Raw genomic sequence first — 72,089 nt, forward strand, 5'->3', positions numbered from 1 at the left:
TGATAGGAATATCATTCTGTAGGCCCTTATGGGTCACAGTAAACAATCTGGCTTTTGATCTGAATGACAGGGCAGGCTATGGGAATATGGGAGGGGTTGGAGCTGAAGATGGACTTCTACTTCCCCATCACTCCTGCTCCTTCCAACAACCCCACTCAAAGGTTCAGGATAAGGGGGTCAAGTCAGTATGTCCTAGTGAAAAGCTCAGGAACCCCTTCTCCTTTCACTTTCACTCCTATTCACAGCCTTTTATATCTGACTTTCTTGGTGGGGGTTGGGGGGAAGTATTGGAGAATGTTTGAGAATCTGGAGGCAGTGTTTTCCAGGACCTCTGTGCGTTGCCTCAAATCTTTTTGCAGAACAGGAAGTAGAGAAAAGTAGGAAAAAGGAGGTTATGGGAGAGAGCTGACCCAGGGGGCTTTGAGGAAGTTACAGGTCAAAGAAGAAGGAGGTCTAGAACACAACTAGAGGCTCCTTACCCAGTGCTCCCACTGCCACTGTTCACTGTTCATATAGTAGTATGCAAAATATTTAGAAAATCCAAAATAGATAAGTGGGGCTACATCAAACTAAAGCTTCTATGCCACCAGGGAAACCATGAACAAAATGAAAAGCAACCTACTGAATGGGAAAAATTTATTTGCAAGTCATATTTCTGATAGAGGGTTAATATCCAAAATATACAAAGAACTCTCACAGCTCAATAGCCAAAAAGAAAAAAATAAATAAATACATAAAAATAAATAAAAACAAAATACCCCAAACAATCCAACTGAAAAATGGGCAGAGGAACTGAACAGACATTTTTCCGAAGAAGACCAACAGGTGCATGAAAAGGTGCTCAACATGGTTAGTCACCAAGGAGATGCAAATCAAAACCACAATGAGATACACCTGTCAGAATGGCTGCCATCGGAAAGATAAGAAATAACTAGTGTTGGCAAGGATGTGAAGAAAAAGGAACCCTCGTGCACTGTGGGTGGGAAAGTAAATTAGTGCAGCCACCGTGGCAAACAGTATGGAGGTTCCTCCAAAAATTAAAGGTAGAGCTATTATATGATCCAGCAATTCTGCTTCTGGGCATCTATCTGCAGGAAACAAAATTGAAGAGAAATCCACACTCCCATGTTCATTGCAGCATTATTTACAATAACCAAGACCTAGAGACAACCTAAGTGTCTAGGGATGGACAAATGGATAAAGACAATGTGGTATATATAGGTACAACAGAGTAGCATTCAGCCATCAAGAAATAAGGAAGTCCTTTCATTTGTAATAACATGGATGAAACTTGAGGGCATTTTGCTAAGTGCAATAAGTCAGACAGAGAAAGGCAGATACTGTGCAATCTCACCAATACATGAAATCTAAAACAAACAAACAAACTCACAGATGCAGAAAACAGATTGATGATTGCCAGAGGCATGGGAGTCAGGGGTGGGGGAAATGGGTGAAAGTAGTCAAAAGGTACAAACTTTCAACTATAAGGGGAGGTAATGTACAGCATGGTGACTGTAGTTAACAATATTGTACATCTGAGAGTTACTAAGAGAGTAAATATTCAAAGTTCTCATCATCACAAAACAATTATAACTATGGAAGGTGATGGATGCTAACTGAAATTATTGTGATGATCATTTCACAAGATATACAAACATCAAATCATTATATGGCACATCTGAAATTGACACATATTATATGTCAATTATATCTCAAACTGTGGAAAAAGTTAAAATTTTCAGTTTATGGGAAGGAAGAAAAGGAAGGAAGGAAGGAAGGAAGGAAGGGGAGAAGGAAACAAGAAAGAGAGGGGAAGCCCATACCCTTGTGGAGTTTACATTCTCATAGGGAAAATATATGCCAAACAAATACGTAAACTATTTAGCAAGCTTACAAGACAAAGATTCTGAAAGGGGAAATAAAGGCAGCCCTCCTCAAGAGGAAAGGTGTAGCTCTGAGGAGGCAGCTGTTTATGTTGTCACACACAAATTTTTTTGAATAGGAATTAACAAAAACAGAGATGAATCTGGAGAGGTTTTGAATCTGGAGAGGTGTTGAGTGGTGACCCAGAGAGCAGGTCCCTTGCCCTTCTCAGCACTGCTTGATTCTCCATGTGCTCACAGGAAACTCCTTGGGTTCTGGATATTATATCTGTTCCATAATCTTCTGTGGACTGGGGGTGGGACTTATTCAATGAGATGCACTCTGAGCACCTCTCCTGATGGAAGCTGAGGGGATTTCTGTCCGGGGGAGGACCACGCTGGCTGGTTCAGGATAGCCTCCATCCAGACACAGTTGATACTGGAGCCTGGGACTCTGGCGCATCCTTTCCTGTGTATCCTTCCTAACACACTGAACTTCTAGAAATCCTTCTTGCACTGAGGCTCCTGTTGCCTGGGGCCTGAGGAGTTGCGTTTCTTTCTCTTCTTCTTCTTCTTTTTTTTTTTTTAAGATTTTATGTGTTTATTTGAGAGTGTGTGTGTGTGTGTGTGTGTGCACAAGTGCAGGACCAGAAGGAGAAGTAGAGGAAGAGGTAGAAGCAGACTCCCCGCTGATCAGGGATCCCGATGCAGGGCTTGATCTCAGGACCCTGGGATCATGACCTGAGCCGAAGGCAGACACTTAACTGACTGAGCCACCCAGGCGCCCCAACAAAGGACATGTTATTATCAAAACAGTAGCAATAGCCAGAGTATCATCATTCATCCCTGTTTCCTGAGCTCCAATTCCCAAAAGGTGATACAATGAAGATCATGTGAAGCCTGGCACACACAGTGGCTGTATTCCAGGAGAGGAACTCCAGTCTTAAGGAACCCAAATCTCTTCTAACGGGCAGTAAGCCTGCCTGAACTTTGCTCCAGAGAGAGACATTATCTTTACAATACAGGACAGCAAACAAATCGGCCCTCCACTTTGGTGGGAGATACTATATCTTCTGAAGAAGTTTGCTGTACAAACAGCCTTGAACACACACTCTGGAACAAAAGCTCTCTGTGTTTGTGAGCAATATCTCTGCTCCTACGACCTGCAGATATACAAGAGACCCGTGGAGAATTGTCTCCCGACAGTGGTAGCTTGTTTAAGCTGAAACAGGCATTGTTGCCCCCATTCTTAAGATGAGGAAACATGAGGCCCTGAAGCTAATTTATCTAGGAGGTGAGGAGGCAAGGTCTGTGTGTGCACAAAGCCTGGGCCACATCCCTAAGTACCCAGGGCAGATAATAGTCAGGCACTCACTGTGTTACACACAGAAGGTACAAACACTGGAAAGGCACAACCTTGCCTCCAAAGGACTTACAACCGGGGAAAGAGTACATGCCCTCTGCATGCCTGCGAATTACAGGGGGACCTGGGCAGGGGACCCGGGGTCCCAGCCAACTCCAGTAGGGATGGTCTTTCCTCACTTCTCTATCTCTGTCTCTGTCTGTCTGTCTCTCTCTCCTGGGCAAGCACACACACACAAGAATAAGTTAACAGATACATTGCTTAGAAGTTGTTTTCTCTTTGGTGCTTGCTGCTGCCTATCTGGTAGAAGTCAATAAAATAAATGAAATAGTGAGGGTAAACACTGTCTTTTTTCAGGGACATGTTTGCTCCTGGCTGTGTGGTTTTTTATATTATTAATATTATATACTTATAACATAGTCTTATTTCTGGTAAATGTAATCATTCTGGGTTGCTCTGAGGTACAAAGCTCCATATTTTATATCTTCCCATAAAAAGTGCCCTAATCCTAGGGACTCCCCCACCTCAGACAGCCATGGAATTTCTGGTAGGAGCTTAGGCTGAAATGTGGCTCATCACACATTTGGGGTTTTAAAAACACAAAAACTGGACACCTGGGTGGCTCAGTGGGTTAAATCCTCTGCCTTCAGCTCAGGTCATGGTCCCAGGGTCCTGGAATCGAGCCCTACAGGGAGCCTGCTTCCTCCTTTCTCTCTCTCTCTCTGCCTGCGTCTCTGCCTGCTTGTGATTTCTGTCTGTCAAATAAACAAACAAATAAATAAATAAAATATTTAAAACACAAAAACTAAACCAGTTTGGCTGAGGCAGGGCGGCCATGGAAGAGGAAAGATGGTGACTCGGCAGACAGCTCTGAAATGGGGAGCCAGTCCCAGGAAGCCTTAAATGTGAGAACAGATTTTGCTCTGAATGAACAGACAACTAGTGACCATTTCGGAGCTGGGGATGATGACTTGATACGAGTAATGTGTTAGGAAGCTGTGCCTGCAAACGTACAGGGGACAGACTACAGAGGATGTGACCAGGCACAGTGCTTTTCCGCCCTAACTGCATGTGAGAATCGCTGAGGGAGCTTTTTAAAAATACCAATTCCCCAGCCTCACCATAGATTGTTTGAATCTAATCTCTGGGAGTGTAGCCCAGGCACTAATACTTTTTCAGAGCTCCCCAGAATGGGAGTTCTTTGGGGGGTGATAGAAATATTCTGGAATTAGATAATGATGATGGTTGTGCAATTTTGTGAATATACTAAAAAGCACCATGTTGTACCTCTTGAGGGGTGGATTTTATTGTATCTCAGAAGAAAGCAAGCAAGAAAGCAAGAAAGGAGGAAGGAAGGAAAGAATGAGGGAAGGAAGGAAGGAAGGAAAGGAGAGGGAGAGAGAGACAGAAAGGAAGGGGAGAGGAGCGAGGAAGAATAAGAGAGAAGGAGAAAGAGAGAAAGAAGGCTTCCCAGCAGATCCCAACATGCAGCCAGAGCGGAGAGCCATTAGTCTAGAGAAAGGAAGACTTCTGCTGTGATTTGGACCCAGAGCGCAGGGACTGTGGTGGGGTGTGGCAGTGGGACAAGTCCCAGGGGTAGGGGGAGCTGGGAGGAACAACATAGAGGAAAACTGAGCAGTAGTGCAGTTGGGTTGGTTGCAGAAGGTGAGGAAAAGAGAAAAGAAGGTAAAGTCCTACGCCAATGTTTTGAGTCTTGGTGGCTGAAGAGACACAGATTTGGTAGCGGGAAGGGGAAGCAGCCAGAAGTGAGTTCCATCTGGATGTGGGGAATTCAGGCTGTTGTGAAGAATTCAGATGTTCAGGGGCACCCAGGTGGCTCAGGTCATGATCCCAGTGTCCTGGGACTGAGCCCCGCATCAGGCTCCCTGCTCAGCAGGAAACCAGCTTCTCCCTCTCCCACTCCCTCTGCTTATGTTCCCTCTCTTGCTATGCCTTTCTTTCTCTCTGTCAAAAAAATAAATAAATAAAATCTTTAAAAAAAAAAGAATTTAAATGTTCAGCAAGCAAGTAGAGATTGAAGTGAAAGCCCTACACCATGAACCAGGAGATGGGAAGCAGAATATATAGCAATGCAGACTGGGTGGCCCCTTGGAGGCTATATCTTACCCTCTCTGCTACTGATAGGTGTGTGAGTTTAAACAAGCCACTTAACCTCTGTGCCTCTGTTTCATATACGTGAAATATGGTTAATGATACATGCCCTACCTACCTCACAAAGTTGTGTGAACAAAACAAACGTTCAGGAGCTTCGAAAACTATAAAGTGTAAGGTATAGGACATACACAGGCACGTGATTTTCAACAGAGGCACAAAAGCCAAAAATCCAACATGGGGGGGGGTATGCTGGGGGCGCGGAAAACTGTCAAGCAATTGTGATAGAGCAACTGGATATCCATTTGAAAAAAAATCAACCTAGACCCCCCTACCTCACACCATACAGATGGGAGACATGAACTTTTTCACATGTTCCCACCTGTGGAAACATCAAACACTCTTTAATAAATGAATGTAATCATTCATCATTAAATATTATTAATGTTGTTATTTGATTTTGCTGAGCTCAGTCAACTGTAAACCGCTGGGTCCATAAATCGCTGCAATTACTACCATTCTCTACTATAAAGAGGCTCATTCAAATGATGTCTTGCATTGTTGCAAAGGATCTTAAACACTGATTCCCACACCTGACTCATCAGGTTAACCAAGTATGAAATAGCAGATCAAAGGGTTAACCATTTCTTATCAAGCAGATAAGATTACTTTTCTGTACCTTAGCTAGGTGGGGCAGGGGTAGGGGCAAGTGGAAGAGAAATTTTCTTACAGGTGGAGCCACTAAAGTGGATTATATGAACTCTGGGTTAATATCTTTTCTTTTGAGGGGGGGCAGGTGGTTAACATCTTGATAGAACCAGAGAAGAAAAATCTGTCAGTGGTTTGGCTGCAGCTGTCACTGTTCTGAAGCCCAGCTTTAGAAATACATTTGGATTCTGAGGAAGAGAGCAGCCTTCAGCCCCGTGAGGGCTATAGCTCCTTATCAGGAACAGGAAGAAGTAAGACGCCCTTTCTTTCCCTAATACTTCTCTAAGATGGCAGCTAGGCCTCTAGGTGGTCTTCCAAGATTGTACCTGTCCACTCCAGAGAGTACTAGAAATTCCCTACATACCAGAGTCTAGTGAGAGTGGATCATCAGAGTCATGGCTTTTGCCATTCTCCTCACTTCTTGGTAAGATTCCTCTGTCGGAAGAGGACTAGGTAGGAGAAGGGGTAGAAAATGACAGGAAGACTCAACTCAACAAGTGACTTGTTAGGCCGTCAGAGAAAGTGGATTGCTAACCAATGGCAAACACTAAACTCTTGCATTGTGTAACGTTTTCACTGTTATATTTTTATATCCCCACTGCACAGGCAGGAGGGACTTGACCCCACAGAATCTGGTCTTTACTTTCTGGGTTAGTTTCCCAGGGCTGCATGACAAAATACTGCAGACTGGGTGGCTTCAAACAGCAGATATTCATCACTTCACAATTCTAGAGGTCAGAAGCTTAAAACTGAGGTATCAGTAGGGCCATGCTCCCCATGGAACCTATAGTGAATCCTCCCTCGCCTCTTCCTAGTCAGGCTCCCTGCTCAGCACGGAGCCTGCTTCTCCCTCTCCCTCTGCCCCTCCTCCCCCCACCATGTTTGTGCTCTTTCTCTCTCTCTCAAATAGATAAATAAATTCTTTTTTAAAAATTAAAAATATAAATAAGGACACATTCTGAGGTACTGGGGGTTGGGACTTCCAAAATATTTTTTTTTCCTATTTTGAGGGGGAAACCAGGGTTGGGGGGGGGCACATGGGGACCAATTCAATCTATAACACAATCAAAGAATGTCGACTCATGCCAGGAATTGCACATAGGATCCACAACAATATACTTCTCTGACTGGAAGGAGAAACCCAAACTCAAAATATTGTTAAGCTGTTGTAAGATCCCCAAATTTCTAAATTTTGGTTTTACAGAAATAATTCAAAGGCAACCTGGATATTCCATCCAGGTCGATGACAGGGAGCGTGCAGATGAAAAAGCTGACAAAGCAACATCAAAAATTAAAGGTAGCCTATTAGCAAAATTGAAAAATGAAGCAATAAGTGGTACAGTCTACTGTCAAATCATTGGATGAAAGCAGTTCACCATGTCAGCAGTGCTGTAATCAAAATCATTTACTTCATTTATGGGGAGAACAGCATCTGAGCACCTCCTAGAGCCAATCACAGAATCCTGACACTGTTGTAAGTCCGCATAATCTGATTCAACATAAAATAAGTTGTGGGGTTCATTTAGCCAGCACTACACTCAGCTGCCATCACTAGAAATGGACAGCTGTTGAGAGAGAAGGACTATTTATTTAGGCTCTTCGCTAATGTGAAAATTTAATTTTCAACCAATAAAATGCACCCCAATTAAATTCTTCAGGGACCATGCAACTGAGTAAAACCCAACTGGATCCCATATCAAATATTCTGTGTATAATTGAATTTTTGTAAAATTTAATCATAATATAAACCAAGAGTCAGCAAGCTTTATTTGGAAAGGGCCAGACAGTGCATGTTTTAGGATTTGTGGGCCAGATGCTCTCCGGCAACTCTTCAGCTCTGCTATTGTTGCACAAAAGCTGTCATAGACAATATGTAAACAAATGGGTGGTGCGGCTGTGTTCCAATAAAACTTTATTTACAAAATCAGACAGCAGGACAGAAAGACTACATGAAGCCACAGATAGAAGACAGCCGTCTCTAAACCAAGGAGAGAGGGCTCAGAAGGAACCAAACCTGCTGACACTTGATCTTGGGTTTCTAGCCTCCAGAACTGTAAGAAAATAAATTTTTGTTGTGTAAAACACACACACTCAAAACCAGACAGCAGGCCAGATTTGGTCTATGGGCTGTAATTTATTCACCCCTGGTTTAAACATACTAGAAGAACACCTTATTATGTAAAAGAAACTTGTAAGGAGTCATTTATTACATTAAAGTCCTTTTGGGAAGGACTTTGGGTGGCTCAGTCAGTTAGGTGTCTGCCTTTGGCTCAGGTCATGATCCCGGGGTCCTGGGATCAAGTCCCGCATCAGTCTCCCAGCTTGGCAAAAAGCCTGCTACTCCCTCTGCCTGCTGCTTTCCCCCTCTTGTGCTCGCTCTCTCTCTCTCTCTCTCTTTCTCTGACAAATAAATAACAAAATCTTTAAAAAATAAAAAATTAAAATAAAAAAAGTCCTTTCTTTCCCTGTTCCCTACCCCACATGATTTTTTTTTTTTAATAAATTGAGTACAGATGATTGGATTTGCTCCCAACAAGGTAAGCCCATACTGAATGTCATTTCCACTGGAAGGAATCTTGAGCAGTGATTTTGCTTAGTCTCCTAATATGAAATAAGCCTGTGTCTAAATTGCCTCAGAAAGATGAGAATGTGATAATCCACTAAGAGCTACAAGAAAGACAGATCCGTAATTGCCTTAATAGTCCACGCTCTCAAGATAAAATTGTTTTCCCTGATATCTAACCCCAATTTCTTGCTGCTACTTAAAATCATTTCTTTCTGACCTATCTTCTCCAAGAGAGAATGAACATCCAGTGTGTCACTCCTTGTAATGTTACCTACCCCTGGATGATCATTCATAAAGTCTGCCAGGGATAATTAAGGTTCGCTTGGCCAAAGGTAGCCTGTCCCCTTGGGCAGCTCCTTAAAGCCACAGGCATTTTCCAAAGAGGCAGTGGTGTCTTGGCATGGCATCTGTAACCTCTAATGCCTCTTTTAGAGAGCCTGTATCCCCATCCTTCTTCCCTCCCTGCAACACTCCTACCAGGTACAGCAAGTATTAAATCCCAGGAACAGCGACAACAAAAACCCAAAAAACAAAACAAAACGAAAAAAGGAAAAGAGGGAGAAAGTCTAAATGGTCATTGGACGAATCAAAGTATAAGTTTAAAATACCCATTGTTTAGCTAACACATTTGGCTTCTTCTGTAACACTCATGTGGGGAGCCTTAAAAATACAATTGACCTCTGAGAGAGAGCTAGCAAAATCCACACAGAAATTCAATAGGCCACCTGTGGGGGGAATGTGATGGGATTGTCACAGATGGAACTCCTCCAACCTAGTAGACAGATATGATTTTCCTGGAAAGCGTCAGGGCCTCTCATGGCGGAGCATCTTCCCTGGCCCAGGAGAGGAGTGCCAGCTGCGTGTTCATATAGTTAGACATTTCTATAAAATTTGCAAGTCGATGTCTTAGTAGGCTGCTGAACAAAGTACCACAGACTGGGTGGTGTAGACAAACATTTATTTCTCACAGTCCAAGATCATGATGTGGGCAGATTCAGGTCGATGAGAGCCCACTTCCTGGTTTGCAGACAGCTAGCTGTCTTCTCTTTTCCTCATGTGCAGAGAACAGAGAGAGGGAGCTCTTTGGTTTTGTTTTGTTTTAAGATTTTATTTATTTTTTTATTTATTTGAGAGAGATGGTGAGAACACAAGAAGGGGGAGAGGCAGAGCGACAAGCAGACTCCCCACTGAGCACGGAGCCGAACATGGGGCTTGATCCCAGGATCAGGACCTGAGCTGAAGGCAGATGCTTAACTGACTGAGCCACCAAGGCACCCCTGGATTTTTTTTTTTTTAAATAAGGGAACTAATCCCATCACGAGAGCTCCAGCCTCATGACCTCCAGTCCCACAGGCCCCACCTCCTAATACCATCACATTGGGGATTAGGATTTCAACACAGGAATTTGACAGAGATGGAAACAGTCCATGGCAGTCAGATAGTATAATTATAAACAATAAGACCACTGTCCCCTTTTACTCTAATGTACTCTTCATCATACTTCCCCTACTGTAGGGTGGTGGTGGAGTGGCTGTGGACGTTCTTAATAAATAAGTATTCACTCAAATCGGATTTAATTCAAAATAAATATCCTCATTCAAATCTAATTTTCTTTTTTTTTTTAATTTACTTTTCTTAATAAGAGCCTCTCTTGACCCCCAGACACACACACACACACACACACACACACACCCCAAGACTTGTCTTTGTATCCTGGTTACAATCTCAGAAAAGGAAAAAGACCAAATGTGATTTTAACACATTAAATGGAGATGAAATCTATTGGACTATACCTATTTGGAAAAAGGGTGACTCCAAAATGGGCAGAGTCAGGCTCCAGACTAGAAAAGGAAGCCCAGAAACCCAGAAGTGGGTCATGTTTTTCCAACACTGACAAAGAAGAAACACACACAGCCGGGTTAAACAAGCCATTGAGATTATTCACCACACTTTCCTGATCCCATCCTTACCCCCTTCTTTTTTTTTTTTTTAATTCAAATTCAACTAATTAATGTATAATATATTATTTGTTTCAGGGGTACAGGTGTGTGAGTCATCAGTCTTATAGAATACCCATTGCTCATTATAACACATACCCTCCTCAATGTCCATCACCCAGCCACCCCATCCCTCTCACCCCTCCTCCACTCCAGCAACCTTCAGTTCCTTTCCTATGATTAAGTCTCTTATGGTTTGTCTCCCTCTCTGGTTTCATCTTGTTTCCTTTTTTTCTTCTCTTCCCCCATGATCCTCTGCCTCATTTCTTAAATTCCACATATCAATGAGATCATATGATAATTGTCTGATATACTTATTTCTCTTAGCCTAATGTCCTCTAGTTTCATCTGTGTCATTGTAAATGACAAGATTTCATTTTTTTTTGGACAAGATTTCATTTTTTGATGGCTGCATAATATTCTTGTGTCTGTGTGTGTCTGTTTGTGTGTACACCACATCTTCTAATTTTAGTATATGTGCTGCCGAAGCGAGCACCCACATCTTCTTTATCCATTCATCAGTCGATGGACACCCGGGCTCTTCCCACAGTTTGGCTATTGTGGACATTGTTGCTATAAACATTGGGGTGCACGTGCCCCTTCGGATCACTATATTTGTATCTTTGTCTTATCTTCTCTTTTTATAACAAGTCCTTCATCTCCCCAAATTCCTTCAATGAGAAGACAGTTACTGTGGCCAAGGTAAATGAGTCTTATGGCAAATGAAGCAGAGTATCTGCCCCCAGCCTGAAAAATTAATGAGTTAGCATTCTGTCTCTTGTAAACATGGGTCAGCTCCCTCAGAGTACAATGAACGCTGCGACTGCTAACAAGGTTCAGGTTCTGGATGCTCAAGGCTGAAACCAACCTGGGCAGCCTAATCTGCAGCCAGTCAAGTCCTCAACAGACAATCCTTTATTTTGATATCACCACCCTCAAACTATGGCACTTTAAGGGGGGGTATGTGGGGAACAGGACAGACTCTAAATGGTTTTTAAATTAGAACACCACCATCATGTCTCCGCCAGGCACATTTCCCCCAAGAGATTAGTAAGTTCCCCAAATGTATTCATAGTGTTCTGCTGAGAAAAGAGAATCTCAAACTCTGTACAAGAACGTAAGTTTTCTACCATGTTATCATTGAAGCAAAATCCTCTCTGCTGTGGTTCTAAAGACATTCTCTTTCCAGTGTTCTAGCCCTTGATTAATCCTCTCTTCTGATCAGATACCATGCACCAGCTACCATGAGAATTTACTATTTACAGCTCTCCCACCTGCCTTGCCAAGTAAACATTACTGCTTACACAGAGGAGGAAACTGAGTCTCAAAGAGGTTAAGAACTTGTCAATAATTACAAAGCCATTAGGCAGGTGGTAGAGCCAAAATTAGAGTGTGCTTCTCAAAGGACTCTGCCTCTCTCAAGATTGCCAGCATTTTCTAAACTCCCTTGAATCGAGTAAATAGTGGGATTTCAGTCCTACCATTTATACTTTAAAAAAAAATTAAGAACATACCTACAACAGATGTTAAACACCCAGAAATTCACGTATGACTGGCTTGGCAAAGGGGCAAAGGTGCACATAGAAATTTCTTACTTTGAAAAAAAATTATTGCCACTCTAAAGCTTCAAGGGAGGAGGGCTCATTTAGAGCCCTCTTGGTTTCTCTCAGTATCATGGAACCTCTCACGTGCTGTTAACATTTCTACCTTGACTGGTTTCACAGATGGATACTCATATAAAAATTCATTGAGTTGTATACTTTAGACTTGTGCTATTTACTGTATATATATTATACCTCACTTAAAAACCATGGTATAGGACAGTGTGTACAGAAACTTCCATTTGAACAAAATGGAGTACAGAGATTCTCTAAGTACATGCTTGGATAGGCATGTAATGTGTCTGGAATGATGGACAAAAATCTGGTGACAGTGGTTGTTCAGGGCACTGAAGGAGGATGCAGGGTGGACATATGAGAATTTTTTAATCTATTAAAAATTATTTAAAGTTCAATTTTTTAAATTAGTAAATAAACACTTTGAAGGACAACGAAATGCACAATCCCACCAATTCCCGTAAATATGCCAAAATCAATCTGGTGAGGTAGTCTGCATTTGCAATTCTTGGAGGGACCATGATTTGAAGGTGGAGATTTTCAAATATAGTATTATATTTTTCCAGAATCAGGAGAAATGAGAATTTGCACTCCTTCTCTCCACAGTGGTTGTTATGACCCTCGGCTAACGATGGGGGATGAGGGTGAGGTTGGTGGGTACATGGAAAAGGAACATCTAACTTGTTCAGAGGCAAACACACATTAATAATTACCATGAAGAAATAATTGCTACTGGGTAGGATTTTTTACATTTTTGCTTTTGTCTTTCAACCCTTTGTTCTCCTTCCATTTTTTCTTTTTTCTTCTCGAGTATGTGCTTATCATAGAAAGTACACAGGAAAAATTCAGAGCAAACTCTATTCAGATGACCTAAATTGATGTGCCACGGGGGTTAAGGAGACAATGATGTACATGAAAACTACAAAAACACATCAATCCATGTGCCTGATTTAAATCCCTGTTCCTGTTCCACTTGTCCCTTTCCTCCCTAATTCCTCAGATGTGGCTTATTCATTTTGAAGGGGGCGTTTGTGTGTCTGGAAAATGTTGAGTTCTTTGTCCCTTGTTATCTGATTTCAGACCACTTTGCAAGAAAAAGGCATGATTATTCTACACTAAATGAGAAAAATGAGTTACAGAAGAAATTAAATGATGAGCACAAGATGCTTCAGTAAAATAATTGCACGAGCAGAATAAGGACAGCTAAAACAAATGAAAATTTTACTTTAAGACCTTGTTTACTCTTAGTTTTACTGAGCTCTCTCTTACAGTATATTGAAAGAAGTTTATATTCTGGTTTATTTCTGGGTAACAGAGAAGTCAGCCAGAATAGAGATAAGTCTACCATTTTCTAACACAGGGTTTCTCAACCTTAGCGCTATTGACATGTTGTGCTGGATGAGGCCACTAACACATCCTGGACATGACAACCAGGGATGTCTCTAGATATTGCCAAACAGCCCCTGTAGGGCAAACTCACCCCGGTTAAGGGCCACTGTCCTAAAGGCTAATGGCTAGAGGTATTTATTCCAGGAAACAACACTAGCATCTCTTGTTTCCAGAAAACAGGCATGTGTATGCAGCAGTGCCTACATATACCAAGAGATTCCATCCTTAAAAAATAATTTTATAAGCTCTTAAGGGGAAATGTACTAGTATCTGTCATTTATTTTGAAATATGTTTAAAAAAAAACTATGATGGACCAAGCAATAGATGGATAGACATGTAATAAAAGAAGCATAATAAAATCTTAATTATAGAATCTAGGTGGTAGGTATCTGAGTGCTCATTCTAACATTGTCTCAACTTTTCTATATGTTTGAAAAATGTTCATAAGAAAACGTTGGGGGCTTTTGTAGCAACATGGACGGGACTGGAAGAGATTATGCTGAGTGAAATAAGTCAAGCAGAGAGAGTAAATTATCATATGGTTTCACTTATTTGTGGAGCATAACAAATAGCATGGAGGACATGGGGAGTTCGAGAGGAGAAGGGAGTTGGGGTAAATTGGAAGGGGACGTGAATCATGAGAGACTATGGACTCTGAAAAACAATCTGAGGGGTTTGAAGTGGCGGGGGTATGGGAGGTTGGGGTACCAGGTGGTGGGTACTATAGAGGGCTCAGATTGCATGGAGCACTGGGTGTGGTGAAAAAATAATGAATACTGTTTTTCTGAAAATAAATAAATTTTAAAAATTTTAAAAAAAGAAAAAGAAAAAGAAAATGTTGGGGGAAAGATTTCGTGCATATTTCCCTAACACAGTTAGAAAATTAAGAGGCTCATTTCACATTATTATCTTCAATAGAGTTACAAGGAACATATCTCACTGTCAGTACTAACAGGGATATTCTTTTTCCTCCAAAACCATGTTAAAGCTAAGTAATCTAATCACATGAACAACCTACCTAATAGTCATGGAAAGTTCAAAATAGTGAGCATTGACTCTAGCTGAAGGAGGACAATTAGTAAATTTAATTGTCCCATTTTGTAACTGAAGAAACTACATCCAGGAGAGAGCATTCTCTGTATTTTTAAAGAACTGCTTTACATGGGAGTCTTTTTTTTAATCTTTCAGTTTCAAGGATTCTGTCATTATTGTGAACATTTATTCAAAAGTCTTAAACACTAGTTTCCCCCAGGACTTTCACCACCTAATAAAGTGGGAGATGTTGAAACATTCAATTTAAATCAGATACATCTCCTTCTGAAAAACCCTTCTTACCCTTACTTATGGAAACAGTTGTCTTTAAGCATCCCATTAGACCAGAATTCTCACAATGTTTATTGAAACCATCATATGCCAGGAGCCATGAATACAATACTGACCCTAAGAACACTGTGATTTGTAGACATGTATGTCAACATGAAATGTACTATTATTACATCATCCTAAGACTTTAGGAATCAGATGACTCCACAGGTACAGGCTAGAGTCTTTGAGTTTATTACTGTGCTTTTTAAAAAAGCAGACACAGAGTGAAAGATGCTGAAAGTTGTAAGTCACAAGAGAAATACACATTAATACCACCGTAAGGTACTACTATACCCCCAATCAACTATCTGAAATCCAAACACCTAATAATTGGAGGTGTTGGCAAGGATACAGCACAAATGGAACACTCATATAGTGTAGCTATTTTGGAAAACAGTGTGGCAGCTTCATATAGAGTCAAACGTAACCTACTATATGATGCAGAGATTCTACTCCTAGATGTTTTTCCAAGATAAATGAAAATATGTCTAAACAAAGAACTGTATAGAAGTGCATCATTTAACACATCAGCCAAAAGCCTGAAATATTCCGTATCTATCAATAGGCAAACAGATAAACTGTGGGTATATTTACACAATAGAATACTACTGGCCAACAACAGTGAACAAATTACTAAGCACACAACATTGATTCATCTCAAAAACATAATGTTGAAAGATTCATATTTTGAGAACCACTGCTTTATTCCAATACTTATAAATCGGTCAATCCCATATAGCTACTAAGTTCTCATGATATACTTTCTTACTGAAGCAACAGAAGTGACACTTCACTTTACTATGAGCATATGGTCTAAGAAGTAACTCTATAAGCACTACAACTGTGGAATCAGTTTTAGAAATGTAAGGGAGCTTTGAAGTCAGCTATTGCAACTTCCCAAACCCTTTCCAGAAATTTCCCTAAAGTGTACCAGAGTTCTGCTTCAATTTTCATTGATTTAAGATCTTGTAGCTCTTTATCCAAAACACCAATTTTTATCTTAAAGCACACCCCATGTAGACAACAGATTTACAGATTTGTCTGAATATTTTGTGGTTGCCTCTTATTTCTACTCCTACAGTTCCCCATCTCTAGCAGTTCTTTAAGATGTGGTTTCCCTCTCCCCCACCCACTTTCCACCACTTGATCAGTTTATTCACAAATTAGGAATACTTCTTTCTTCGTGGTTTTTTTTTTTTTGGCCACTTCGCAATCAATAAATGACCAGTACTATAGGGTTTTTGCTGGTTTGGTTGTTTTCAGTTTTGTTTTGATATGCATCTCTAGCTATAAAAATTCCGTTTCTACAGTTTTACATGCCTTGATTCTTCTAAATCTCTTCAGACTCTCCAGGAAACTTGTTACTCATGCTACCATTCTCCTGATATTTTACAGAATATTCATTTAATATTCTCACATAAAATATGTTTTCAAGCAACCTTAACTCAGGATGAGAAATTACAAATTAAATAACTACCCCCAGGCAGCTAAGCACTGACTTCACTAGCCAGCTGATCCCATTCATTCTTGTTCAGTCAGTTTCTCTTAAAAAAGGAATCTACTTTCCACAGTTTGGCGACCGTGGCCATTGCTGCTATAAACATTGGTGTACAGATGGCCCTTCTTTTCACTACATCTGTATCTTTGGGGTAAATACCCAGTAGGAATACTGTTATGCTGGAAAAAAAAAAGAATTAAAAAAAAAAGGAATCTACTAATAGAGTGAGTCTATCTCAGCTTCATCCAAACTCCCAGTCAGTTCTTGCTTTATAGAAAACAAAATTACTTCTACTCTTCTCAATCAAAAACAAGTGGGTAATAATCTGTTTCTCTGATTACCATCAACCAGAAACTCTCCAGGGTAGGGGAGGAAAGAAGTTTTCCTTGACCCTCTTAGGGTCTCTGGCTAGGTCTGAAAATTAAACTGACAAAGACAGATTAACAGGAGAAAAGCATACATACTTGTTTAACATAAATTTTACATGACAAGGAGGAAATGAAGGCCCAAAGAAACAGACCTGAGTATTTTTATGTTAGGTTTGACAGAGAGTGGACAGTCATGGAGATATATGATAGGTCAGAGGGTATAACATAAGTGTAGTAAACTGGAAACTTACTAAGTTTGTTAGGCCTGTTTGTTGGGATCCTTCTCAGTTGCCTCTGGCTATGGAGATGAGGTGTCCCTTTCCTCTAGGTATGAGGTGGGTACCTCTCACACGAGGGTCTTCTGACCTGCTTGGGGATGGGAGTGGGAGTTCAGAGTGACCTTCCTGTTTCTGCTGTGCTCTCAAACCCCTTCAACTTAAAAATATTCAACACACTAAGGTGTCACATTTTAGGATAGCATGTCCTGAACCAAATCACCAGTCTTTGTTAAAAATAAAGGCATTCAGGGGCACCTGGGTAGTGCAGTCTGCTGAGCATCTGACTCTTGGCTTCAGCTCAGGTCATGATCTCAGGGGTCGTGAGATTGAGCTCCATGTTGGGCTCTGTGCTCCGTGCAGAGTCTGTCTGAGATTCTTTCTCTCTCTCTGCCCCTCCTACCTGTGCTCTCTCTCTCTCCCTCTCAAATAAGTAAGTAAATAAATAAATATTTTAAAAGGTAATAAAAGTAAAGGCATTCATTCAAAAAGATGAATAAAGTTTTCCTAATGTTGGCCGTAATACATTACTGCACTGACTCAATTTGAATGGCAAGTGTGAGGCTGTATTTCAGCTCTACAGCTTACATTAGCTTAATTTTGTAAGATAGAGCAGACATTCATATGAATCAAAAACCAAAATAAAAGTGTGGCTGTTGATAAGTTGTACTCCCAGTGTGATTCCTTTAACCCCATTTCCTTCCCTACCCCATATAGATAACCACTTTGACTTATTTCATATCTATCTTCTCCTTTTCCCAAGTAAATACACCCAAACCAATATGAGTATATTTCATATAGCCCCACCTCTTTCTTTCAGTAAAGGCAGCATTCACTACTCTTTACCTTGCTTTTCTCATTTAGTAATAAAGTCTTTCGATTTTTAATTTCATAATCTAACACATTTTTTTAAGCTAAGTAGTATTCTACGGTGTGAGTATACAGATCTTCCTCAACTTCCTTAACTTACAGTTAATACACATAACCTATTATTAAACATCATAGCTTTGGCTGGTCTACCTTTGATGTGCTCGGAACACTTATAACAGCCTTCAATTGGACAAAATTATTTAATACAAGGCCTATTTTATCATAAAATGTTGAATATCTCATATAACTTACTGACTTGGGTACCAAAAGTAAAAAACAGAATGGTTGTCAGTTTGTAGGCTGTTCTCCCTCATGATTGTATGGTTGGTTGACTGGTATAATAAATAACCTTATACATAGGTCAAAAAAATTTCATTGTGATTATCTTCTCTCTGGAAAATAACAGATGAATTTGTTTATATTATGTTCTCCTCCATTTCTAAATTCACAATAAACATATATTATTTTTATAAGGAAAAACAAGAAATACTGCTATTTTTCTCAGGTATACTTTTGAACCACCTAACTCTTTTGCAAACAAGTGTCTGTAGTTAGACTTCTTAGAGATGCTGAAACCTGGCAGCCTAGTCCACATCCTGGTGTGTAGAGCAAATTTAAAACAGTGAATCCAGTCATCTAAAAGCGGTGTTATGGAAGTTCACTAAGTCTCAAACAGCACATCCCTATGCCCATAACTTTCCCCGCAAAAAAACCAAAAATATGTATCACTACTAAGCACAATGAAAGACCACTCTCTACAATGAAGGACGGAGTAAACTCCAAAATGTTTTCCATTTCTCTCATGCCACTTCATGATATTTTGTGAGTTTATTAGCGCGCTAACCTTAGTATACCATCTGTTTGCCTGTGACATACAATCATCCTTAAACTAGTAAGCATCCTCCTCCCCCACCCCCCAAAAATAGTGTATTTAGGCTCATCTCTTGCTTTTTTTTTTTTTTATTTGTTTTTAGATGTTTGCTAAAACAAACGGAAAGCAGTGCTGGAGACAAATGAAATGAAAACACATGTCACCCCAAAGCAGGTCTTGACATTGCTAAATCATTTCTTTTTGTTCTGTTTTTAAATATTAGTTTATATTCAGTAACTACCCTCTGTCTTACAAAGTATAGATTTTAATGGATTGTGACCAGTAAAGACTTCATTTTCCTGCATTCAGTTTCCACTTACAAAAAACATAGTAAGGTTCCTTGGGCTTAACAACCAAAAGAAACAGAAAGGATGTTGTTTTACTTCTGAATTATCTGATACATTATAAATATTTGAAAATTCCTAATTTGAGAAGGCTTTTTCTTGGATGCTTCCACATCCTTAACTTTTCACTTGTTTTATGTTATAAAAATTCTTTAATTACACTGAAATACTGACCCACTCTACGTGTACTGCAAACCAACAATGTTAGAGGATGTTCTTAAAAAAGAGAAAAGTTCAGGTAAGAATTTCGGTGAAACTAAAACTACTATTCCCTAAAAGAGTGATAAACAAGAGGTTCCTGGGTGGCTCAATTGGGTAAGGGTCTGTCTTTGGCTCAGGTCATGATCTTAGGGTGCTAGAATTGAGCCAATTGTCAGGCTCCCTGCTCAACGGGGAGTCTGCTTCTCCTTCTGTCCCTCCCTCTGTCCATGCTTTCCTTCTCTCTCAAATAAAGTCTTCAGCAAAACAAACAAAAAAAGAATTATAAACATATTTTATGATAAAAATGGAAGAGAGAATATTATTTAGGTCTAAAAACGAATGAAAAATGGATCAGAGAATACTATTCTGCCATAAAAAGGAATGAAATTTTGATATATGCTACAACATGGATATATTCTGAAAACATTTTGCTTGATAAAATAATCCAGAAATAGAAGGACAAATATTGTGTGATTCCAATTATATGAGGTACCTAGAATAAGCAAATTCATAGAGATGGAAAGGAGAACATAGGTTACCAGGGCCTGGAGAAGTGGAGAAGGGGAAATTTTTATCCAATGGGTGCAGAATTTATGTTGGGGATGATGAAAAGGTTTTGGGCATAGATAGTGGTGGTCATACACAGCATTGTGAGTATATTTAATGGCTCCAAACTACACTTACAAATGGTTAAGATGATAAATACAATGTTATTTTACCACAATAAAAAATCAACTTTAGGGACGCCTGGGTGGCTCAGTTGGTTAAGCAGCTGCCTTCGGCTCAGGTCATGATCCCAGCGTCCTGGGATCGAGTCCCATGTTGGGCTCCTTGCTCAACAGGGAGCCTGCTTCTCCCTCTGCCTCTGCCTGCCTCTCTGTCTGCCTGTGCTCACTCTCTCTGACAAATAAATAAATAAAATCTTTAAAAAAAATTCAACTTTAAAAAAGGGGGCAAGGGAGGGGCGCCTGGGTGGCTCAGTAGATTAAAGCCTCTGCCTTCGGCTCAGGTCATGATCCCAGGGTCCTGGGATCGAGCCCCACATCGGGCTCTCTGCTCAGCACAGAGCCTGCTTCCCTTCCTCTCTCTCTGCCTGTCTCTCTGCCTGCTTGTGATCTCTGTCTGTCAAATAAATAAATGAAAGTCTTAAAACAAAATAAAAAATAAAAAAGGGGGCAAGGGAAAAAATGGATCAGGACTTCTGTCCAATGGGAAGACTGAACATGCATGTAACACTTCATCCCGTAACAACCAAATTCCATTGATATGACAGAAATTATATCTTTTTTAAAAAAGATTTTATTTATTTATTTGACAGAGAGGGACAAACACAGAGAGGGAACACAAGCAGGGGAAGCAGGATCGGGAGAAGCAAGCTTCCCGCTGAGCAGGGAGCCCAATGTGGGCCTCAATCCCAAGACCCTGGGATCATGTCCTGAGTGGAAGGCAGCCACTTAACAACTGAGCCACCCAGGTGCCCAGAAATTAGATCTTTTAAAAAATATATTTTTATTTCTTTATTTTAGAGAGAGAGAAAGAGAGAGCACGAGTTCAGGGAGAGGCAGAGGGAGAGGAAGAGAGAAGTAGATTACCTGCTGAGTATGGAGCCTGATGCCTAGGGCTCAATTTCATGACCCTGAGATCATGACCTGAGCTGAAATCAAGAAGAGTTGGATACTTAACCAACTGAGCCACCCAGGCACCCCAGAAGTTATAATTTTTTAAAACAATAACAACACTGGGCATAAACATAACAAGAAAGGTTCAAAACTTATATGAAGAAAATTACAAAACTCTTCTGAAAGACCAAACATAGACTTGACACAACAGAAAATACCTTATTTTGGGACAGGCAGACCTAACATCATAAAGGACACTGATTAATTCTAAGTTAGTACTATATATATATATATATATATATATATATATATATATATATATTAAAGATTTTATTTATTTATTTGACAGATGGAGATCACAAGTAGGCAGAGAAACAGGCAGAGAGAAAGCAGGAAGCAGGCTCCCTGCTGAGCAGAGAGCCTGATGCGGGGCTCGATCCCAGGACCCTGGGATCATGACCTGAGCTGAAGGCAGAGGCTTTAACCCACTGAGCCACCCAGGTGCCCCAAGTTAGTACTATATATATTTAATACAATCACAATAACATATCATTAGATTTTTGTTCCCTGGAGTTGATTATAAAGCACTTGAGGGAACACAAGCAAGCAAGGATAGCCAAGAAACACCTGAAAAAGATAAACAATGATGGGTGCTTGCCCTGTCAGATATTAAAATGTTATATAACCCAAAACAGAAAGTAAATATTCATACTGATATAGATTAAGTGATTGAACAGGTAAATGGGGAAGAGACAGATGTCTTGTACATTATTTCATCTAATGTAGATACTTGACCTCAAAGAAGTAGAGTATGACTCCCAACTCCTTAAATGAGGGCTGCACATAGTGACTTCCTTCCAAAGAGGGCAAAATGGAAAACAAGGGGGGAAAGGAGTACCTTTACACTGAAACAATCTGACAAGCACTTCCTCAGCCAAGTGATCAAGGTCAACATCAACAGTGATATATCATGTTGATAATATATGTACCCTGGGCACAATGTGATGTGATGAAAATGGCAATTTACCTCTGTGGTCTTCCTCCCGAAGGCTCATAATGCCAGTCTAATCTCAAGAAAAACAACAAACACTTTCCAGTAGAGGAGCATTTTGCAAGAAACCTTAACCAGTGCTCCTCAAAACTGTCAAGATCACCAAAAAAAAAAAGCAAAGTTTGAGATACTGTCACACCAAGAGGAGCCTAAGAAGACCTGGTGATTATATCTAATGTGGTATCCTGGCATGGAAAAACAAAATTAGGTCAATATCAAGAAGAGCTGAATGAAGTATGCACTCTAGATAATAATAATGTATTGGCATTGGTTCATTCATTTTGATGAATGTGCCATACTAATGTAGGATGTTAATAACAGGGAAATGGTGTAGTATATATTGGAGCTCTCCACACAATCTTCTCAAATTATTTTTGTAAACCTAAAACTGTCCTAAAATATTAGTCTATGATGCATGAAACATTTTTGAAGCTGTCACCCTGTGTCCTTTGCCATAGGTTAACTGGAGAATATGCCTAGGAGTGGAATTGCTGGGTTGCAGAACACAACTTTGCTAGATATTGTCAAATTGATCTTAAAATGTTTGTATCAATTTTCATCCCCACTGTCAGTGTATGAAAAATTGAATTCCACTCCCCTTTCCCAGTAATACATGTGTCCTTATCGATTTTTATAATTTTCAGACTCTTTCTTAATCTTTTGCAAAGCTGCTGGGTAGAAAGATGAAATGGATAGTTGTTTTAACCTGAGTTTCTGTGATTCATGCTCTTTTACTTGAACCAGGTTCCTATGTACTGAGTTGCCTGTTGTCTTTTACATTTTAATTTGTAATTCTTTATATATTTTAGAGTATTTGTATGTTATATTACTGTCAAATGTGTTTTCACAATCTTGATTTTAAACTTTTTTTTTTTAAGATTTTATTTATTTATTTGACAGACAGAGACCACAAGTAGGCAGAGAGGCAGGCAGAGAGAGAGAGAGAGAGGGAAGCAGGCTTCCTGCGGAGCAGGGAGCCCGATGCGGGGCTCGATCCCAGGACCCTGGACCATGACCTGAGCTGAAGGCAGAGGCTTTAACCCACTGAGCCACCCAGGCGCCCTGACACTACTTTTAAAGGTAGTCAAATTCATCATTTTTTCCTTTATAGTATATACATTCTATTGCTGCTTTGAAAAATCCATCCTATTGAAATAATGCATTCTCTATTTCCATCTGAAAAACAAAATAAAATATTTGCTTTTTTAAAAGATTTTATTTCTAAATAATTAAGATTTGGGGTGCCTGGGTGGCTCAGTGGGTCAAGCCTCTGCCTCCGGCTCAGGTCACGATCTCAGGGTCCTGTGATCAAGCCCTGCATCGGGCTCTCTGCTTGGCGGGGAGCCTGCTTCCCCCTCTCTCTTTGCCTGCCTCTCTGCCTACTTGTGATCTCTCTCTCTCTCTGTCAAATAAATAAATAAAATATTTAAAATAAACAAATAAGTAAGATTTTATTTTTTAAGTAATCTCTATACCCAATGTGGGGCTCAAACTCACAATCCCAAGATCAACAGTTGCTCGCTCTACCAACAGAGCCAGCCAGGTGCCCCAGTAATATCTGTTCTTTAAAAAATAAATAAATAACTTATTATAAAGCCTCAGAAGCTTAAAGGAAGGCACTGGCGCATGAGCAGAATATCCAGAAGTGGGTCCACCTGAATATGGAAATTTGGTATGTGACAAAGGGAGCATTTCAGTACAATGAAGGAAAGATGGGCCTTTAATAAGTAGTATTCGGGTAACAGCTGCACAGAAAAAGATAAAACAGGACCTGATAAATTCCAAATACAGCAGAGATTTAAAGGTAAAAAATTAAACCATAGGTAAAAAATTAAACCATTCATGCCCAGAAGAAATCATATGTAAATTCTTCTATACTCCAGAGTGCAAAACACTTTCCTAACTAGGAATCAAAATCCAGAAACGAGGGAAAATATATCGCTAAATCTGACCATGTAAAATTTTAAAAACAGAAAACAGAACAAAACAAAACCTTCATGCCAAGAAACACAATAAACCATGGAAAAAGCCAAATGGCAAATGGGGAAAAAATATTTGCAACTTGTATCACAGATAAGGATTTAATTTCCTTTAAGTATTTGTTTAAAAATAGAGAAATAAGAGGCCATCTGCCCCATAGGAAAATGCAAAAGAGTAAAGGAACACACATTTCAAGAAGAAATGCAAATGGGCCTTAAACATGAAAAAGCATTCAACCTATTTGGTAATAAAAAGATGCAAATTGGGGTGCCTGGGGGGCTCAGTCAGTTAAGCATCTGCCTTTGGCTCAGGTCATGATCCTGGGATCCTGAGATCGAGTCCTACACTGAGCTCCCTGCTGAGCAGGGAGCCTGCTTTTTCCTCTCCCTCTGACCCCTACTTGTGCTTGCTTGCTCTCTCTAGTGCTCTGTCTCAAATAAATAAATGAAACCTTTAAAAACATGGGGTGCCTGGGTGGCTCAGTGGGTTAAAGCCTCTGCCTTCGGCTCAGGTCATGATCCCAGGGTCCTGGGATCGAGGCCCACATGGGGCTCTCTGCTCAGCTGGGAGCCTGCTTCCTCCTCTCTCTCTGCTTGATTCTCTGCCTAGTTGTGATCTCTATCAAATAAATAAATAAAATCTTTAAAAAAAAAAAACCTTTAAAAACAAAGATGCAAATTAAGTTTCACAAAGATACCATTTCTCATGCAGCAGAACAGTAACACACTGGTTAGAACATCCAGCAGAAGTTCAACAGAAGCAGTTAAAATCAACTTCTGGTCTCATTCTTGATCTCAATATTTCACCCTTAAGTATGAGGTTTACTTCTCGTAGATACCCTTTATCAGATTGAGGAAGTTCCCCTCTTAGTTTGTTGAGAGTCTGTATTTCTTGTGATAATTGTTTAATATCATTGAATGCTTTTTCTGCATCTTGTGAAATGGGGGCTTCCATTTCTTATTCTGTTAATGAGGTAAAATACATTGATTTTTAGATGTTAAACTGATCTTGCATTTCTAGAATGAATCCCACTTGGTTATGATATACTGTCCTTTTTTACATATTGCTGGATTTGATTTGCAATATTTTCTCTAGAATTTTGGAGTCTATGATCATGGGAAATAGCAGCTTTTAATTTTCCTCTTGTAATGTCCTTGTCATGTTTTGGTATTGAAGTTATGATGCCCTCATAAAATAAGTTTGACAGGGTCTCTGCTGTTTCTATTGTTAAAGTTTGAGTAAGATGGCATTATTAATCTTTTCTAATTTTTAAATTTTTTTTTTAAAGTAATCTCTACACCCAGCATGGAGCTCAGATTCAGAATCCTGAGAGATCAATAGTCACCTTCTCTACTGACTGAGCCAGCCAGGGACACCCTCCCTCTTTTTAAAATTTATTAAACTGTGTTATTTCTTTAAAAGTTTGAAAGAATTCACCATCAAAGCCATCTGGGCTTGAAGTTTTCAATATGGGAGGCTTTAAACTGCAGATTCAATGTCTTTAATAGGTATAAAAATCTTGAATGAATTTTGGTAAATTGTGTTTTTTGAACACTTCATCCATTTCATGCAAATTTTCACATACTGCTTTTCTTATAACTAACTGTATCTAAAAGTAACCAAAGAGTTAGTTGATGAGGAAATGGTTTTTCCTAGAATTCAAGTTTATAAATTATTTATCCAAAAATAAATTATCAGGGTTCCTGGGTGGCTCAGTGGGTTAAAGCCTCTGCCTTCGGCTCAGTTCATGATCTCGGGGTCCCGGGATCGAATCCTGCATCGGGCTCTCTCCTCAGCGGGAAGCCTGCTTCCCTTCCTCTCTCTCTGCCTGCTTCTCTGCCTACTTGTGATCTCTGTCAAATAAATAAATAAAAATCTTTTTAAAAATAAATAAATAAATAAATAATCAATTTAGAGCCTCACTCTTTTGTAACCCCAAATGAAATCATGCATCTAGGCAGTCATTATTAATGGCTGCTCAAAACATTAAGCGATAAGCTGATAGGAAGTTTTATAATGGTTGATTTAGGCTGACACTACTTGAACCCACTGATCAATTTTAATGCTCCCCAAAGAGAAATAACCAGAAATTATGTGTCCCCTCTTGTGATATAACAAAAAGCACACACCACCACCTACGAAATGTTGGCCATCCCTGCAACCAAATCAAACCTGAATCCAATTATGTCTGTTTACCTATCAATTGACAGGTAACTCGGGGACCAAAAGAACATGTTAAATGACATGGCAAGAAGGCAATCAGCAGCAATCAAAATAGAGGAAGTTCTAGGAATACGATGTGGTTTCTTTAACAAATAAATTATTTTTAAAAAACAGGGAGCTGGGGACTATAAATTAAGAGAATTAAAAAATTATAATTTAACAGCAACCAGATACAATGTGTGGACCCTGTTTACTGATTTGAGAAAACCAACTGTAATAAAAAGAAAAAAAACTTAAGATCATTGGGGAAATTTGAGTAGTGAGAGGATATTTCATACTATTATGGGATTATTGTTATTCTTTTGGTGTGATAATAGGAATACAGTTTTTTTTAAGGGTCTTTATCTGTTAGAGGTATGTCAGAAGTATTTACTGGTGAAATGATATATCTTGGGTATATTTCAAAATAATTGCGGGGGAGGGGTGGTTATAGGTAGTGGGAGAGTGTGGCAGAAATAAGATTGGCCACATGTTGATAACTATAGAAGCTGAGTGATGGGTACATGAAATTTTGTTGTATTGTTCCCTCTACTCTTATATATGTTTAGTAATTTCCATAATAAAGTTTTTAAGAACCCTAACAGTGCTGGAAAACAAAGGTGCCATTCACAGACCAAAAATGTGAAATGTGAAACATCTGAAAGCAGAGGGGATCAGAAGAGAAGTCAGAGGACAGGAAACCACAGATTAAGTCACCAGAAGGCTTCTTGCCAAAGCCGCCTCAAGAAAAAAAGAGAGTGGGGAAGTATGCCCTCTCAGAGTTATGTATTTTCAAAACTTATTGGCGTGAGTTGGAACAATTACGATCCTTTCTCTCCACCTTGCCCTTTTCTCCCCTCACCTGAATAGAACTGCTGATCGGAAACGTCCAAGAATGTTCTCTAAAGAAACTGGCCCTAATGAGGTGAAAACCCGAGAAAATAGAATTGGCACTATGCCAAGTGCAGGGACCAGAAAACAGAGATCATCCCTCTAACTGTCTCCATCCCTCCAGCTGTCCAGTGAGTTCTCCATGGAACTGCACTTGTCTACTACTCCCTGTGTCCCGCCTACCTATAAGAAGGTCTTCTACAGCTACAACCTTTTTTTTAAAAAAATATTTTATTTATTTATTTGACAAAGACAGAAAGCAAGTGGGGGAGGGGCAGAGGCAGAGAATCCCAAGCATGGAGCCTGACACAGGGCTCGACCTCACAACACTGAGATCAGGACCTGGTCCAAACCCAAGGGGTGGTAGCTTAACCAACTGCGCCACCCAGGCACCCCTAACCTGTCCTCTTGAATTGAACCTGTTAAAGCAGACCTGTAGAGCTACAAAGAAAATCCACTCCAGCTATCTATATTAATCAAAGCAATCATTTTATTCATAAATACAAATGGAAACCCAAGAGCTGACAGATCCTTGAGGAAAAAACCAACCCCACAACAGAAAAGTGAAATACAAACAGACTGCAATGAGAAAGGAATGACCAGAGATACAAACAGTATGCCTTGAAAATGAATGAGTAAACATTAACTGTTAACCCCCATATTTTAATTAACAAGCTAAATAATGAACTTGAAAGACCAAACTGGAGTTAAATTAAGGAGCTGTTCTAGTATATAAAGTAAAAAATAAACAGAAAATATTAAAAAGTGATGAAGGAAAAATCTAGAAACTCCAACACCTAATTAATCAATGTTCCAGAAGCAGTAGATAGACAAGATGTCAGGGAAGAAATAATAAAAATTATTATTACAATACAATTTGCAAAACACACTGTTAGAGGTATGTCAAAGGGACACAGGAGCCCTCAGAAAATGCTCCCAATGGACAAAGCTGGACAATTAGATCAAAATAAAGTAGTATTGAATTAGAGCCCAAAGCATAGAATAAATCTCCAGGAGTCCTTACTGATATAAATGATTGAGTAAATTAGTAAATGGGGGAGAAAACACTTACCTCCTGTGCAGAATTTAAAATAATTTATGTAGATCCGCCACTCTAAAGGAAGGGTAGACTAATTCCCCCCTCTTTACGTGTGGGGCTGAACACAGTGACTGCCTTTCCAACAGCACAGTAATGGAAAGTTAACTTGACAGTGGAGAAACCTGACCAACAGCCAGGTGATTGGGGCCACCAACAGCAGTGACTGTCATGTTGATAAGTATGAACCCTTGAGGTGACATGATGAAAACGGCACTTCACCTCTGTGATCTTCTTCCTCAAAGCCCGTAACTCCAGTCCAATCATGAAAACACATCAGAAGTGGTTCAATACAGGAGCATTCTACAGTGTACCTGACCATCAAAAATAAGGCAAGTCTGAAAAGCTGTCAGGCCAAGAGAAGCTTAAGGAAAAAAGGACAACTAAATGTCACATGATGGGGTGTCTGGGTGGCTCAGTGGGTTGGGCCTCTGTCTTCAGCTTGGATCATGATACCAGGGTCCTGGGATTGAGCCCCACATCGGGCTCTCTGCTCAGTGGGGAGCCTGCTTCCTCCTCTCTCTCTTCCTGCCTGTGATCTGTCTGCCAAATAAGCAAATAAAATCTTAAATAAATAAATAAATAAATGTCACATGATAACCTGGAAGAGGGTCTGGGGGAAAAAAGAGGGGATATTAGGTAAAAACTAAATTTGAATAAAGTTAATAATGTATCAGCATTGGTTCATTAATTGTCACAAATGTACAACAATAATGTAAGATGTTAACAACAGGGAAAACTGTAGCGGTCTGGGGGAGACACATGGGAACTCTGTTCTATCTGTTCGATTTTTCTAGAAACCCCGAATTATTCTAAAAAATAAAGTCAATTTAAAAAGTACAATTTGCTTAAGCAAAAGACATGAATCTTCAGAATGAAAGAATCTAAAGAAAGCTGAATATAGTGGGTGATAAACATTGTTTCATTTCCATGATTCTGAACCCCTCGATCTCACATTTACTGAGCACTTATTTGGGGCTCTCAATCTCACAATCTGGAGTGGGTTTAGACTCCTCCTACTGGCCTTGGTTTTTATTTTTTAAAAAAGATTTTATTTATTTGACAGAGAGAGAGATCTCAAGTAGGCAGAGAGGCAGGCAGAGAGAGGGGAGAGCAGGCTCCCTGCTGAGCAGAGAGCCCCATACGGGGCCATGCCAGGCCCCTGAGATCATGAAGGCAGAAGCTTAACCCACTGAGCCACCGAGGCCCTGGCCTTGGTTTTTAAATGTTAGCTATGTGTATCTTCTCTGTAACGACAGCAAACAGCAAAAGGACCCTAACATGGATTTTTTAAAGGCTCTCTAATTCCGTATTTTAAAACTCACATTTACAGACAAATTTACGGAATTTCAAAACTACAAGAAAAAAAACTCCAAGCTTTCCAAAGGAAAAAAAAATACAAAAAAGGTTACTCAGAAAGGTTCCTAAGCCAAATGACATCACGCAACATCAGTAGAATACAATGGAGCAGTGTCTTCAGAATTCGAAGGGAAAAATATCATCAATCCCAAAGTGTATGAGAACAAAAGATATTTTAAGCACACAAGAACTCAGAAAGTTTACCTCCCACACCTGTAACAATTAGTCAAGAAAATAGTTCAGCCAAAAATATAAGTAATCCAAGAAAGAACACACGAGATTTAAGAAACAGTAGGTGCTGAGTCTGTCCCAGATTGGGTTGGGGGTGGGAGGATTTGAAGGAAAATGAAGAGGCTTAATTACAGCTTGAGGTTTGGAGACTTCTCTACTGAACAGTGACGTTTTATAAACGTTTCCTTTTCTGTGGCTCTAATCCCATTGCTTGACTCTACATAGAGTATTTATATAAAATCACATTGTGAATTCTGTTCCTTTTTCCGTTTGGAGTATGATTACTGATATACTCGGATTTACTTTCTTCTTTTAGGCTTCCTATTTACTTTGTTTTCTCTATGCTTCTTCTTTTCCTGCCTTGAGACTGGATTGTTTATTGGTATGTTTGAAATGTGATTTGTTCACAACTAACAGTTCATTTATGGATTGCTCTTAAGATTTTATTTGAGAGATGTCGCGAGAGAGCAAGCACAAGTGGGGCAGGGCAGAGGGAGAGGAAGCAGCAGGCTCCCCGGTGAGTGGGGGGCCCGATGCAGGGCTTGATCCCAGAACCCTGAGATGACAAAACACAGAGCCAAAGGCAGACACTTAACTGAGCCACCCAGGCACCCCTAAGGATTGCTCTTACAATTTTAATATATATGCACAAAGTATAAGCTTAATCAATAGTTTTGGAACAATATAAGAACTTGACATTACAAATCCAAATATTATAGTTCTACATTCATTTTTTTGCCCTTCTGTCCCCAAGTAGACATAACTATTGGTTTACACATGCAACACTTGCTGAGATTTACCCAGCGGTATAGTATTAGCTGCTGATGGCTTGACAGCTGCACTATTCTCCCGAGAATTGCTCTTGCTAAGACAGAGCATCCTTGGCTGGGAGGTTACCCATCCCAACCCCTAAGGGCAGACTGCAACCAGTAATCTGACTGATAATGGGGATACAAAAAGCCAGCTCCCTTGCTACAATGGAGGACAACTCAGTGGACCAGTGTTAGTTTTCTACTGCTACAACAAATGATCACAAACACAGTATTTGAAACAACACAAATTTATTCTTACAGGTATGGAAGTAAAAAGTCCAACATGGGTCTCACCAAACTAAAATCATATCAGCAGGGCTATGTTCCTTGTTGGAGCCAATAGGGGAGAGTGTGTGTTCTTGCCTTTTCCAGCTTCAAGAAGCCAACAGTATTCCTTGGCTCGTGGCTCCCTTCCTCCATCTTCAAAGCCACAACACAGCACCTATCTAATCATTCTTTCATAGGCACATCTCTTTTTCAGACTCTTTCTTTTGCCTCCCTCTTCCTATCTCAAGAATTCTTATGATTACATTGGGCCCAGGATACTCTGGAATAATCTCTTTGAGATTGGCTGATTTAGCAACTTCGATTATATCTGCAACCTTCATTCTCCTTTGCCATGGAAACTAATGTACTCACAGGTTCAGGGGGATTCGAACGTGAATATCTTTGGGAGGCCATTTTCTGCCAGCCACAGTGCCCTTCAAGCTCCAGAGCTCTTTGCAGGTTCACGCAAAGGTAGATTCCAGCTGAACCCATATAAAGGGACCTATAGGAGGTTGTATCCTTATTTAACAGTAAACAATATTCATCATTACAACGTATAAAACTTTGTAGACGTGTAATAAATTGCTCCTACGAGGATGCAAAAAGGAAGGTGTTCTAGAACTAAATCCACATCTACCATAACAGAAGTCTGAGTCAAGTCATTTATCATAACACAAAGTCTAAGAAATGTGGTTGTAGTAAATACCACAAGAAACAACCAATATAGTTGAAGCTTCTCTGGGGAAAGAGCCACGAAGTCGGCAAAAGGTAGAGCAGAGAAGCACTCCCTTTTTTAGAAGCCTGATCTGTACCCAAATACTATCTGACGTCTTGAATTATGCACATCATTTTGACAAAAACTTAAAAAATAAATTCAGTGAATGAAGCAAAAAAAAGTTCAAAACAAAGAGTCCCTTAAAATAACAAGAACCTAAAAATACAAGGCAATAACCTATTGAATTCCTATTCCTAGCTCTAAAGTAAACCTTTTACTAACTACAAATTAACATGTACTCACTATAGAGACTTAAGATGACGTAAAGATGTGGGAAAATATAACGTGAAAATCCCATGCATACACCACACTCTCAGAGATGGTCTCTATGAGCATCCTTGTGCATACTTAATGCTCACAGATAGTTTTTCTAAAAAAGTGGGATCACACTGTTTGCAACCTGATTATGTCACTAACGTGTGGATCTGTCCAGATCAATTTATACAGCTCTATAATTCCTCTTAGTAATTGTACAGAATTGTCATTTGAATGTACCATTAAAAGTAATAATAACCTGACAAAACTCAGGAGACCTGAGGATAGCAGGAAAGAGACAAGTTCATTTTCCTCATCTTTAATTACAGGGAGTTAGCAAATATTATCTAAGGTGGGAAATAAGGATAGGAAAAGAGTATGGTATTTAAAGTAATAAAGGCATTTACTAGAAACACAAAATATATTAGCCATTAAAAAATGGAAGTGGATGTGCACAGAATTCCTAAACTTTCAGAGTGGGCAATTCAATATATACCAACCAAACTTGGACAATAAAGATAATATAAGTATAAATATATTAAAATGTAAATAAAAAGAAAAAATGATAATTGTTTTGTAAAAAGGGATGAGGGTAGGTGGTTATATCTTTCTGTCATCATAAATGTACCTACTGTTACAAAAAGATATTCGTATTCATAATATGTAACTGAAAATAGCTATTTATAAAACAGTACATAAACTATGGTCAACTTTTATACAAAATACATATAATGTGTTCATGCACCTGTAGAAAAGACTCCAAAGGCTACGTACTAAAATATGGACAACAGTAATCTCCTAGTACATCATATTATAAACATTCTATATATTCTTTATGTGGATGTATTTTTGTATAATGAGCATATTTCATTTATATTGTATTGGAAATAAGAGACACATTAAGAATCATCTTTTTTTGTGAGGGGGAAGAGGAGGGAGGGAGCTCTATAAGAGTAAAAAAAAAAGATCAGTCAAAACGTCCTTAAATATCTTCTAAAGCCTAGGTCACAAAATACCTGTATTCCATACACTCAAGTTTAAATAAATCTTGCAGACGTTATACCCTCGAACATAAAAATCCCCATTTTATTTTTATTTATTTATTTATTTAAAAGCCCCATTTTAGACAAAGGCAGGCCATGATTTTTCATTCTAACTAAGCCCCACCAAGTTGTTTCTGATGGAGCCTCTGATTTACTGGACTACTACCCAGAATAAGTTTCCCATAGGTAGACACCAACTCTAGCATAATAATTTCCACATACTCATTCACCCATTCACACTAACTGAATATCAGCCTTGAGCTTGATATCAGCGTGCCTCATGAGTTAAGAGATTGATTAACACAAATGACTGCCTCAAGTAGTGTATGACCTTGTGGGGAAATGGTGCAGACATGAGGCAGAGTAAGGGTCACTGACATAGAAACAACAGTATGGAGAGCCTGGGTATTATTGCACATTTATATTCAAATATTTGCAAAACACATCAACAGATACTTCGAAATATACAAGTAAAATGGAAGGACCATCTTTTTCAGTTCTCATTCATGTGTGGACTCTGAAACGTAGTTACTCCTCACACTTATTTGCCACTAATCATATATGGCAGGTTCTCCTATATTATCGTAGAACTATTACAGAGGACGATTTTAGTCCCTCTTTGAGGGCAGACATTTTTGTGTCCCCACTTTCCTCGTGTATCAAGCACAGAGCAGACACTGTAAATATTTCCAAAATGAGCAAACTGAGCTGGCTACTAGAACTCCCCAAGTAGCCTGCCTCACTGGAGGAGATGAAAGAATCATGGGGACACAGCACACTGAAGTGTGACCAAGGTTCCACCTCATCTCCTGTATTTTTCCTTCTAATTCCCCAGCAATGAAGGCTTGGCAAGGCCAAAATAGAGAAAAGCTCAAAGATAAAACAAGTATTTATAAGCAAAATCACTTTGTATTAAGAAAGTCTGGAGTTTTATTTAGCATTGTATCTGAGGCACCGATGCGAGTAAAGGAAGAAACTGAAGATCAATCCCCATGTTCAATTCTAAGGAGTCATGATCATGAAAGCACACAGATTGTAACCAACCCTGAAAGTATGAACTGCCTCATGTTTCCAATACATGAAATTTACAAGGGGGGCTTCCTATAGAAAGGAGATGGCCTGCAGTCTTTCCAATCTGAAGACCCAAATGCACGTTGTTCTGCCGTTTTTTCCAATTTCAACACAGAATTCTATGAACAAAATGAATCACACAGAGTTTCTCGGGGCAAAGGAGCCTCTGAGAGAGTGTAATGTGGCCCGGAGAAACAAGTCAACTGGCCTAGGCTTCAACATGATGCTACCCAAACCTGAAAGCCTTAGCACATCTCAGATTAGATCAGAGAGACAATCGTCTTTAAGGTACAATTTCATAATGACAGAAAATCAAGGTCTTTCAGATAGTAAATTCATACCATACTACCAGTATTTTAATGTGGTTTTTACCTCTTTGTGAAGAAGGGGCCAAAATAACAATTAGGAATTTTAGAAATGAGAAAGGAGGTTCACTCCGGGTTAATAAAATGAATCAGTGACCCAACTACATGTATGCTCAAAATAATTAGTTCTGCCCGGGCTGCCAGGATAAATAAATTAATTAAAGAAGCTTATTTAACAAGAAATTTTTGCAACTACAGGCATTTAAAGAGAGAGAGAGAAAGCGCGCTTTAGGCATGAGTTATTTCCTTAGAAGAGCCTTCCTGCAACCTGTTTACTATACTTATAGAAGCAAAGTAAGAACTGCAGAAAACAACCACCTAAAAACTGGCATTAAATCTGTTTAATATCTTTAATAATTCTATTAACTTCTAAATCCTTACACAAAAGGGTATTACAGTTCTTCAGTTTACTGCAAACAAATCTTAAAAAAAAAAGCCAACCGCAATGTTGAAGCTATAATACAAATCTTTAATTACTGGCACTATACTATAAAGCAAGATGAAGAATATCTTATTTAAATAAAACAAGGATAATATTTCGCTGGGGAATATATCCAACACATTTTTTTCCCTCTATATTTTTTTCCCCTCTACATCCAATGGTGGTATTTTATAGGCTGATTTTAAAACAAATGCAAATTTTAAAAAAATAAATGAAAGGCATGTTTTTGCTCAGGAATACTATTGTACATATACCGTATAGGTTGTTTTTACAGCAAATGCTAGTCTGCCAAAATTCAATGGCAAAACACTAAGCTGTGAGTTTGGTATTGCCCACCTAGTTGTTTCTTGCTGCCCTGGAGAATCTGGTGGTGAGTAATGTCGAGAAGCCACCTTGTTGCCACCATTTCTCTTCTTATAGGTGACTCCACTGTGACAGAATATTCATATCTTTAAGATGCAAGGCCTAGCAAAAAGCCTCCCACAAATCCACTGGATATCACAATGTTCTGTTTGATAAATTCTGTTGCCTGAAACAGAAGTTTGAACAAAAATACTCTTAATTGTGCTACAACATGGACGAACCTTGAAAATGCGATGCTAAGTAAAATAAGACAGAAAACATTGTACGATTCCACTGACATGAACAGTGAAATTCATCAAGACAGAAAGTAGGACAGAGAGTACCAAGGGCTCGGGAGAGGGGTCAATTGTGGGAATGTGTGCTTAATGGTTATAATTTCTGTTCAGGATTATGAAAAAGTTCTAAATGTGGACAGTGGTAATGGTTGCACGAAAGTGTGAATTCAGTACTTAATGCTACTAAATTCTGCCTTTTAAAATATCTAAAATGGTTAATTTTATGTTATGTGTATTTTGCCATAATAACAAAAAGGAAAAAATGATGCAAATTAAAGAAAAACACTCTTACTTATTGAATCTGGTGCTAAGTAACATTTTCACAGCTGTTTTCCCCAATTCAATAAATATTTGGCAAAGATTCTCATATACCTACTACCGCAGGTGCTGACTACCACACAGATGCCAAGGCTGTCCATTACAATCTGAAGGAGCAGAGCCCCAGCCAGATCGAATAAGCTTCTTAGCTACTGAGATAACAGGTATATATCGGTGGCAAATAATCTCACAGGTAACAAGAAGCCCTAGGGCAGACATAAATGGTCCATTTAGCAAGTTATTAGCACAGATTTAGTAAATTCCCACAGCAGGCACAATGATCTTTGTTAACAGTCCACTTGGCCAGCAAGAAAAAAATGTACAGATCAAATAAATATCACCTTGATAAAATGCTTACCCCAAATGAAACCATGAAAAAGCAATCAAACAAAGCCAGACTGTGGAATATTCTCCCTAGGTGCTTCAAAACTGTCAATATCATGAAGGGCGGGGGGGGGGGGGGGCAGGACAAAAATAAACACAAACCCAGACGACCGCTGCTAAAGACTAAAGGAGACTTCAGAGACATGATAACCAATTGCAATATATAATTCTGTCTGTTTTTTTAAAGATTTTATTCTTATATAATCTCTACATCCAATGTGGGGTTTGAACTCACAACCCCCAGGTCAAGAATCACATGCTCCACTGACTGAGTCAGCCAGACACCCCAATATATAATTCCTGATTGGGGGAAAATGTATAAAAGACATTTTGTGGAAAAAATTTAATATTAGCTGTATATTAGGAAATATTATTGCATCATGCTAATTTGAGGGATTCATAAGAGTAACTGTAGTTGTACAGGAGAATATCTGTACTCTTAGAAGATATATGCTGAAGTATTTTAGAGTGAAAAGTAAGGATGTCTTAAATGAATAGGAAAAAGAAAGTATAAATCACATGTACATACACACACAGAGAAGGAAAATGTAAAACAGGTAAATAGGTAAAGGGTATTTGGTATTCACTGTATTTATCCTTCAACTTTTCAAATGGTCTGAAATTTTTCAAAATTAAAAGTTGGGGGTATTAAAAGAACATAAAACAAAGGCAAGGAGTATGCAATTCAATTCTAAACAGAGGATAAGAATCAAAATATACATAAAAACATTAATAAAACTAAATTAATATATACACATTTTCAAAATATCCCACCTCACGAAAAAAATAGTTTTAGTTTTACCACACTTTGTCTACACAGGCACACATTTGTAAAAGCAGAGGGAACCTGGAAGAATAATGTTATCAGCTTTTACATGCAGATCAAAGTAGGTGGGAGATTAGCAGGGGAAACTTAACCACTTTAAAAAAAAAAAAAAGGTCCTTTTTTTTTTTTTTTTTAAGTCATCTCTACACCCAATGTGGGGCTCGAATTCACAACCCCAAGGTCAAGAGTCATGTGCTCTTCTGACTGAGCTTGCTCTTTGACTCCAATGATGACTGATTTAAATAAATAGTGGCTTGATCCCAAATTTTATTTAACACTCTACACATGACCAAAACACTTACTTTTTAGAAGAAGATGATCACTAATCACATTTTCTGTAATGTGGAACCCATATAGAAAAAAAGGAGCCAGGAGTGCCTGGCTGGCTCAGTCGGTAAAGCATGGGACTCTTGATCTCAGGGTCACGAGTTCAAGTCCCAGGCTGGACACAGAGATTACTCATTTAAAAAAGAGAGAAAAAAAGAGAGAAAGAAGAAAAAGAAGGAGTTAAAATGTACACTGTCTTACTTCTTCAATTATATTGTTGATTTCAGGTGCTGCCTTATTTGCTCGCTTCTTAATCTGTCTTTTCGCTTTGTTTACATCTTTTTCAACTCTCTTCCAGTCAATCTGCACATAGCCACTGTGACTGGCAATCTGCAAAAATACAGTAAAAATGGTTAATTCTAAACCAACTAGATTGTTGACAAATCTATTACAGAGGAATATATGGACATCTAGATTTCAAGAAATCTATGAAGCTTAGAGATAAGCTATCACAATTTATTCATTTAACAAATACCGAGTGCCTACTCTGTGGCAGGCAGTATTTTAGCTTCCCAAACTATAGCCAGTAACGAGGGAGATATAAGTCCCCACTTTCAGAGAGCTCTGTATCCATAAGGGGGAAAAAAGATATCAAACAAAATTAATTACTTAGATGTGATGAACACTATGTTAGGAAACATATAGTACATGATAGGAAAAGATTCCAAAAACTGTATTACAACTGTACTATAATATTATCATAACTTTTGGAATTTGGCAATTAGCTGAAAAAACAAAGAGACAATCCAAATTATACAGCTAATTAACAAGTACCTTTTAATTAAACAGATGTTTAATTATAAGGGATCAGAAGCCAATCAGGTATTAGGTCACTAAAGAAATCTAAAGTAGCCTGACAAAGGGCTCTTTACTAACTCTGACTCTTGACTTAAGAATACTTTCTGGTGGGACGCCTGGGTGGCTCAGTGGGTTAAAGCCTCTGCCTTCAGCTCCGGTCATGATCTCAGGGTCCTGGGAGTGAGCCCCACATGGGGCTCTCTGCTCAGCAGGGACTCTGCTTCCCTCTCTCTCCACCTGCCTCTCTGCCTACTTGTGATCTCTCGCCGTCAAATAAATAAAATCTTAAAAAAAAAAAAAAAGAATACTTTCTGGTAATCGCTTTTGAAAATAGAATACAAAAGACATGCTCTACACAAGTCTCCTACCATAAGTCCTTTTAATAAAACTAGAACTAAATGCTAATTAACTATAAGAAAACCCCTCATATGGTATTATGAGACACTACAAAATCTGAACAGGAACAAAAGCATAGTGTGTAAGCCAGTACCATAAATTAGTCTCTCCAAATAATAAAATCAAAAAGTAAAGAATCACATTAGTAGTAAACAATTAAGCCATGAACACCATTATAAATCACTTCTATCAAGGTTATGCTTTTTTGGGGGGTAATTTTGTAAGGCATCCCTTGACTTTAAACCACAAATAAAAATACTTCGAATAATAAAACCATCTGATTTTATAGAAGTAGGTTGACTGGGAATCTTTTCCATTTTCACTATGATTATAGACTCCACAGAAGAATGTCTTTATCTGCATTCCTTTCTGTATTTATTCACCTATTATCACTTCAAACTGCAGCCTTAGCAAAACAGAGTGGTGATCAAATCAAATTCAAGTGAAAGCTTTTCCTGGCAGTCCCTGGCAGAGTAATTTGAGTCACAGGCATGGAGATGATGGTGAACCTCAGTGACCCTCCTGTATATGGCAGTTAAAATACAAGAGCTCCAGAATTAATAAAAGCAAGCAGATTTCAAGGGGAGTTGAAACTTACAGGAAAGGAACAAGGTAAGGTGAGGTACCCATTTTTCTGGTTTTATCCTGAGGGCAGGACGCACTTGCAGGGTAGGTAAAACTTAAGAGGAAACGTTCCATCTCTCTGGCCCAAAGAACCAGATGACAGAGTCCACAACAATAACAGCCATCAGAAATGAGAGAGCTAGATAAGGGGAGCCCCAAATTCTATGTGTAAACTCTACCCAAGTCCTGAAGCACACATTCATGGGGCAGAGCCACGCATTCTGGCCAAGCTAAAGAACTAAACTGAGATTTGAGCTGCTACCCACCGAAGGTGAAAAAGAGCTTACAGTTTGAGTCTAACCAAGTTAACTGCCTACTAAAATCAACATATCAACACTCTTCAGAAGAATAAAATAGAATCCAGAGTTTCTACAACTTAACATTCCCAATGCCCAGGATAAAATCCAAACTTATTTGATGTAGGATAAAACAGGAAAATGTGGCCTAGTCTCAAAAGAAAATCAACAGATGCCAACCTTAAGATGACCCAGTTAGTGGAATTATCAGGACTTTAAAACTGCTGTTGGAACTACGCTCAATAATAACTATGCCTGTAACCAATGAAAAGTAATCTCACCAGAGATATAGAAAATTTAAAAAGAACCAAATGAAAATTCTAGCATTGGAAAATACAGTATCTGAAAGAAAATTCTTGAAAAGGCTTAATGGCAGAAGGTAGATGACAGAAAAAAGAGTGTGAGCTTGAAGTTAGACACTAGAAATTCTACAATTTGAAAAAAACGATTGAAAAAGTAAATGGACAAAACCTCAGGACATTATCAAAAAGCCTATCATGCATGTACTCAGAGTCATGTTCAGAAAGAGAAGAGAGAAGGAATAGGAGGAAACAAATCTCTAAATAATGGTCAATGGGGCGCCTGGGTGGCTCAGTTAGCTAAGCATCTGCCTTCAACTCAGGTCATGATCCCAGAGTCCTGGGACTGAGTCCCGCACTGCCTGCTTCTCCCTCTGGCTGTCGCTACCCCCTCTCACTCTCTCTCTCTGACAGACAAAAACATAAAACAAAATCTCAAAAAAAAAATAAAGAAAGAAAGAAAAAGAAATAATGGTCAAACACATAAATTTACAGATTCAAGCTCAGTGAACTCCAGGTAGTAATCTAACAGAATTATGAAATAACAATACTCAGATGACTCTGGGGGAGGGGGATGGGTGCGGCACAGAGGAACATGAAGCATGCTAGTGTGTGAGAGGGTGGGGCGGGGGTGGGCGAGGGAAGTTCAATAAATGAGTTAAAGTCTCACATTCTGTAACAGGAAGCCAATAGTTAATACCTCAAACTGAAAGATCAAGAAGTATTCAATTAACTTGTTTAGGAAAAAGGAAAGAAATACCTTAAGAATCAGCTAAGAGTTCATGTAGTTGGCTCCAGGGAGGGAAAAATGGGCAAGATGGGTAGTGAGGGAGGCAGAGGATTCCTCTAATCTGTAACAAGCCTTGTACATATATTTGACCCTTTGAACTAGAGGCATATACAGTTCCAAAATCATTAAAACTAAATTTAAAGGACTTACATACCACTATTTTAAGATGGCAGTGTAAAATATGCACTGGAAAAGCTTTAAGTTCTAAGTAAATAAATTTTTATCTTAAAGTGTAAGTAAAGGTAACACAAAAATGGAAGTGGGCCTAAAGCATAGGGGGCAATTAACTTGCACATGTTACTCTTATTTCCTCTTTTAGTTTCCTTCTAAGTTTCCAAAGTGAGTCATATTTGGGGGAAAGCTGGTTTGATGCAGACAGGTCCCATATTCTTCTGCTTAGTGACTTCAAAGAACATGTAGACTAGGCACAAGAAGTAAAAGGAGGCAATGGCAAAACATGGATTTGAATGGTGTGGACTGGGTGGACTGAAAAGTAATTCTGCAAAACTGAGAGAGTGGACTGAAATTAATTCTCTTTATTCTATGAACATTTTCAGAAACTCTGTTTCAATCCAGTACCCTTTCCGACTAAAGAAAAAATGACAACTGAGTTTTCAAAATAGCTATAGAATTAAACATGTTCTTGATTCTATGTAAACACAAGTCAAAATCTGCTTAAATTGTCTTCTGTACAAATGCTGGCATGTTCATCCAAAGGCCTAAATTTAGATATTAACCATATTCCCTTTTATCTCTTACCACAAGGAACAGGCAATTACTCTTAATAATGCCAGTGAAAGAAAACATTTTTTTAAAAAAAACTTTTTAGTAAACAACTCAAAACCTGTTTTTAACACATACGAATCCAATCCCTTTGTACTTCGGGCAATGACACTGGTTATTATATGATCAATGGCTTTGGTGTTGAAGTTAAATTTTAGCTGCTATGAACATCAATCATTTTAAACATCTGGTAGGAGTGACAGTTCTCTGTATCTTTAAAATTATTGCTAACATTCATTCCCAGAGATTTTCAATTTTGGGATTTACTATATTTGATCTTAAGGGAACGATATTTTTGGAAAAATATATGCCAAACAGACACGATATCCTGATAAACATCCTCTAACCGCAAAGCATTTTTAAGCCTTATACTTAGAGGAACATGAACAAAACTAAAATTTCAAATCCCCCTGCCTCAGAAATAGGATTATGGATGATTTTTAAACCCAATTTTCCACTTTCTATATTATTATAGTTCCCTAGTTTAAAAAAACATGTTAGAAATTGCTAACAGCAATTTCCTCTGAGAAGGAAAACTGCATGGCTAAGAAATGGGGTAAAGAAAGAGATCTTTTGAATTTTAAATACTCTGTGTGGATTTTAAATATATGTTTAAAATAGTCAGGATGAAAAGGTTATATTATGGCTGAAATGTTTATTTTGCTGAAAAGATGTTTTAAGGGAAATTTGGGTCTGTAATTAAAAAAACGAGGCCTCAAACTTCTATAGTTGTCTTTTTAACTAGGATTTTTTTAGCTGGTATCAAACTATGCTTATTGAATGTAGAAGTATTTAAAATTGTAGTCTTTCATGACTGATACCAGCTTTCAAAACTCACCTTAGGTTTCCCATAAACTGATACCTAAGAGAAAAAGTCCATCTTCTATTAAAATGGATGGGAATGAAATGGCTAAACTTGACTTTCTCAGTTCCTAGGGGCTACATATATAAGTAGAGGCAAAGACCTAAGGCTTGAACATACCTGAAGAAGAAGAAAGCCACCACCTACTGCAGTTGCTGCAAGCTTTCCAACTTTCTGGAACAAAAATCCCGCACACCTTTAACGAAAGAAGTGACGAAGATGAGAACAACCAATGACGTACTCAACTCTCTCCCTCTGCTCCTTTCATTGCTTTGCTAACAAATCTTAGTTCTTAATGTCTTCCCATTTCTTTGGATCATATCCCTGTCTGCTCAGAAACCCTCAGGGCTTCCCTTGTTCTACAGGCAAGTCAAAAGTGCACAGTCTAGGGGGCCCTGGGTGGCTCAGTCAGTTAAGCATCTGCCTTCAGCTCAGGTCATGATTCCAGGGTCCTGAGATAGAGTCCCACACTGGGGTCACCCCTCAGTGGGAAGCCTGCTTCTCCCTCTCCCTCTGTGGTTTCCCCCTGCTTGTGCTCTCTGGTATCTCACTCTCTCTGTCAAAATAACTAAACAAAATCTTAAAAAAAAAAATTGTACAATCTAAACTGTGATATGCTTAAAAATGAGGGATGGACAGAAGAGGAGGGGAATTTATAGGAAAAAAAGAGTGGCTCCTGAAACAATGTTGAGTACTCAGGACCTCATTATACTCCTCCTCCGATATTTGTCTAAGTTGAAATTCCCCATAATAAAAGTGATTTTGTTTTGTTTTGTAGATTTTATTTACTTTTGAGAGAGAGAATGAGAGAGAGAGAGCGCGCATGAGCAGAGGGAAAGAAGGAGAGGGAGAAGCAGATTCCTTGCTGAGCAGAAAGCCCAATGTGGGGCTCGATCCCAGGACCCTGAGACCATGACCTGAGCAGAAGGCAGATGGTTAACCGACTGAGCCACCCAGGCGCCCCTGATTTTCCTTTTTTAATGCAATCAAGATGCTCCATACACCTGGCCAACCCCCACTCTACCCAAACTTTCTGCTCTAATCCCATTAGTTTCCAAATGGATTATCACCACTGCTCAAGCTATTAATCTCCTTGCTTCTAGGGGTTTCTACCCAGCTCTGCTCATCTAAAGCTTTTTACCCTTTGAGTTCCAGCTCAAGTTCCACCTTCATGACTTACGCCCACATTTCTCATGGCTTCCTTACCTACATCTCTATCTATGTCTATCTATCTCTATATTAAATCCATTTTGTTTCACCTCTTCTGTAAGAATATCAGTCCACACTTCTTTTGGGATTCTCTTCTTTGGTGAGCTCATATTCCCTTCAGTATTCCACAGCCATACTGTACAAAAGAATCCTGATCTCTAACTCTAGCCTTCTGTACTGAATTGAACAGGGCCCACGACCCACCTCTAATCCATGTTCTTCCCAAAATCTCAGAATATGACCTTATTTGGAAAAGGGTCACTGAGGGTGTAATTAGTTAGGATGAGGCCGTACTGTAATAGGGTAGGCCCTAAACCCAGTATGACTTAATCCAACATGTCATAGAGACACTCAGAGGGAAAAACAGCCATGCGATGGCACTGGAAGAGCTTGGAGTGATATGTCTACAAGCCAAGGAATGCCAGGGATTGCTGGCAAGCAACAGAAGCTAGGAGAGAAGCACACAGCAGATTTTCCCTCTGAGCAGGAACAAACCTGACTGACACCTTTCAGACTGCTGGCCTCCAGACCTATGAGAATAAATTTCTTTTGTTTTAAGCCATCTAGCTGTGGTACTTTGTTACAATAGCCCAAAGCAACTTGAGTACACCTTCATAAATGGAAAATTTACATTTCTATGGGCTTCTCCAGCACACAGAATGACAAACAAAATGTTCCAAAGCCAGACTCATCTTTCCAAGCAAATCAACTGTTGCTAAGGTCCCGATCTGTAAATGAGAACACCATTCTCTAGGTCTGCCTTTCTTGTTCATCTTAGACTCTGCCTCCTTCATCACACTCAGGGTCCAACAGACTGCCAATTCTATATACTCTTCCCGGAACATTATTTGACTCTGTCTTCCTTCCATTCTCAAGGACATCATTACCTTGCTTCCAAACCACACTAAGGGCCCTCTAGGTAGTCTTCACACCTCCCGCCTCTCCTCGCAATCATCCATCCTCGTATTTCTGATTATCATCAAAAACCTGTAACTACAGCTACAGCTACAGCTGCATATAACCTCCTTAGCCTCCCATGCATGGCCTGAATTGGTCTGAAATGTTAAAACTAATGCCCATTCCTCCTTAACGTATGCCACAACAGCACATCAGTTTTATACCTTAAGGTAATTGCAAAAATTTACTACACTGAATCTAATGTCATTGCAAAAAACCACCTATGTAATATTAGAGTCCTATTACTCAGTTCCTGGGTCGACACCTTGCTATAACCCAAACATACATATCACTACAGAGACCCTCTCCCTCAGTAGGGGAGTCAGCAAAACAGGCTCTGATAAGGGAGCAGAGGAGGCAGGCAGCAGCCAAGCCACAAGTATATCCCAGGAACCATGTCTCACAAGCATGTCTATCCCTTTGCTTGATGGCATGAGCCACTAAAATAAAGCTACTAACTCCCCCTGCTCTGTCTCTAGGCTTTCCCAGCAAACTTGTGCCAGTTATGGGGCTTCTCACCGAGTCTGGACTATAAGGAGAAAGCACACAATGATGTGATAATTCTACTGCTTGATTATTTTTTTAGTCTCTCTTACGACGGGGGCTTTAGGCTCAAACTCACAGTAACCAGTCCCCCATGGCACCAAATTGTGAGCTTATCTGCATAGAGCACCAGATTCTCTATTACGAGAGGTCAAGGTACAACCTATTTGCAGAGGATCAACTGAATAAGCATGCCCCGACTAGGCATCTCGCTTCTAACTGCAGGGCTTTCCATAAACAGCATTAATAAGGACACATCATGAAGAAATACTGCAGCTCTGCATCACACGATCTTCACAATGCAGGTTTCTACCATAATATCGCAGTTACGAAAAGGCAAAAAGGAGTGAGCCATTGTTCCGAGATACATGCAAAACACAAATCAAAAAATTTAACACTTATCAAGTTTAAATATGTAAATATTTAACGGAAGATAAATTTAACCTAGAAGCTAAGAAAAAAAGGGTTAGTCATAAGCTGAGCACCTCCACTAACACAGAAATTCTCTACGGTTGTGAACATTTTCAAAATAAAGGGTCACACTTTGTTATTTGGCTAATCTTTTATTCCAAGAAAAACAACTTGATCTATAGTATCAATTAGGTAATCATGCAGCCTAAAACATTAACTGGTTAGTTCGGTTAATGCTTATTAACTGTTCCTCCTTAATGCATTCCACAATATTATTACAGAGTGAGCAATCAGTCCTTTAACTCCAACGAAGACCCTGTTTAATTCTAACACTTCTTCAAGTATAATAATCAGTCCACAAAAATCAACAGAACCATCGGATTCATAATTTCACTGAGAATTTTACATGGCTCTCTACAGGGCTGATAATCCTGGAGACCAGTTCTACTGTGAGAGTCCTCAAAGGTTTTTCCAGTTGTTAACACTGAACAAGTAAACATTATTTACATACAATTAATTAACCCTTGTATGTTTCTTCCTTTCTACCCACTATCACTGAATCAGATACACTATGTTTGCTCAATGTGAGAAGGTGGAAAATACAGAAAAGAACCGAAGGAAGGGAGAGGAGGGAACAGCGGAACAAGGGGTGGGCATGGGGAAGCCGATCACCAAAACCTCTGAGCCCCAGAGTGTACATCACAGCCATCATATCACAGAGAAAAAGCCTCAAGGTAGAGCTCTTCGGGGATTAACAGTATAAAGCCACTGAATGTCACAGTTAACTGGCCTGTTTACAAAAGGGCAGCAGTGAGGCTGCCAATGAAATTTAATGAAAAAGATGTTGTTCTCACCAGCCAGTCACTCCACCCATTACAATCTGGGTGGCTACCGAGTATTTTTCAACCATAGGTCCGGAACTGTGGCCAAACACTCGATTCCACCAATGGTGTCTTCTTGCATACTCAGTTAAATCCAACACTTCGTAAGACTCGTCATCGCTTTCATACTCTTCAAAATACAAAACGAAAAAAATAAATTTAGAGTCAAACAAAAGTCAGAAACATCCTGTACATTTTAAAATCTGTTATTAACTCACTATTCTGGCTCTCAGTAAAAATGCCCAGCTGGAAACAGTAGTTTGTTGAACCCAATTACTGAGACTAGGACCTCAAGAGTAAAGGGACCTGGCATCTCCCTTCCAAAGGACCAGGAACTGGCTTAGGGGTCGGAGCCAGAGCCACATCAGTTACACAGAGGTGAGGGGTCGCCTCCCTAAATGGCATTAAGGTCAGGTCAGAGTTTCACAGCATGAGGCGTCACCCCCAAATCTCAGTAGGGTCAGGGCCAGAATTAGATCCATTTCATCAGTGGGAGAAACTGGGAGGGGGGGTCCTCCCCTGGCTGAACCGGTTAGGGGCTTGACAAGATGAAATTACTTCAGTAATTCATCTAAAAAGCACGTTTGAAGATGGAAATGAGAACCAGAGGTGAAGTTAAGGCAGGAGGAGGGGCTGTGTTGGGGACGAGGGTCGCTCTCCGCCTGAGTTCTGCCTTGAGGGGAGGGGGTCTAGCTCCAAAGGGGTACCTCCAAAACACAGAGCCCCAGGAGCCCTACGGCAGGGGGAGGAAGAGGCGCCCTCGGGAGCAAGGTCGAGAGATGTGAGCCGCGTCTTAGATACTACTTCGGGCCCCGGCCGCTCACCTTGGGGTGGGGGGTTCCGGGTCGCCATGATACCGCCGGCGGCCAGTTCTGAAGGTGGTCCCTGCCCACCCTCCTCTCCCCACTACTTTCAGAGACCTTCTAGGCCCAGGTGGAAATCTATGGTTCCTTTTTTCCTCCTCCCCTTCCAGGCGCGCTGTCCCGTCCCCGCCCCTCCTCTCAGCGCAGGGTCTTCCGCGCAAGCGCAAGGCTCAGAGTGGCGAGTGTTGCGGTGGGGGAAGGGTGGCCGCGCGAGGTCTTCTGGGAGTTGTAGTCCGTTGCCCTGCGCAACCCTTGCTTCCCACCCCACCCCCACCCTTGCTAGAATTCCAGTAACTAAATTTTGTCATTTTGTTTTAAAGAGCCTCAAGGCTGAAGGAGAGGCGGCGTCACGTGATGGTATAAAGCGCAAACCAGGCATTCTCAACACTGTACCAGAACGTAAGCGCCTGAGAAAAAAGGCTTTAAAAACGAGACAAGAGAAACCCTGTTTCAAATCGCACTCTTGAAAGGAGGCAAGGGCACACTAAGAGGTGGAAAATTTTTCCAACGTGTTGCTACTGGGAACTGGAACCTGTTTATCCGCTCCCTCTCCACATGTTTCCTGCCAGGAACCCAAGGGAAGTAGAGGAAGGCCGAGGGACTAACCCGACACGATATTCAAGAGGACATAATTTTTCAGCCTCATTTTTATTATTTAAATCTGACAGAGGAACAAGGTGAAGCTCTTCACGCAAAAGCCCCCCCCCCAGATTCTGTAGAATGACAACAGTGTTGATTACCAAGCAGCTAACTCAGGTCCATAGAAGCCTGGCCCTAAACCTGTTTTGAACTTGCATTACACCTATATGTGCTTTACAATTAAAAAAGCCTTCTATGTACATGTTTTAATGGAAGAACAAGCAATTCTGGTATAGGTTATGTAGGGGCCCAGAGCAGGCTGCCCCCAAATGTACTGCAATGGCATATTGATTATCTTGCATCGAAGCTACCCGGGGAACAACAGATGCAAGAACGCCCAGACCCTCCTCTGTCCCCCTGAAAGCAGGAAGTAACTTTCCCTGCGTGAAAAATACCCTCCCTGCACTAAGAAGTAAGAAGACATCCTTATCACCAGAGATAGGAACCTTTAAAACCAAGATGGCTGGAGAAATAAATCTTATTTTTTCTCCTAATCTACTACCTCAGCCAAAATTCTGCTTAGAATTCTTACTCACTAAAGCTCCCTTACTAACTAAAGCTTTATCCTGTCAGTTACTTACAAATTATTGTCTCTGTCTAAAACGTATCAAAACTACGTGCCGGGGCGCCTGGGTGTCTCAGTGGTTGGGCCGCTGCCTTTGGCTCAGGTCATGATCTCAGGGTCCTGGGATCGAGTCCCGTGTTGGGCTCTCTGCTCAGCAGGGAGCCTGCTTCCCTATCTCTCTCTCTCTCTCTCTGGCTGCCTCTCCCTCTACTTGTGATTTCTCTCTGTCCAAAAAAAAAAAAAACTACGTGCCTTGGTCATTTTTTTAGGGTCTTAATTTCATTATCGGACCTCCATGCATATGTAATAAAACTGTTTTTTTTCTCCTCCTGTTCATCTGTCTCATATGAACTTAATTCCTAAACCAGCTAGAAGCAGCGCAGGGGGAAAGAAGGAAATTTCTCCCTTCCATACAGTTGCGTTACTTAAAATATTGACTTGCATTAATTGCATTCAGCTTTTCAAATCCTAGTGCTTTAAATGCAAGGTTTCATTCTCTAAAGTTCCTCAGCCTGTGACTTCCCCAAATTCAATTGCAAGACTGGCTGGAGATATTAGCCTTCAAAGAGAGTTACTTTTTTTTTTTTTTAAGATTTTATTTATTTATTTGAGACAGCACAAGCTGGGAGGAGGATCAGAGGAAGAGGGAGAAGCAGGTTCCCCACTGAGCAGGGAGCTGGGTGTAGGGTTTGATCCCAGGACCATGGGAACGTGACCTGAGCTGATGGCAGATGCTTAACTGACTGAGTCACCCAGGTGAGGTTAAAGACAGTTATTTAGTGTGAGATGCCACTTTTCATAAACAAAACAGCTTGAAGGCTTTCTTTTTCCTCTCTTCATATGTCCTCTCTGAAATATTTTTCTGCAAGTTAAAAGATCTGAGTTCATATGCTCTCTCTCCATTGCCCACCACTCTCTTAATGAGGTGCTAACAAATAGAGACATAGCAGACAAGGGGCCACACAAAGAAGAGAATGGAGAAAAGAGAAAGGAGAATTACAAATTGCAAGAGAAAAATGGAGTGTTGACTGGGCCAGTGGCATCCTAGTGACACTTTCACATAGTTCTAGAAATATCTGTCAACTACCGGAAAAGGTCACTTTCCTGTTAAGGCAAATGTGGTATTTAGAATCAAATGGTTATGGGGGCACCTGGGTGGTGCAGTCGGCTAGGCATCCACCTCTCAGTTTCAGCTTAAGTCGTGTTCTCAGGGTGGTGAGATCGAGCCCCAAGTTGGGCTCCAGCACTGAATGTGGAGTCTGCTTGGGATTCCCTCTCCCTCTCTCTCTGAAACTCCTAACCCTCAAAATAAACAAATCTGAAAAAAAAAAAAGAAAGAAAGAAATTTATGGAGAAATGAGGGAGAAAATGGAAACAAAACACTGCCCTTAAGATGCCACAGAGTAGACTTTTGTATCTAAAATATGTCCAATATATGTCAAAGAATAAATTAAAGGCAATCATTTCTCCAAAAGCCTTGGGGGCTGAGAAGGAGATTTTGAATGTTCTTCCCTTCCTTCTTGCAGTGACACATCCCCTTGCCATTACCTTAAGAAAGTTGCTTGTAGAACATATTTTCTAGTGTGAGTTTTTTCTTCCCACTAGCGAAAAAACTGTCATTTTGTTGGCTCAGTGACAAATGGTCTAATGTGTGAGTTGTATACACAGACTTTAAAAAGCGCTATGATCCTCCTGATGGGTTCAAGAGGGTGGTTTTTTTTTAATTCCCATTTTAATGAGTGTATTAATTTTTACATGGCATTAATAAACATTTTCATTGTGAACACTGATATCCTCTCTACAACTATGCCAAAACATAATTCGGGTAGTCCCCAACCTTTCAATGGCTAGTGTTCCAAAAGTTTATTAGTAATTGATGTGAAATTGAGAACATTCTCTCTTTAATCCATAATGAATATGTAAGGAAACTGTTCCCTCCTGATCTCCCCCTTCCTTCATTGTCTTTGGAAACCTCAATTATTAAAAAACAATGTAGTCAGAAATGAGAAAAACAAAAAATCAGACAAAACAACAAACAGAAGAATACTTCGCATTCCCTGGGCAAGCTAATCTCCCCCATTGGCCACAACTGTCACTCCCTACTAGACATCTGCATTTTGAATGATCTACAAGTTCGACTAGTCTAAAACACGCTATCTTTGAAGCTACCCCAAAGGAACATCTACAACAAATTCAGACTTACTCTCCTTTTCCCTTCTCTTCTCTCCCACATTTATCCTGTACTTAGTACCACCCATGCTGTGGCGTCCATCCTCCTTGATGTTCTCCAAAGCCATTCTTTGGATCACAGCAAAGGCCTCTCAACTGGCTTCTTCCTGTGTTTTCCGCTTAACTGGCTTCTTCCTGTGTTTTCATGCTTCTCCCAATCCCACCCCAATCCTAACTGTCCTTAGATCTTCCCTTCTAAAACCTGCAGCTGACTCTATCCTTTCTCTACTTACATACTTGCAACAATTGCCCCTAACAAGGTAAAGTCTGAACTTCTCAAAGCATACTGCAGATTTGGTGCAAATGGCCAGATAGTAAATATTTTAGGCTTTGCTGGTCATATATCATCTTTGTCACATATTCCTTATTACTTTTTTTTTAAGATTTTATTATTTATTTGATAGAGAGAGAGATCATAAGTAGGCAGAGAGGCAGGCAGAGAGAGAGAGGAGGAAGCACGCTCCCTGCTGAGCAGAGAGCCCGATGCGTGACTTGATCCCAGGACCCTGAGATCATGACCTGAGCCGAAGGCAGCGGCTTAACCCACTGAGCCACCCAGGCGCCCTCCTTATTACTTTTTAAACAATCCTTTAGACATGTAAAATTCAGGGGCACCTGGCTGGCTCATTCAGTGAGGCATTCGAGTTTTGATGTCTGGGTCATGAGTTCAAGTCCCACATTGGACCTAGATCTTCCTTAAAAAAACTAAAGTAAAGTAAAAATAAAATGCAAAAATCTTTCTCGGGTCATAGACTCTACAAAAACAGAGCTTGGGGTGAATTTGGCCTGGGATCTTAGTTTGCCGACCTCTGGCCTACAGGACCCTTCACATTTGGGGCCCAAGTTAACTCTCTGGCCTCTAGGTGCTGCTTGCTCCAACTTTCCTCCCCTTCTAAGTCCCCTTCTAAGTCTCCCTTTTCTGCCAGGAAATGTATAGACATGTATTAAGATACCTGTAAAAAGTAGGGCACCTGGATGGCTCAGTTGGTTAAGTCTCTGCTTTTGGTTCAGGTCATGATCCCTGGATCCTGGAATTGAGCCCCCATTCCCTGGAGGTCGGGCTCCTTGCTCTGCAGGGGTAGGGCTCTGGTTCTCCCTCTCCCTCTACTGCATTCCCTGCTCATCTTCTCTGTCTCTCAAATAAACACATAAAATCTTAAAAAAAAAAAAGATACATCTAAAAAGTAACTTACAGCTTTTTCTCCATTTCCTCCCTTCCTTGTGTTGAATTTGAAGCAGGTAGTTTAGCATTTTGATTAAACGTTTGGGTGAATTTCGGGGTTGGCCAGATCTGAGTTCAAATTCCAACTCTATCCTTCCTAGCTTCGTCTTTGGAAAATGCTTCAGCCTTCCTGAGCTTCAGGTTCCGCCTCTAAAAAAAATTAGAAAGATTATTTACTGTGAAATTATTATGAAAATAAGATAATGAAATCAAGCATGTAGAACGTTTGATGCATGGCCCATTATGAATATTTGATAAAGGTTAGCTTTTCTTGTTCAGTCATTTATTCATTCACTAAATATTTATTCAGCCCTTACAAAGGGCTAGGCAATGTGCTAGGTGCTGTCAGGGATAGATGGGTCGACAAGGTGGGTCAGATTTTGGTCTTCATGGACTTACAGCAAGAAAGTAAAACAGATTGTAATTAGTGCAAGGAAAGAAATGTAAAGGGCATAAAAGGCTTGGTATGTATAATCAATGATCTACTGAGGGGATAATGGAAATCCCAAATTTAACTTAGACATGTCTTCCAAGCTTTTGGAGCCTTCCTTAACTACAAAATAAGTATTAGGTTTCTAAACTTTCTTCCAACTCCCAATTCTGTATGTAATATCCCATAGTCAGTTCTCCTTTTCTCCACAATCCTACCCAAACCACCAATATTTGTTGTGTTGTTAGTGATTTTATTTATTTATTTGACAGAGAGAGAGGGAGCACAAGTAGGGGAAGTGGAAGAGGGAGAAGCAGGCTTCCTCTGAGCAGAGAGCCTGATGCAGGGCTCGATCCCAGAACCCTGGGATCATGACCTCAGCTGAAGGCAGATGGGTAATGACTGAGCCACCCAGGGACCCCCCAAACAATCATTATTAGTGAGAACTTCAGAGCAACAAGCTGCCCCTCCTAAGGTTACTCTTAGGGACTGAATTAGGTTCCTCAAATTCATATGTTGAAATCCTAACCCTCAATGTAACTATATTTGGAACTTGGGCTTCTAAGGATGCACCCCTAAGGGTGGGTCCCTAATTCAATAGGACTGGTGTTTTTGTAAGAAAGGAAAGAAACACCAGAGAGTATCCACCACCAGCAGCCATCTAAAAGTAAGGAAAAGAGCTTTGATCAGAAACCAAGCCTGATACCACCTCGATCTTGGACTTTCAGCTTCTAGAACTATGGGAAAATAAATTTCTGTTGTTTAAGCCACCCAGTCTGTGATATTTTGTTACAGCAGCCCGAGCAGACTAACACAGTTCCTCAGCCACTACCCACTCCATGTGTCTTGGGATTCCAAAGAAGTTACCAGAAGTTTGAGGTCTTTTATCCATTTTGAGTTTATCTTTGTTTGTATACTATATTCTTAATATGAATTAAGCTAGAGAGAAGACAACATTATTAAGAAAACCATAAGGAAGAGATAATACATTTACACTACTGCACTGTATTTATCAGAAAAAATGTCTGTGTATAAGTACACCCATGTGGCTCAAAGGTGTGCGGTTCAAGGGTCAGCTGTAATGCGTTAGCCTTGCCATTGAACGGGAAGAAGAGGTAAAGGTGATCAATTCCAGATGCTGAGAAAGCTTGAGTAGAGAGAGTTGCAAATCTCTTCAATGGAGTCCCACACCAGAAGGCTGCTTTACCTACAAATACCATCTGTTGAGCCAACGTGAGACAGGAATCCAAAGGCAAAGGAAACAAAAGCGAAGATGAACTTTTGGGACTTCATCAAGATCAAAAGCTTCTGCACAGCAAAAGAAACAGTCAAGAAAACAAAGAGGCAACTCACGGAACGGGAGAAGATATTTGCAAATGACAGTACAGACAAAAGGTTGATATCCAGGATCTATAAAGAACTCCTCAAACTCAACACACATAAAACAGACAATCATATTAAAAAAAAATGGGCAGAAGATATGAACAGACACTTCTCCAATCAAGACATACAAATGGCTATCAGACACATGAAAAAATGTTCATCATCACTAGCCTTCAGGGAGATTCAAATTAAAACCACATTGAGATACCACCTTACACCAGTTAGAATGGCCAAAATTAACAAGACAGGAAACATGTGTTGGAGAGGATGTGGAGAAAGGGGAACCCTCTTACACTGTTGGTGGGAATGCAAGTTGGTGCAGCCACTTTGGAGAACAGTGTGGAGATTCCTCAAGAAATTAAAAATAGAGCTTCCCTATAACCCTGCAATTGCACTACTGGGTATTTACCCCAAAGATAGATACAGATGTAGTGAAAAGAAGGGCCATCTGTACCCCAATGTTTATAGCAGCAATGGCCACGGTCGCCAAACTGTGGAAAGAACCCAGATGCCCTTCAACGGACGAATGGATAAGGAAGATGTGGTCCATATACACTATGGAGTATTATGCCTCCATCAGAAAGGACGAATACCCAACTTTTGTAGCAACATGGACGGGACTGGAAGAGATTATGCTGAGTGAAATAAGTCAAGCAGAGAGAGTCAATTATCATATGGTTTCATTTATTTGTGGAGCATAACAAATAGCATGGAGGACGTGGGGAGTTAGAGAGGAGAAGGGAGTTGGGGAAAATTGGAAGGGGAGGTGAGCCCTGAGAGACTACGGACTCTGAAAAACAATCTGAGGGTTTTGAAGGGGCGGGGGGGGGTGGGAGGTTGGGGCAACCAGGTGGTGGGTATTAGAGAGGGCACGGATTGCATGGAGCACTGGGTGTGGTGCAAAAACAATGAATACTGTTACGCTGAAAAAAATAAATTAAAAAAAAAGAAAATAGTATACAAGACATATAACATATAAAATATGTGCTTATCAAGTGTTTATGTTATCAGTAAGGCTTCCAGTCAAGAGCAGGGTATTAGTGTTTGGGGAGCCAAGTTATACACAGGTTTTCAACTGTCTTGGGGGTCAGTACCCTGAACCCCCACATTGTTCAAGGGTCACCTGTAGTTCCAAGTATCCTAACCTTTCTAATATTTAACTTCAAAACTATTACTGTTGGTTTAAGCCACAAGGACTCCCTTACCCACCCTCAAAGATGTTAATACTTTGAAGATCTGAAAGTGTTGTTTTGAAGAGTGGGTAGGAGACTTGTAGCCGGTAACACCCAGAGGACACCTGGGCCATTATGCAAATAAACTTAACCTCAGAAGATTATATCAGCATTCCAAGAGGGAGAAACCTTGTGCAAAATTTATTTTGTAAGTGGTATTATTTTACCTTAATCTCAACACAGTGGAACCCACTCACCCCCCATTTGCATGACTTAAGATGTTCTGACGTGAACTTTCAGAGGCCTGAGATAACCAGTTCCTGAAGAACAAAGCACAGTGAAGTTGATACCGCACACATAAGCTTGTTGGAGTGTAAACAGGTACAAATTTTAGTAGTGTGTGTTCACAGTCTTAAAGATGCCCATGTCCTTGGCTTCAATAAACCCACCTGGAAATCAGTGCCAAAGATTGCATAAAGAGCTCGTATGCTTAAAGATATTCATTATGTGATTGTTGTATTGTTTTGTTTTATTTTGTTTTTCATAATGAAAAGGAATGAAGACAATAGGGGAAAATGGAAAGTGTCCAACAGTAAATGAATAGTTATGGAAATTAAGGAATGTTATGTTTAAAAAGACTGTAATAACAAGGAAGTGCTTAAGTGAAAAGAAAAATTGTATGCCAAACTGTTTTTATGGTTTTACTGCAAGTGATTTACTCAATTCCTGCTAAAAATGCATGGACTTGATAAACTGGAATGGATTACATTGCAGAATTGATTCTGGCCCTTTGGCATTTCTCTCTGTGTTAGGCTGAACTAGTTTATAAGGCAGTGGTAAAAGAGTAGTGGGCGGAAAAAGAAGCAAAGATAACCAGGAAAACTTTAAAGTGGAAGAACAATGAGAGATTAGCCTGTCCAGGCATGCAAATATAATTTTTTTAAAAGGTATTGGTTAAAACAGTCCAATATTGGTGTATGAACAAGACAGACAAATGGGCCAGAATACAAAGTCCAGAAATCAAAACAATACATACCAGACTGAGAAATATGATAAAGGTGGATTATCAAATCAGCTAAATATGAATTTTATTAAAAAACTGTTGTTGGGAGGTGCCTGGGTAGCTCAGTCAATTAAGAGTCTGCTCAGGTCATGATCTCAGGGTCCTGGTACTGAGCCCCGCATCGGGCTCTCTGCTCAGAGGAGAGTCAGCTTCTCACTTTCTCCCTTTCCCTCTGCCAGCCACTCTGCCTACTTGTGCACGCTCTCTCTCTCTCTCTCTCTCTGTCAAATAAATAAATAAAATCTTTAAAAACAGACAAACAAGCCACTGTTGTTGGAACAACTAAGGCTGGTATCTGACATCTGAAAAAAGCTACAGCTAGATGCATCCCTTAGAACGCATATTGGGACGACCTCCAAATGGCTCCAATATCTAAATGTAGAAATTGAAATAATAAAAACAATTGTAGAAAACATGAGAAAATTCATTTTTAGCTTAGCAGCAGTGATGGCCTTTTATGGATGACTCAAAAGATTGATAAATATGACTGCATAAAAATGAAACTTAAACAAAAAAAACAAGCCAAGTCCAAAGACAAATTATCAACAGAGGGTAATATTTGCAATTCTTGTTGAATGTGAAAGACTAATCTCCTTAAAATATAAAAGCTCCTTAAAAAGATAGATTAAAGAAGGTCAACCACCCTGATAGAACAGCAACAGTCATACAAGTGATTCACAGAAAAAAGAAATACAAATGGCCCTTAAACACATGAACACCCCTCAACCTCGATTCTAATAACTCAACATAGTAATTCTCACTTTATAGATTGACTAAAATCAATTAAGGTGACAAAACACTTGCTATGTTCACGTGATACCTTCATGCGAATGTATAAGTTTATTCACTGTAGCACTGTCTGGAATAGCAAAATATTTTAAACAACCCAAGCGTCCAGCGTTAGGGAACTATTTAATAAACTATAGTTTATCTGTACAATCACAGCTGTACTAAGTAAGTAAATACAAAAATAAAAATGAGGAAGTTCTCTATGTCTTGATTTGGAAAGTTCCTTAGAATATGTTGTTAAGGGGCACCTGGATGGCTCAGTGGGTTAAGTCTCTGCCTTCAGCTCAGGTCATGGTCTCAGGGTCCTGGGATCGAGCCTTATATCAGGCTCCCTGCTTAGCGGGGAGCCTGCTTCCCCCTCTCTCTCTGCCTGCCTCTCTCTCTACTTATAATCTGTCTCTCTCTGTCAAATAAATAAATAAAATCTTTTTCAAAAAAAGAATAAAGAATAAAAAGGGGGCAGCTGGGTGGCCCTGTAGGTTAAGCGACTGCCTCTTGATTTTGGCTCAGGTCATGATCTCAGGGTCATGAGATGGAGCCCTAGGTTGGATCAAGCCTGGTGACAAGCTCTACGCTCTGCTCGTCCTTCTCCCTCTGTTCCTCTCCCCACTCTCTCGCTCTCTCTTTCAGATAAATAAACTGAGAGAGAGAAAGAGAGAGAGCACACAAGGAGGGTGAGTGGCAGGCCAAGGGAGAAGCAGGCTCCCCACCAAGGAAGGATCCTGACATGGGGCTCAATCCCAGGGTCCTGGGATCATGACCTAAGCTGAAGGCAGACGCTGAACTACCCAGACACCCCAAGAATATATAGCTGAAGGGAGAAAAGCAAGATGCAAAACAACATGGTACCTTTTTCTGAACAGCCTTATTGAAATATAATTTGCATATTATAAAATTTGCCCACTTAAAATGTACAATTCGATCAAGTTTAGTACTAGAAATTGTGGTAAATATATTAACATAAAATGTGCCATTTTAGCCACTTTAAGATTTTAATTCAGTGACATTAATTGCATTCACAAGGTTGTGTCACCATCACCATGTATTCACAAAACTTTCATCACCCCAAACAGAAAGTCTTGAATCATCAAGCAGTAATGCCTCATTCTTCCTCTGCCCAGTCCCTAATAACCTCCTTTCTACTCTCTCTGAATTTCTCCATCCAGGTACTTCATAAGTGGAATCAGATAATATTTGACCTTTCGTGTCTGGCTTACTGCACTTACTGCTAAGTGCAGCATAATATTTTCAAGGCTTATCCACTTGGTAGCACGGATCAGAACTCCATTTCTTCGTGTAGCTAAATAATATTTCATTGCATGCATATACGTTTTGTTTATCCATTCAGCAGTTGATGGATACTTGGGTTGTTTCCACCTTTTGGCTACTATGAACTATGCTGCTGTGAACATTGGTGTACAAGTTCTGTTCAAGTCCCTGCTCAGAATGCCTTTTATATACCGACCTTCACTTACGAACATATATACATCCGCTTATAGCTTGTTATCTGTGTACACTGGGAAAATACACATGAAACTGTGCGGGAAGAAAAAATCATTTTCTCTCTATTCTTCTAGGTTCCTGGCTAAGACTCCCAGTAATAAAAAAACAGATTAACAGGAGAAAAACAAACTGAAGTTTAATAAGATATATACCTCCTGTATACACTAGAGAGACCTAGGAAAATAGTAATACTCCCCCGAATGACCCAAACCATCACCTTAAATACATCTTCAGTTAAAACCAAAATATGTTGGGGAGTAGGAACTCAGGTAAAGGAGGTGACCAGAAAAAAACGCAGCAAACAAGGGTAAAGTTGTTACACAGATTTAAGTCAGTCCCATTTCCATTGAGTTTCTTGTGATTGAGTCATCATTTTCTTCCTGGTACAGAGAGGGAGACACCCTTACAAATGGATATTCCCCTTGCAAGTGTAAATTTCTCTGACAAAGGGGTAAAATCCGCTCTGCTTTCAGAGATTCTCCTGTGTTTTCAACCTCTCAAAAATATTCAGCTCAAAATAGTCTTTATGCCAAGAGGTTATTTTGGGGGTAGTATATTCTGACCCCCTTCATGTCCACTTCTGTAAGTTCCCCATGAAGTTTCACAGTCCAGAATCTGAGTTGACACATCGTTCTGTATCTCAGTGAACCAGCCTTCTAGTCCTGAGAATAAGTCAGAGTTGTGTCTCATTTTTGGAGGCAATGACACAGGTGGGCTCCCAGGATTAGGCCTACATGGTGCAAGCCATTGGGTACTTAATAAGAAGCATTTCTCTGACAACAAAAGAAAAACAAAGGTTAATGGTTAGAACCAACTATAAACTCAGTTTTTGAGTCCAGAGGGCAGTCAGTCAAGATTACTAGATGTTGGGCTTCCAGCATCTTCAGCTGGAGTGAGGGCAGGCAGTGGTATCCTGACAAATTTTCCTGATTTCCAGTTTGAGTGTCTCTGGGAATGTCATTATGTGTTCTGGTGAATTTTATGAGTGGCCTGTATAGTAACAGGCATGAAGATTATCTAAACATGAGCTATTGCAGGGCTTTCTCTAAAATTTATATCCTCACTTCTCAAGGTCCCCCAAATATCCTAAGGTTCCTGGACCTTCCAGGAAGTAATCTTCCTTACTCACTTGTTAAGGCTATTGGCAACCCAGTAAACAAGGTACCAGGCTGTTTTTTCAAGAAACTTTATTGGCTCTATGAAGTCAACCCTAGGGCACCTGGTTGGTTCAGTCAGTAGAGCATGTGACTCTTGATCTCAGGGTCACGAGTTCGAGTCCTATGTTGGATGTGGAAATTACTTAAAAATCAAATCTGGGAGGGACACCTGGGTGGCTCAGTCAGTTAAGCATCTGACTTCATTTCAGCTCAGGTCATGATCTCAGGGTCATGGGATCGAGCCCCACATTAGGCTCGCTGGCCATCACAGAGTCTACTCTCCTTCTCCTTCTCCCTCTGCCCTTGCCCCATGTACTCTCTCTCTCTCAAATAAATAAATAAATCTTAAAAAAAATTTTTTTAATTAAAAAATAAAAATTAATAAAATCTGTTTAAAAAAGAGAGACATAAACCTTAGTGCCTTAAAGCTCTCTGGTCACATCTGCGTCTATGCATATCATTCTCAAATATAACATTCCAATCAAAGCCTTGGTAATGTAACTGATGTTTCCAATTGTGTACTGTTACAAGGAGAACATGTTCTTATTGAACTTATGCAAATAAGAATATTTGATAAGAATTTCATAATTATGGGAGAATAAGGTAGGGAGAAAAAGATAAATATTTCAGTTCTGTTTGCAAATTACAACTTAGCAAATTGCTGTAAGTCATAGACAGCTTAAGAGAGATCTCCCTAAATCTGGGGGGGGGGCGGTGTTGGAGAATCAGAACCTCGAATAATTAGCAATGTTTCAAACAAAAAAAAATCATAAAAATTATAATCATCCTCACCATTTCATTCAGCTCCATGTAATTTAATCTTGTTGATCTTGACATTTTTTCTTTTTAGCAATTTTATGAATCCATTAGAGTTCTGTGAATTCTCACCAGGTCAATAGTATGATCTGAAATTTATCAAAAACCTATACTTGTCAAAGTTCTTTCCAAGGGATCTCTCTGAAGATGAAGCACTTTTACAGAAGCATCAGAGTAAAACAATAACTATCTGTAAATGGCAAAAGACTTAAAAACGGCTATGGTGCAAGAGCTGATGAGAGTTCATTATAATGCAATTTACAAGGAAATCTGGCTGTTTCTCTGACATACAATGTATTAAAATATTAACTGATGTGTTCTTGGAATATAGGTGAGGTCTGGTGGGGTGGTGTCCGAAGCCAGTGACCAAGAAAGAACTCTTGAGACGACTTTGGTGCAAAATGGTGGTTTTATTAAAGCACAGGGACAGGACCCTTGCTGCACCAGATTGTGAGGGATGACTGATTATATACTATGGGGGAGATAAGGAAAAAGGGAAGTTTCAAAAGAACTTTCATATGCTAAAGAGGACCGTCCTATCTGATATCTACAAGATACCAGAGGCCGTGTGGTTGTCAGGTTAATGTTGTTTTCCCCTCTAGCAAGGCATTAACAATAAGATAGTTGGGAGAGTCCTGGAAGAGCATCACACCAGTCCCAGGTGGCAGGAGAGGGGGGTGGGGGGAGGTTGCGGGGCTCTATCCCAGGACCCTGGGATCAGGACCTGAGCCAAAGGCAGAGGCTTTAACCCACTGAGCCATCCAGGTGCCCCTGCTTCTTATATAATTTAACATAACAAATCATCCTAATTAGTTTAATATCTCTCTTTTTATAAGTTGGAGCACAAACCCTTTTGACATATTCCAGGATTCCTCTGGAAAATCCCAAAGTCAAGGTCAAAAGACTTTTCTTAGAATTTGATCTGGGGACATTTGTCAAAGCCATCAAAAGATTTGGTCATCTGACCGAATAGGATCACAGATCATCATGAAACAATGCTTAATTATCTACTTCTCCAAAGTGACAATAAAAAATGTCAAAGGCAAAACCAGGCTGCATAGCTTGAATAAAACTTAGTTCTTTTAATATTAAGACTCAGTTTTCTTAAATAATCAAAGACCTGAAAAGAAAGGCAACATGAAGTACAGGAAATTACTTTAGTAAGACAGAAAAATCGTCACTTTCTAGGCAGATTACCTAAAAGGTAAAGAAAAACCTTTCACAATCTCTTACTAAGAGCAGACCCATAGTCCAAGAAAACTTGACTACACAAGGTTTCTCTCTTTCCCTATTCCCAAATTTCTAAATCCATTTAGTTTGTCTTTTATTCTTCCCTTTCCCATTTCGAAACAGCCAATTGTTCTGCTTTAGGACAAAATTACTTCCTTTTGGGGCACCTGGGTGGTTCAGTGGGATAAGCCTCTGCCTTCAGCTCAGGTCATGATCTCAGGGTCCTGGAATCGAGCCCCACATTGGGCTCTCTGCTCAGCTGGGAGCCTGGTTCCTCCTCTCTCTCTGCCTGCCTCTCTGCCTACTTGTGATCTCTCTCTGTCAAATAAATAAATAAAATCTTTAAAAAAAATTACTTTCTTTTCTCTTAACAAAACCTCATCTCCATTCCTTATACCTTTTCTTACAAAAACCTCATCTACTTTCCTTATATACACAGTTGTTTCCCTTATTATTTCTAGTAGGTTTAATTACATATATTTATGAGAATTTTTAACCCTTTGAAACTGTAATTTTTAGTGAAAACTAAGAAGTAAGTTAGTGCTGGTGAACCATCTGTTACACCAACATTCTGTAGATTGGCAAACTTATAAATAGTTTGCATAATTTCTAGAAGCATATTCTTCCTCATAGGAAATTTTTCAATGTGTCACAAGACATGTTTACCAATGGACCCAAATATCTTTTGTTCCTCTGTAATAAGAAGTCAAAAGCAGATAATCCTGTGTTCAATAACTAATGCTTCAACATTTTATCTTATTTGAGGGGCACCTAGGTGGCTCCGTTGGTTAGGCATCCTATTCTCGGTTTTGGCTCAGGTTATGATTTCAGGGTCATGGAACTGAGCCCTGGATTGGGCTCTGCACTCAGCACAGGGTTTGCTTGTCTCTCCCCCTCACTTCTCTCTCCCTCTCTGCCCCTCACCCTGCTCATACTCTCTCTCTCTCAAATAAATAAATAAAATCTTTGAAGAAAAAAAAATTTTGCTTTATTTGAAAATGATCTAGATAGCCACTGAATATCCATCATTTCACTTAGTTTAGTATAACCTTAAGGTTTCAAGTTACCAAAAAGATTTTGGAAGTTATTTTTTTTAGTATATGTGCTGCCGAAGCGAGCACTGGAAGTTATTTTTAAATAGACATATCATAAAACTTAATTATTGTTGAAAGTTGATCTATGAACTTTTATCCTACTTATATCTATTTAATTTAGTCATTCTTAATAATTATATTTAGATTACTTGGGAAAATTTAATGAGACATCAAACAGCTAACCATTATTTCAAGTTTTTTTTTCCTTGCTAACAAATTCTCTAACGGGAAGGACTTGAACATAACTGATTTGATTAGTAAATCTAGATAGAATAGAAGTTGTATGTCTGCATTATATTAAATCTTGATGACTCTGAAAACATGCCCATTTTAATTAAACCAACAAACTCAAGCTAGCTTTTACTTACTAAAGATTATCCCTGATCACATATACTTGAAAAACATTTGGGATAGTTTCTATATTTTTGAGTTTTCGGAGTACTTTTCTTTTTTTTAAAGATTTTATTTATTTGATAGAGATCACAAGTAGGCAGAGAGGTAGGCAGAGAGAGAGAGGAGGAAGCAGGCTCCCTGCTGAGCAGAGAGCCCAATGCAGGGCTCAATCCCAGAACCCTGAGATCATGACGTGAGCTGAAGGCAGAGGCTTAATCCACAGAGCCCCCCAGGCGCCCTGAGTTTTCGGAGTACTTAATTTATATAAGTGTTTCTTTTTCTTTAAGCCAGTTTAACAGAGCACTTTATAATTAATTTTGGCAATACCATCCAGAGGGAGAAAAATCACACATCTATATCATACATAAACATACAGATGGATGCAAACAGAGATCTTATAGCTTTCATTTTAAAATGTTAGCCATGAGACAGGTATGATAATGCAACACTCACTTGTTTATAAAAGCACAGTTGGAGAGGGGAAAAAAAAAAGAGCAGTTGGATCCAAACTGTGTTTCTGGCAGATGGAATAATTTAAGGTTACCTGCTCAGGTGGCTGAACTTTTTTTTTTTTTACTAATATTTACTAGTAAAAGAAGAATTTTAAGGATTTTCATTCCCTAGTTTCCAAGTAGACTTTGTTTTGCTTTGTCGTTCTGATAAGAATCACTTCCCTGAAGTTTGCATTTCAGAGAGATGTCTCAGGGTTCCTAGAGAAGGCGAGGCAGAACATTTGTATCTCCAAGGCACAGAGAAAGCATGCAAGTTTCTCCAAGAAGGACTTTGGCTTACTAAGTCCAGATTTTTTATGATATCCACAAAATTTCTGAAATGAATAGGGAGGCTTGGGGATTGGTAAAAAGATAGATGAGCTTTGAACCCCTTCTAGAGTTGCCTTCCTATTCTTATAAAAACTCGATTTATAAGACAAGGACATTGTTTTTAATTTCTCAAAGTATTGGGTTGCAACTTGAATGGCATGAAGGGGCTGATCCAAGTACATTACCTTTAATTTGCTTCCTTTAATCAACAAGAAGATTTCCAACTAAGATGGGAATCAAAAAATCAGGGGAGAAGTCCTAAAAAGAAATTCCTCTCAAACCCTGAATATCAGCTTCCAGTATAGCCAACTTCTGACCAGAGCTACTTTAAAGAACCCCCTCAAATATTTTAACAGGCTTCAGCTGGGACAAGCAATAGATACCTCTGGTGGTATTAAACAACTTAAAAAAAATTTTTTTTTCCTGTTAAACCAAAGGCATACCTATCAAATGACTCAAAACCAAAACCAATAAGCCTTCTATGGTTTACCCATGTATGCAAGAGGGGTCCCCAAAGAGGGTGCAAAAGATATTACCCTCCCAAGATCTTGGGTCACTCCCAAAGCTAACCAAAAGGAATATTCAGATAACTCCCCTGAGAGCTGGCAATGGTTGGTAAGATTCTAGCTGCAAATAGGCCCAACCCACATTTCCTGTCTGGCCCAATCTTACAGTTGAGCCACTGACACACACAGAACCAAAAACATCCATGTCCTAGGCAAGCAGAAAAACCAAGCTAAATTCTCAGAACAGATGACAAGATAAACAGGAAAGCAATAACTGTTCTTGAGAGGGAAAGGACCAATAACAAATGGGTACCTCTAAGCCAAACTTTAATGAGAGTCACAATCCTAAGAACCAAGTCTTAGAAATGTTTTTCACTTATGAGTCTGAATTTGGAAGGGAAGGACAATGTTAAAATTTTCTCTTCCTCTCTGGATTGAGCACTACAGACAGAGAGCTGACCTTAATAAGAATTCTTAACCTTCATGGGCTTCTGCTGAAGAGGAAAAATCTGTGTCCTAAGATGGCTGGCCGAGCCATCAGGGGAGTCCTGGTCCCTGTCCCAAGGCTCTTCCGGGTTCTTCTCCCTGCTTCACTTCCCACACGTGCCAAAAGTGCCAAGTATGTGGAAGTAGAGTATAAATTACCCCGCTTGCTTATGCTCAGGACTTAGACCTTTGGAGATCATTCTTCTCTGAGCCCACCGGTGTTAAATAAACCTCCTATCCTCCAAGAACTCTAAGTGCCGTTTGGTTCCTCTGTCAGGCAATCCAGTCCAGGTTCTATAACATCGCCAGTTTTCTAAGATCCCATTCTGTAGGCTCTAGAACAGGTAGTGTATCTCAGCAGGACCCAACTGAATCGCCAAAACTATAGTTGGGGAGCAATAATTTTTCTCTAGCTTTCTAGGTTCCTGAACAAGACTCCCTATAACGAAATGATGCAGGCTGACTGGGTCCAGGGACCCAGAGAGGTTTCCCACAGAACCAGCCAAGAGGGTCCTTGGCTTTGTGCAGGATGGAAGTCAAACAGGAACTGAGAGGACGTGAGAACAGAGTTTACTGATACGTAGAGACAGAGGATAGATAGAGTATAAAAAGATATAGTGTAGAGAGAGGAGAGGAGAGGAGAGGAGAGGAGGAGAGAAGAGGAGGAGTCTCATTTTTGCTTGGGGTCTGGGGTTTTTATTGAGGGTGATGATCTGGCGAATGTGTCTTCTCAGTAATCCAGGAACAAAGATGAGTGTTCAGGTGCCCCCTAGAAGTCATTTGTGCCCCAGAACCAGGGGTCTTGATGAGTCAGTGGTCTTGGAAAAGGTTCATAACAATCCCGCCCAATCACTCCTTAGATGTTATCTATGGTGCTGGAAAACTCCAAAGAAATCATTAGATCCTCGACCTTTACAGGGAGGACGTACATTATCTATTCTATTAGGCGTGTGTAAGGCCATAGTGTGGGTTATAGCAAGAACAGAAGCAGGGAAAGGAGCAAAGAAAGCAGTTTTTCCTGGGGGTCCCTATAGTTTCTCTGTTTCAAGAAGACAGATTAATAAGAAGAAAAACAAGGAGAAGCAGATGTTTAATAACATGTTTACATCCTGTATACGTGGGAGACACCCAGGAAAGCAGTAAACACTCCCTCCAATGGCCCAAACCTTCACTTTACTGTCTTCAGCTAAAGAAAACAGAAAGGGACAATAATTTGAGTCGTGGCTCAAATTATTGAGTGGGTGGCTCAGTGGGTTAAGCCTCTGCCTTCAGCTCAGGTCATGATCTTGGGATCATGGTCAGGGTCTTGGGATCAAACCCTACATTGGGCTCTCTGCTCAGCAGGGAGCCTGCGTCCCCCTCTCTCTCTGCCTGCCTCTCTGCCTACTTGTGATCACTCTCTCTCTCCCTCTGTGTCAAATAAATAAATAAATAAATAAACCTTTAAAAAAAAATTAAAGAAAACAGAAAGATGTTGTGGGCTGGGGAGGCCAGATATGGAGGATTATCAGGAAAAACACAGTAAACAAGGGCAAGTTTGTTATGTAGGTTTAAGTTAGGTGCCTTCCCCATGGAGTTTCTTGTGATTTAAGAGTCATCTTTCCCTTGCTGGTACAGAGAGGGGGAAGGCATTCTTACAAATGGCAATTTCCTTTATAAATGTAAATCTCCCTTATGAAAGGGTCAGTTCTCCGTTTTCAGAGATTCTCCTGTGTGTGTGCAGCTTCTCAAAAATAATCAGCTCAAGGGGCGCCTGGGTGGCTCAGTGGGTTAAAGCCTCTGCCTTCGGCTCAGGTCATGATCCCAGGGTCCTGGGATGGAGCCCTGCGTCGGGCTCGCTGCTCGGCGGGGAGCCTGCTTCCTCCTCTCTCTCTGCCTGCCTCACTGCCTACTTGTGATCTCTGTCTGTCAAATAAATAAATAAAATCTTGAAAAAAAAATAATAATCAGCTCAAAAACAACCCTTATGCCAAAGAGGCATATTTCGGGATGGCATGCTTTGTGGCCTTCAACACTAATAAAAGTGGAAGGAAACGAGTATGTAGATATGTAGACTAAGACTTCTTATTTGGCACACCTTTTAATCTTGTTTTCAATTTTGACCATCTTACATGTATTACCTAAGCAAAACATCTAAATCTTATGACATTCTTAAGTTACTAACAGCAAGGTCACTACCATTACCTAAGGTAGAAACCTACCTATGGGGAGGGTGAAGGAACAAAGTAGACATGAATGGCAAGTTACTCAGTCTCGGGGCCCCTGGATGGCTCAGTGGGTTAAGCCTCTGCTTTTGGCTCAGGTCATGGTCTCAGGGTCCTCGGATGGAGCCCCGCATCAGGCTCTCTGCTCAGCAGGAAGCCTGCTCCCCGCCCTCCTTTCTCTCTGCCTGCCTCTCTGCTTACTTGTGATCTCTCTCTCTGTCAAATAATAAATAAAATCTTTTAAAAAAAGAAGTTACCTAGTCTCCAGTCAATGAGCTATTTCTACAAGTTCAAATTGAGTAAAGAATAATTTAGCTACTTAATTTATTCATTCAACAATGAGTATTAAGTTTTTCTTTTATGCAAAGGACACGAATATCAAATGATACTGATTATTTTAACCTCTGATGAATATATTAAAATAATGATCCTTGTAAACAGCACACAGCTTTGCTAGTAATATTATCGTGCTCTTTTCAAGTTACAATACTCTGGGATAGAAAATAAAATAAGCTGCATAGGAGGAGAACAGTGGTTGAAGAAAGTCGAGTGCCCAGGAAAACAAATGAAATACAAAATAAAGCTGAATTTCTCCGGTTCTGTCAGGAGTAGATAGCATTGCAGGAGAAATTAAATTTGCACTGCTTCATACCTTCTTCCAAAAAAGTAGTGTTCCAATGGCAGAGGACCAGAAAAAGGAGATTCAGAAGCCATTGTCTCTTACCGTAACCAAAAAATCCCATAGCAAGAGAAAAATCATTCATTTCTCGAAAAAAGGCACAGAAGGAATAACACGATATTAGTAATATCCTCCAGTAATTTGAAAAAAGAGAAAAGGCAGTACTCAGACCAGTAAACATACTACTATTAAAAAGTATACGGAAGAGGGATGCCTGGGTGGGCTCAGTTGGTTAAGCATCTGCCTTCTGCTCTGGTTGTGATCCAGGGCTCCTGGGATACCACATCGAGCTCCTTGCTCAGCAGGGGAGGCTGCTTCTCCCTCTGCCTGCTGTTCCCCTGCTTGTGCTCTCTCACTTTCTGGCAAATAAATATATAAAATCTTTAAAAATAAAAGTATACAGAAAAGACAATTGTTCAAGTGAGTCAGAGATGGCAAAGGAAATAACCCTCAATCAGATACAAATGCTTGAAGTCATAGATAAAATTCATTGCATCATCTGGCTAATCAGAGGCAGTCCAAAGTTCGTTGGTGGTTCCCAGGAAAACTCCTTCTGTGGCTTTATCATTTCTGGCTAGGTTTTCTATAACTCAACACACTTCCTCAAGGGACTAAAAGCAAACACGTGGTCCGTGCAGTCAGCCCTGAGTACGTCAGGAGACGGGAAGGCTGCCAACAGCCCATTCCCCAATGTATATCTTCCTACCCATAAGCGGATTTCAAAATAACATTTCTCACTCCAGAATATCTTGCACATTCTGACAGTTCACGAAAATGGTGAAATTGGATCTATTCTTGGGGGGTGCTTTGAGAAGGTATTTCTTGCAAAACTTCTGAGACCCTACCTTCAATGGAGAAACATCCAGAACATCAGACCATTAAAAACAAACATATAAGACAAAACAAATAAAAGAAGACCAGTGTTGCCAGCAATCTGCTGTGCCACAATCACCTGGCGGTGTCTCCCGGGTCAGGAGCTAAATGAGATGTTGCCCCACTCAGGGCAGGCAGCCAATTCCCTTTTTCTGGATTCAAACCCTTTCCCAAGTAGGTGTGTGTGTGTGTGTGTGTGTGTGTGTGTGTTTGAGTCACTGTCATCCACACTTGGAAGGACAAATATTAAGAAGGATGTTTGCCTAGAGACTGATACAACCTCAGGGTCTTTATTCACTTATAAATGCATCTGAACATTTCGCAGATGGAGGTGAGGGGAGAGGGTAGGTGGGAGGAGTGAGGTAAGCTTTGCAGGTTTACTCTCACAGTTGAAAAAGTCATCTTGGAGAAAACGCTGATCCCTCAGTTCTACAAGGTGCAATTAGTAGAGTTCATTTCCATCCTCTCGTAGTCAATTATTCTAGCACTGGATGAATTTTAAAAATCATTGCAAGCATTAAAAAAAATCTGACTTAGTGCAATTATGTTTCACTTTCATTTAAGAGAGTAGTTAGCAGCTTTTTTTTTTTTTTAAGTAAGCTCTACGCTCAATGTGGAGCTTGATTGAACTCATGACCCCGAGATCAAGAGTTGCATGCCAGTAAGGTTCCCCAAGCAACTTGTTTTTAACAGATATTCTACTTTGGTGGAGGGGCAGCTTTTAATTCTTTTTTGCATAAAGATACATGTAAGGTGAGACACCCAGCTGACTCAGTCAGTGGACTGTGACTCTTGAAAGAGCCCTGTAAGGTAGCATTCTTTTTATTATTGAAAAACAAAAATGATAAACATACTAATCTACTGATTTTAAAAAGCCATTTTAAAGCAATCTTAAAGTTGTTTTAAAGCCATTTTGAAGCAAATGATGTATGGCTTTTAAATGACTAGGTGATGTGCTTATATGGGATTTTTATCTCATTTATGATTTTCCCTATTTCCCAAATTTTCTGACATAACTTAAAAAAAATTTTTTTAAGGAAAGTTAGATGTGCTTATAACCTAATAACCTAATTACTACAAAAATAGCAGTCTCCCAAGCCCACAAGCCCGTATCTTCAGAGGCAAAAATTTTCTTTTTTTAAAAAATGTAATTTAGGGGCACCTGGGTGGCTCAGTGGGTTAAAACCTCTGCCTTCGGCTCAGGTCATGAGCCCAGGGTCCTGGGATCGAGTCCCACATCAGGCTCTCTGCTCAGCAGGGAGCCTGCTTCCTCCTTTCTCTCTGCTTGCCTCTCTGTCTACCTGTGATCTCTGTCAAATAAATAAATAAAAATCTTTTAAAAAATGTAATTTAATTTTTTTAAGGTTTTGTTTATTTCCTTGAGAAAGAGAGCAAGCGAGAAAGAGACAAGTGGGGGTCAAGTGAGGGGTCGGGAAGGGGGATGGGGCCGAGGGAGAAGCAGACTCCCTGCTGAGCAGGGCCCTGAGATCAGGACCTGAGTCAGGGGCAAGGCTTAACCCACTGTGCCACCCAGGCACCCCTCAATTCTTTAACTGACTGATTGGTATGTACCTCAAGATATCCAAAAATTTTTAATGTTGTAGCTTCGGGGCCTACCTACTGTTGGGTCCCCAATGTTGGGTCCCCCAATAATGGGTCTGTGATTAAAGGAGCGGGAGTGATACAAAGTGAAGGTCAAGCAAAGCTTTATTTCACACCAAGCATGGAGAATCAAACGAACCGGTCAGGGCCACTCCTCTTACAGAGAGCACGACCCCTCCCTGCCTCACAGACTAACTTTTATAGAGCAAAGGCCATGTGGTTGAGCCTGGCCACACACAGGTGGCCAATGAGATTGCAACACACAGAGAAAGCTGCACAGTCCTGCTAGGTCACACACGGGTGGCCACTTGAACTACAATTCATCCCATAGTAGACATTTGAACTAGCCTATCACCTTGGTCAGAAATGGCGCCCAAAAGGCGGGGCCCACAATCCTTGGTAGCTACGGAGACAGTATGCACGCCCCACTGATTGGATGTCTCCACCTAACCCAACTCATCTCTGCATTCTGGCTGTTATCTCTACCTGACCTGACCCGCCCTTGTATTTGGGCTTTGTTACCTGGGACTGGTTTCCTGGACTTGCTTTTAAATAAGTTCCCCTGGGCTGGCGGGGTGGGGGGTAACTGCATAAACAACAAAATGGCTGTTCAACCGAGGTGGGGCCACTCTCACTAAATAGGCCCTTACACCTATCAACTTCTCTCTTTAAAAGAGGATTTACCTCGGGGAGCATGGGTGGCTCAGTGGGTTAAGCCTCTGCCTTCGGCTTGGGTCATGATCCCAGGGTCCTGGGATCCAGCCCCGCGTCAGGCTCTCTGCTCAGCAGGGAGCCTGCTTTCCTCTCTCTGCCTCTCTGCCTACTTGTGATCTCTCTCTCTGTCAAATAAATAAATAAAATCTTTAAAAAAAAAAAAAAAAAGAGGATTTACCTCTTTCACACAGGCATGCCTCCCTTCCCAGAATGGCCATTTTCACAATGTAGTTACACTGTCATTTTGCCTATATCGATTATGGCTTTGTAAATCCTGCTGATCAGCAAGCCATGTTTTACATGTTATTGGGATACAGACAAAGGATACTCTTTGTTTTATGATTTGAAGGAAAAAAAAATATTTACACTGGCTGCTTTGGAAATGTAGGTACCTCATCTGTACACTGTATTACTCAAAGGCTGGGAATTTAGGAGAGATTTTTGGCTGACCATTCATCTAGCACATTTCTGGCACTCAGGAAGCAGTTGTAGAATGATTAAACACAGGCGCTCAAGTGACAAGTTCAGTCTGTTCAAGACCTTGATTATTTGACTGAGGTACATTATGTGAGCAAGCCATTTGAAGTCATCAAAATAGTCTTTGCTGACCTTATCAGTGTGTCAAAGACCTTTTCTTGGTAATCACATTCATTGTTTCTTAAACTCACATGAGCACCTTTCTCCCCAGAACAGAACATGCTTCACTATAAAAAGAGCAGGCTTCTAATTTTCTAATACTGCTCATTTCTTCACACACGATGCTGGAAACAACAACAACAACAACAACCAACAACAACAACACACAAAAAAAACAAAACAAGATTTAACAACATCTGTGTGTTCTTGAAACACACAGAGTCAGGTGATTTGCTTGTTTCCCATGGCTTATTTTCTGGAAATACGGCAGGGTATGAATTGGCATCAGGTTGACTGCTCCAGGTACACCTCTTGCTTTGCCAGGCTACATGGTGGCTCATCAAATCATCGCCAGTGAACAAAACAGCTCTGCTCCTATAGCATGACTTCTCAGTTATAATCCAAACAATCTGCCATCCAGCCCTTCCTTTTCAGATATGCGCGACTTATTTGCTAAGCGCTGAGTCATACTTGGCACTTCCATGATTTCACCTCACTGTAAAGCAAAATATCAACCTAGTGCGTGATGTAATTTTTGCCAGTAGCAGATCTGTTTTTTCTTCGAGCTTAATATATAGCATCAATTTTGAGTTTGCTTTTTCGTGTGTGTGTTGGCCGCGAGGACAACTTGGAATCACGACTCTTTGGGTTTGTCTTTTCTCTGTCTTTATATATAAAATTAATAATTCATGTAATGGGAAGCAGTATTTCATGCTCATCTTGAATACACACAATCAATTTACCAGGGAGGTCATTCTGTTTGATTTGAAAATGACAATGCTTTCAATGTCTTCCTCCCACTACTTAACAAAA

At 40.0% G+C, this 72,089-nt stretch overlaps 1 protein-coding gene across 1 annotated transcript; it reads right to left on the reverse strand.

The window, feature by feature from the left end:
* Positions 1 to 30,879: 30,879 nt before the first annotated feature.
* Positions 30,880 to 47,219, reverse strand: FUNDC1 (FUN14 domain containing 1). Its single transcript, XM_004754931.3, has 5 exons — positions 47,032 to 47,219; positions 46,181 to 46,337; positions 42,327 to 42,402; positions 37,560 to 37,688; positions 30,880 to 35,394 (listed from the first exon to the last, which is right to left on the reverse strand). The coding sequence occupies exons 1-5, from the start codon at positions 47,057 to 47,059 to the stop codon at positions 35,317 to 35,319; spliced, it is 468 nt and encodes a 155-aa protein (XP_004754988.1). The 5' UTR covers positions 47,060 to 47,219; the 3' UTR covers positions 30,880 to 35,316.
* Between the last annotated feature and the right edge of the window lie 24,870 nt (positions 47,220 to 72,089).

Source organism: Mustela putorius, unplaced genomic scaffold (assembly GCF_011764305.1).
Source record: "Mustela putorius furo isolate JIRA1106 unplaced genomic scaffold, ASM1176430v1.1 tig00003836_pilon_pilon_pilon, whole genome shotgun sequence".
Lineage (NCBI taxonomy): Eukaryota > Metazoa > Chordata > Mammalia > Carnivora > Mustelidae > Mustela > Mustela putorius.

Bases quoted from the DNA above. Each gene is read 5' to 3' on its own strand.
- FUNDC1 (XM_004754931.3), bottom strand. From the start codon at position 47,059: ATGGCGACCCGGAACCCCCCACCCCAAG. The intron at 42,403-46,180 runs GTGAGAACAACA...CTTTCGTTAAAG, and splicing joins ATGGGTGGAGTGACTGGCTG to GTGTGCGGGATTTTTGTTCC. The intron at 35,395-37,559 runs GTAAGACAGTGT...CTTCTGTTTCAG, and splicing joins TCAACAATATAATTGAAGAA to GCAACAGAATTTATCAAACA.